Genomic DNA, 68,829 nt, shown 5'->3' with positions numbered 1-68,829 from the left:
ATCAAAAGTCAAACCGAGCTGATTATGGCATCCATTCCGTTGTGCTAATGTGATGAACAGAACAATGGTGGGGGGTGGGTAGACTGCAGTTTGGCTCAGGTATAATGAGCCACCTTTGTTAGTGTGTTCTGAGTCTGCAGTCTTCTACAGTGGCATCACATAACTTCAAACTGTGGAAAACAATGGTCTTGTCGTTTGCTAAGTGTGGGGGGTTTTGTGGTTTGGGTTTGTTTTTTTTTTTTCCTTAGCTCCTGGGATGCAAATGGAGGATGACTGGATGTGCAGGTATAGACACTCATGCAATACCCATCCTGAGCAGGGTATCGGGGCAGGACGGGTCCTCCCTTCACAGCCTTGTGTCAAATTTCACCCTTGTGTGACCCATCACAGCGGTGTCAGTCTAACTGTGGGCAAGTTTGGCCTACAGTTCCTAGGATATTTATTTTTTTTCTAAGGAGTCAATCCACAAAATGTAGGACAAAAAGCTACCCTGGTCTGTCTGTGGTTGGGGAGAGTCTTTGGGACAGCAAAGGACTAGAGGGCAGGCAACGTGTACCTCCGTTCTGTGGATGACCACAGCAGTGTCTCCCACAGCATCCTTGGGGCTAAACTGAGGAAGTTTGGCCTGGAAGGTTGAGTAGTGAGGTGGTTTGAGAGCTGGTTGAAGGGAAGAAGGCAGCAAGTTTTGCTCAATGGGACAGTCTGGCTGGAGGCCTGGATCTAGTAGAGTCCCTCAGGGGTCGGTGCTGGGACCTATACTATCCAATATATTTATTGATGACCTGGATGAGGGAATGGAGTGCACAGTCAGCAAGTTCGCTGATGACACAACCCTGGGAGGGGTGGCTGCCACCCCAGAGGGCTGTGCTGCCATCCAGCAAGGCTTAGACAGGCTGGAGAGCTGGGAGGGGAGAAGTTTCATGAGATTGAACAAAGGCAAGTGGAGGGTCTGGCATCTGGGGAAGAACAACCCCAGGGACCAGTACAGGAGAGCAGCGTAGGGGAGAGGGTCCCAGGGCACAGCAGAATGACCATGAGCCAGCAATGTGCCCTCCTGGCTAAGAGGGCCAACGACATCCTGGGGTCTGTTAGAAGGGGTGTGGTTAGTTAGGTTAGGTCAAGAGAGGTCCTCCTCCTGCTCTGCCCTGGTAAGACCACACCTGGAATATTGGGTCCAGGTCTGGGCCCCTCAGTTCAAGAAGGACACAGAACTCCTTGGAAGATCCCAGCGCAGGGCCACAAAGATGATTAAGGGAGTGGGACACCTTCCTTATGAGGAGAGGCTGAGGGAGCTGGGGCTCTTTATCTTGGAGGAGACTGAGGGGCGACCTTATTAATGTTTATAAATATGTGAAGGGTGAGAGTCAGGAGGCCAGAGCCAGGCTCTGCTCAGGGATGGCAGTGACAGAACAAGGGGCAGCGGGTGCAGCTGGAGCAGAGGAGGTTCCATGTGAATGTAAGGAGGAACTTCGTCACTGTGAGGGTGATGAAGCCCTGGGACAGGCTGCCCAGAGAGGTTGAGGAGTGTCCTTCTCTGGAGACATTCAAACCCCACCTGGATGCGTTCCTGTGTGGTTAATCGGGGTGATCCTGCTCGGGCAGGGGAGTTGGACTAGATGATCTTTTGAGGTCCCTTCCAACTCCTAACCTGTGATTCTGTGAATTTGCTCCTCAATTCTGCAAAGTTTTTAACTTCCTTTCCCTGTTGTATGCTATACCTCCCAAGTTAGAACCAACTGACAGCTGAGTAGCTGATAGGTAATAAAGGCTTTACAATGTTAATGACCAGGAACATGTCCGGTGACACTGGTCAGCACCTGTTGGGTGTAAATTGTGGTAACACCACAGGGATTGGCAGTGATAAAAACTAACTAGCTCAAAGCCCAATCCAACACCCAGTTGCATGATTAGAAAGTACACTGCTGGCTGCAGTGGGGTTGTGTCGAGATCAATGGAGTGAGCATCATTCCAAGACAGAAGTGAACCCTGTGATTGCCTGAGCACTGGGAGTGTCCATCCAACTTCCTAATGCCCTTGTGACATCTCCAGTGGGTCACAGATTAATTCTGGAGCGTGGCTTTATACTCTCCCTCCATGGAGATGTAGCAGTACCCCATTCCCAAGGTAGCTTAGACTTCACTGCTTTTATTTAAACTTTTGAAGAGGGACCAACCTGATGCCGTTTACGCTGTATATGTTTATATATGTATCCATGCCATACATATATATCTATATGGCAATTCAGACTGATCAGCTTCTAGTCGTGTAGTGATTACATTTCATGCTGCACCATATGTAAAGATGATAATAGTGCATCCAGTTGTTCAGCTTTTAGAGTGGAGTTTTTATTTTCACAATTTTCTATGGAGCCTTCAAACCCCAGGTTTTCACACTAGGCTGTTTTGATAGTTGTTCTCAGATCCTCCATTGACATCCTTACCCAGCATTCCCTACTTTTGGGGGGCCTTCTATCTTGTTAAAAAAACAAAAAATCAAAAAATCTTTTTACCAAGTGAAACATCAGTTCCACCTTTACTCCCATTCTCACTGGTGTAAATACTGATACTAACTGAGGATTTTGACTTTGCATTCTGTCAGAATACTGTGTTCAAATAAAAATTACCAAAAAAAAAACCAACCAACCAAGCCTGCATGAGTACATTTTGCCCTTCTTTAGATGTTCTGCTAGGTCCTGGATCCCCAGGGCTGTGTTTGTACCTGAGCTGGATGTGAAGCCAGCTGGCCCATTGTGGTGTGCCCACAGTGTGTGTTAAGCATCTGCCTGAGGCTGCTGTGGTGCCTTTCCAAACTTCAGGTGTGCAGAAAGAACACCTGCCAGCATTGATTTCCCCCACTGTTTTCCCACTGTAGACAATCTCCTGGAGAGAACTAATGGCACAGATGCAGTTGTGTGTCCACCCTGAGTTGGGGAGAGCTGAATTTCCTGTGGAAAGGAGCTGCTCTGTGTGTGTGTGTGTGTGATGGTTGGGCTGCCCTGTTCACTGAAAGGCTTCTGTGTGTGTGTGTGAGTGATGGTTGGCTTTAAAAGATATTCTTACCCCACCCTGAGTTGGGTGTCTGGACTTCATTAATACGGGATAAGGCTAATTAAATCCGATTCCACCCTAAGCATTGGTCTCCTAGAGCGTGGAAGGAGAAATGAGAGCTCCAGTGCTTGGGGTGACAGAACTGTTCCCAGAAAAAGAAGGAAGTATTGAGCTGGAAGTACTTGCCAGCCCAAGAGAATACTCTTCTTCTTTCTGCTCCTTCTCTAGCACTTTGCCCTCCATTCCTGACAGCTGTTTCCACTGTGGTTGCTGTGATGGGCCCTGTATGTCTTTGCTACTGCTGCTTTAGCAAAGGCATGGGGAAAATCTGCAGGAGCCACTCCATCTTCTGGGTGGGTTCCTTCCTCAGGTGTCTGTCACTGCAGAAATCCTTTAGAATTCACCTTCCAGAGTCATGCTTTCAGCTCCTTTCCAGCTGCTTTCACTGGAATTCCTGGCTTCCCTCTCCTCTTTCACAGAGTTTGTGGAGTTCTCCCAGCCTGCTTTGTTCTTGGAAAAGAGTTCCTCCTTTTCCCAGCCGGCAGCTTTCAGATGGCAAAGTGATTCTGCCTTTAGACACTGATTTCTCCTTTATGTTGCATGTTTACCCATGGGGAGCAGCAGGAGCAGATGGATGTGGTACAGCATCAGTCCTCAACTAACACACACAGTGCAATTGTTTCATCCAGCTTCTGCAGGAGAGGTGGGAAGTCAAAGGGTGCTCTGGAAATAGTTTAATCTTTTTTGTCTGGGATTTGGGGGTTTTTTTCCCCCTTTCTCTCTCCTAGCTTTTTAGCTAAAAACTGCCAAAATTGCAAACTTTATTTAATTTTTCTAGGCTGGGGTTGCAGGAGTGTGTCTGCTTACTTTTTCCTGGGAACATCTCAAATTCAGGGAAAGTAGACTTTCCCTTCACATGAAAGTTTCCTTTTGGCTGAAAAGCTTTTTTTTCCTCACTACCTATTTGAACAATTTTTTTTTCAATTACTTCCAAGTCAGGGAACTTACTTGTTCAAAGTCATTGATGCTGTTTCAAGGGAAGGCTCTCAGGTTGCCTGTTTCAGTGTTCCTGGCTTTAGCAGCTGCCTCCCAGAACCCCATCAGTGTCACCTCTATGTAATCCCTGGTGGATGGACTGTGATCCCTGGTGGATGGACTGTGTTCCCTGGTGTTTGGCTTGTTTCCTGCTGCAGCACCTTCATGAACCATGGCAAGCTCAGGTAGTCCTTCCTCTTCTCTCAGAGGTCAGTAGAGGGGCCTGGAGCACATGGCCTGATTTACTGCTGCTGCAGAGCACGTGTCCTGGTGTGATGAGTTTTTCTTTCCCTGGACCAACAAAATTTCTTTGACAAACAAATTTCCTCACTAGATCTTTTTATTTCCTCAGCCATTCACCAATCTTCAGACCTACCTTTCAGGGCAGCTTTGTCTCCTCGTGTTGAGGCTGTGGCACCCAACTGGCAACCCCAGCTCGGCTGAACAGGTCTCCTTTTACCACAGGCTGGGCTGAAGGGAAAATCAAAGCAGGGGCTTAAGGGAGGTGGCTGGAGAGCTCCTGCCAACAGTTTCTTCCTTCTCTCCTCTCTTCCAGCCATTCTAATTAGTTGGCTTGTCATCAGCTATAAATACATGAATATACAGGTGGATGCTTTCAGGACAACATCTGAAGTGCTTCTGTACTGAACTGTGTGGAAATGCTGAGAGGCCTGGGCACTGTTTCATTAAAGGTGGCTCTCCCTTCTGCACATCAGCCAATTAAGCCCTCTACTGATTGCTCTGAAGGAGAACACTGCACCCATCTCAGGGCTCTGGGCAGGCAACCCTCACCTTTGGGATGGAGGCAAGAACAGTGCTGACTTGCAGCAAGAAGAGAGAAGGGAGATACTTTGCTGTGGCAGATGAGGGCAGGGCAAAGAGATCTTCTGACTGTTCCTGCAGCTATGAGGCTGGAAGGGACAGGACATTTTGCTGCCTGTGGAGTCAGGCAGCTCAGCACCTTGTTGGTATGTGTAGCCCAGGAGAGCCATTTCTCCCCCTAGGTAGCGTGGTAGGAGATTGAACAGTGGGCAGGTTGTAACTTCTCAGTGAGATTTCTGATTTCCTGCCCAGCAGATGCTAGATTGGGCTGCCCTGCTTGGTACCCCACAAGCCTTACCCTGCTTGGTACCCCCACAGCAATGGTGCTGCTTTCAGGAGGCCTGCCAGGTAACCTCTCGCTCTGTTCCTTGCCTTTCTGTCCTGAGATGGCTGGTTTACAATGTGTCTGGAGTGAAAATACCCTGGCAGTGCAGCAGGGATTCAGTGATGCTCTGACTCTCTTTGGTGGCTGCCAGCTTCCATTTAACTGCCACCTTCAATTTCCCAGCTCTGAAAACATGGCCCTAGAGCATCTCTTGAGAGCAGTGACAAGGGCCCATCTGGCTGCTGGAGCCCTCTATGCACATGTGAGTGTCTGATGGGGACGTGCTTTGTGTGAAGTGTGTGGGGGTGGAGCTGGAGGCAGAGACTGCTCAGAACCAGGGGGCTGGCACACCCCAGCAGGGCCACAGAGTGCAAAGGGGGACTATGGATCCTCTTTGTAGGGCAGCTGGCCCCCTCAGAGCCTGAAGAGGTCGAGATGTGATGCTGCAGATGAGCCAGCCCTTGTGTTTCTTCCCCTGTGGCTTCACCCAGCCGGGCAGATCGCACAGCCACAGGGTGCTTGCGGGGTGGGGGGGCTTGAATTTGGCAGCGCCCGAGTTTGGCTGGCAGAAGCGTGGAGGCTGAGCTGGGGACACAGGCAGCAAAGCAGGGAAAGGCCTGAAATCAGAGCTTGGTTCCCAGCTGCTTTTTATGCTGGAGGATGGTGCCACCCTCTGGCTGTCAGACTGGCGACAGGCTGCATGTTCCACCCCGGGGAGGGCTGCACTGGGTCCCGGGGGCGGCATGAAGCCTCCCTTAGGCACCAGAGCCCCCCCTCCCACACATTGTAGCCTACTAACCCGAGCACTCTCCTAGGGACCTGCCTCTTTTCTGATAGCACAGAGATTGTCAAGCTGTCACTTCTCAGATGCTGCTGGGACCCTCTGATCCCCTTAACTTGGAGGGAAGAAGTGCCCACTTTGAATGAGCATTTACCCCTCAGCCAGCTCTAATCTCTCTGCTCCCCAGTCCTTAAAGGGTGTCTTAAAAAAAAGAGACTGCATTGGTTGCCAGGTCGTGTTTGTTTCTTCAGGTTCCCTCTCCAAGTTGGTAGGTCTCCTAAACTTCAGTTCAGCTAACCTTTATAATAATCAAAGTGCCTTTCACTGGTCGGTTTTGCCCACACTATCCCATTCCTACCCCCTGTGCGTGAGCAGGAGGAGACTTTGGGCATGAAACAAAGCCAGAGCAAAAGGATCTTAAATGCTCCTTGGAGAAATGTGTGCCTCTGCTGATACGCTCCCTGCTGTCAGCTGCCAGCGGGGCTGCTCGCCTCCTCCCTCTGCCAAATCGAACCCAGATGGGTGTTTTGATAAAACAACAAGCAGGAGGGAGCAGCAGCAGCAGGAGATCTCAGTTCTGCCTGGGTTTGGGCTGCAAAGCGAAGGCTGACTTGCTTCGCTGTTGGGAAAGGAGCATATTCAGCTCAGCCATCAGGGAAGGGTTTCTCTGAAGTTTCAAGTCAGATATTAAGTGAGGAAAGGCAGGTTGAAGGTAGTGGCTCTCTACCAACTCTGGACTAGGAGTTTTAATGGATGCAGGGGAAAACATAGTGACAATGGATTAGGAAAAAGCTGATGTTCTTAAGGCTTTTGTTGCCTTTAGCAGTAAGATTAGCTGTTCTCTGAGCACGCAGCCTCCTGAGCTGGAAGACAGGGATGGGGAGTAGAATGAAACACTATATTTCAAGGGGAGATGGTTAGCAACCTGCTACCCCATTTAAATACACACAGGTCTATGGGGCTGGAGGAGATCCAGTTCTGTGGGAGCTGGTAGAAGTTCTCATCAAGCCATGTTCCATCATTTATCAGCAGTCCTGGCCGAGGGGGGAGGTCCCAGGTGGCTGGAGGTTAGCCAAGGTGACACCCATCCACAAGAAGGGCTGGAAGGAGGATTCAGAGCACCTGCATGGAGTCTGCAGGTGGCATCAAGCTGGGAAGGAGTGTTGATGTGCTGGAGTGTAGGAAGGCTCTACAGAGGGATCTAGACAGGCTTAGGGGGATGGGTCAGTGGCTGGGCTTGGCAGTCCCGGGTTAATGATTAGACTTGATTTCAAGGCCTTTTCCAACCAGAACGATTCTGTGATTTTTAAGTCACCTGCTTCACGCTCTGGCGTGTGCTGCAGCTACGAGCAGAGAGACGTTTCCCCCCGGGAGCAGAGGTCTAAGAGAGCACTCAGAAGGAACCTGCGAAGGGAGGAGGCGGCAGGAACGCCCTTCTTAAGGGTCTGCCTGTTCCTCGGACGCTGCCAGGCGCTCTGCTGAGCGTGATGCTCTCACCCGCTCGCTGCAGGGGCGCTGGGGCGGCGCAGCCGGCTGCCGTGTAAGGGCGAGGGAGGTCTGGGTGTCCACGTCCCGTTCCAGAGCCCTGCTCTTGGCTGGGCTCCCCCTTCCCTGCTCCTCGGCTGGGAGCTGTGCTGAGCCAGGAGAGGGACCCCTCGCTGCACTCGGCGGGGCGACGGCAGCTCGCACGGCTCGGGCAGCGCAGCCCGGGGCCCAGGGCGGCGGCTGGGGCCGTTCCTGCGCCTTACGATGCCCGTGGGTCGCGCTTGAGGGAGCACGGAGGGAAGGAAGGAAGGAAAGAAGGAAGGAAGGACGGACGGACAGCTGCCGGCTGCACATCGGAGGCGGTGCCCGGGGCTGCGGCCCGGCCGCGCTCGGTGCTGGATCTGGGGCTGTGGCGGACACGGGCTCCGAAGGCTGCTGATGCTCCCCCCCCCGCGCCGCCCCAGCTCTCCGCGAAACGGCAGCCAGCGAGCCGCCGCTCCTTGGTTTGCATCACCGCGCCCGCCAGCGCCCTCCCTGCTGCGGCCGGAGCTCGGCTGCCGCGCCTGGTCTCCCCGGCAACGAACGGCGCGGGCCCGGCTCGGTTGGTCCCTTCCCCCGGCCTGGCCATGCTGGAGGACGAGGAGCAGGAGGAGGATTTCCAGCGGTTCCTCCGACGCGTGGACGAGATCAGTAAGCGGGGCGGGGGCGGGTGGGGGGGTGGGGGGGGCCGCTGCCCCCGGCCGGGCGTGGGGCGGGCGGGGTGGGTGATGGGGGGGGGAGGGGGGGGGGGGGCGGCGGGGCCCGGAGGCGGCTGGACGTGCCCGTTTACCTCAGCGAGGGGCTGAAGGAGTAAGCGAGCGGGCAAAAAAGAATGCGGAAAAGGAATGGGAAGGAGGGAGATTGACCCCCCCCCCTCCCTTCCCCTTCCCCTTCCCCTTCCCCTTCCCCTTCCCCAGTCTCTTTAGGGTGAGGTCCCCTCGTCAAGGGGGTGCGAGTCTCGGGGGACGCCTGAGGGGGGTTTTATCACGCAGGAGGAGCTCTGGGAAGGAAGATGCTGTTGTATTTGCACATGTTTACATTTACAGAGGCTGCCCTGGTCACCAGTGCCTTCAGAAGCCTCTGTCACCCGGGGCACAACCGAACTATCCCCCAGGGATGGCTTGGTCGTGTGTGTGTACATATGTTTGGTTTGGGGGGGGGGGGGTTATTCCCTTTTTAGCTAATTTAGTGCAAGGCTGGAACTCCTCAGACCCGGTTGTCAAGGAAAAAGCCGTTGCTGAAGCAGAGAAAAGGCTCCATGATGAGGAAACTAACCAGGAGGAAAGCAAGGCTGGGGTGAACAGAACAGTCATCAACACCCGGCCTTCTGTAAGGAGCTTTGTTTCCCTTTACTCCTTATGCCTTTGGGAGGTGCCTTATGTCATGCTGTGTTTGTCTGAAGCCTGTTGGTAACACAGAACACTGCAGTTGGGTTTATCCCAGTCATACTCGGGCTCTGAGGGGCCGTTACGTGCAGCTTCTACCTGTGCTTCAGGACAGGAGAGGCTTTACATTGGGCTCTGATCCCTGCAGCAGGGTTTGGATTTGAGTGGCTTGCCTCATTAAGGATACAAATGGAACATTTCTGTTAATGTTAAAAATAATTAAGCCCTTTAAGTGTCAATTTGATGTTACTAGTGTGTGTCAAGCTGGATATCTCAGAGGCCCTGTGGCTTTGAACAACTCACAATCACAAGGTTGGAAGAGACCTTTGAAGATCATCAAGTCCAACCATTCCCATCTTATGCTAAACCATATCCCTAAGTACCTCATCAACCCCTTTTTTTAAGGGTTTTTAACTCAACCAAGTGTTTCTTTGCTGGACATGAAAAAGCCCTTATTTGCTCTGAGGGAACAGAGCAACTGGAGCAGGGTGTCCAGAGATGTTGTGCAGTCCCCTTCTCTGGAGATACACAGGACCAGCCTGGACACAATCCTGTGCAACGTGCTCTGGGTGATGCTGCTTTAGCAGGGGGGTGGGACTAGATGATCACCAGAGGCCCCTTCCAACCCTCTCTGGTTTGGGAAGCTGCCTGTGTACATGTGTATGATGTGTTCTTCTGTTTTTTCAGGGCACAGCAAACGCAGAGGCAGTGGACACAGGTAGGACAGTGCGCTCTGGTATTTGTCATCTCCTCTCCGTGTTGTAGCAGAGGTGGAGTAAGGATTTCTGTTACTTCATGCAAGACCTAATTCCATTCCTGCCAAAGCCTGAGCTAATGTTGGAGGCAAGCCTGCAAGTCCTGAGTGGTAGCATGGGCTGTATGTGTAAGAGCCTGTTGTTCCCATTCCAGTTACATCCCTTTAGTATGTTCTTTGTGCAGAGATGACTCAGCAGTACCTCAGAAATTACCTTTCTTCCTCATCTGTAGACTGATTCTAACGAAACTTGGGGTTTGTTTTGTTTCTTTTTCCTTTAACTAAAATGCCCCCAACTCCCCTGGCTCACAGGTGGCTTCCTGGCAGCTTTGGAAAAGGATGCAAAAGAACGAGCTAAACAAAGGAAGAGGAATGAACAGTTAGCAAATGGTAATCACCAAGGGCTTTGCTATTTAATACCTTCCAGATCTACTCAGTATGGGAGCTGGGCTGACTTAGGATGCTGTGGAACTCCTCTTGTTACTGCCATTCTCAGGGATACTGAGAGTGCACTGCTTATCTGGCATTGATTAGCTAGATAGATGCCTCACAGAGCTGTCACAACCTGTTCTTCTCCATACTGTCCTCTGTATTATAAGGGTTTGGGGTGAAGGGGGTGAGTTTGAGGATTTCTGAGCTGGGCTGGGCACAGAGGAATGCTCCCTTTTCCCTCAGAAAGAGGAATGGGGTGTGAATAGTTCAGAAGCCCCTTGGAAATAACAGCTGATGCAGAGAGCTATAGTGGATCTGGGCTGGAATTTTGATGATTATCCCAGCAGGAGAATGTAGCCTCTGTTTCCTCAGAAATAGACCCCAAATGTTGTTTTGAATGCACATGTGGTGTTTTGCAGCTCTGAAAGAGAAAGGAAATGATGCCTTCAGGAAGGGGCACTATGTCCTAGCCATTCAGAAGTACACTGAAGGCCTGGAGAAGCTGAAGGATAAACAGGAACTTTACACCAACAGAGCACAGGTCAGCAGGTGGAAATGAGCTATACAACTTCTACTGTGAATTGGTCAGGAGAGAACACAAACAGGATTGTGCTCTTACCTAAGTGAACTTCAAAACAGGGACTACATGTTGTTACAGAGAAGTTTAAAAGGGAGCAAGGAATTTTTCCTGACTGTTCTCCACTGAATGGATTCTGCTTTGCTGCTCTGTTATCAACATCAATTTGTTTACTGTGGCTAGAAGTTAACAGCAAGACAGTGCAGACTCAGGTTTTAATATCTTTTGACAAACTTAATCAGAACTGTACAAAGAAGGTCCCTCAAAAGGGAGGAATTTATACCTCCACTGATGTGTCTGAGTCCCTTGAGGCTTTACTTCTGTGGACATTCCTTCCTGAGGAATATCTCCTCCTTCTTGGATGTGGCACAGGTGAACATTTGCTCATCCAGAATAAGTGGTACAAATAATTCTAGTTCATAGTTTTAATTAAAACAAAAATGGTGGGGGATCACTTTTATAGCTGTAGAATAACATTTGCTTCTATAATCCATATGTGGGTATTGAATTTTTTTCTATTAAATGTATGCTAAAGCACAGACTCCAAGGAGAGGGAAGGCAAAGTAAGAACCAGCTGGTAATTATCCTGCAAAACCTAAGCAGATCAACAGCCTACTTTTGTTTTCTTCTTTTTAAATTAGCTAAATCTTTACTGGAGAGTTGCTTGACTTATTCTAATCCTTCTGTCTGGACTCTCTTGGTTTTATTTCAGGCCTATCTGAAGATACATGAGTATGAAAAAGCCATCAGTGACTGTGAGTGGGCATTAAAGGTAAGTTCAGAATCCTGCCTTGTATCATCAGCTCCTGAGAGTCAGGTTTGTAACTGATGGAAATGAAAGGATGTGGTGGCATTGCACAGGTTCCTGCAACCCTGAGTTCCCTCAATAAAGCAGTTAACATCTCAGAGCTGCCTGTGTGCAGAAGCTTTTTGAGCTCTTGAGAGCTTTTAATTAGAAGTTTTGTTATTAGTGAAGACAAACTACTAACTGCACACTTCAGCCCAGAATAGGTTGCCCATCCTTCTAAAAAGAGGGAAAGGGACCCTAAGCTCACCAAGAGCAGATCTGGTGGGAAAGGTAAAAATTACATAAGATGCCAAAAAGGTTGAATCAAACTCAGTTGTGTTACCTCAAGGATGCCTTTGGCTACAAGACAATTAACAGGTTATTCATAATATTGGCAGCATCATTTCAAGAAACCAATGTCTTTGACATGTAATTAAGCAGAAGATCCAACTAATTGCTAGTGGTGAGCTAGATGTTTCCTCAGTTGTTTGTTTTTTTTTTTTTAATAAACAGCTGATGAAAATTAGCACTTAAATATTTAAGGTCTGGCAGAATTAATCAGAGGTGTGTGGGAATTCTCTTGTCATAGAAGCTCTGTGATTGCTGACTTGCTGATGCAGGCTGCAACATCACCTCCTTGCATGAGAGGCTGCCTGGATTGCCTGAGGTGCAGGTTTTTTGGGAAGGATATCAGCACTAACTGCTTTCCATCTCTACATTCCAACACCTACATTCCTTGCATAGGGAGGGAAAATTGATACCTGGGGGGTAGTAATTCAGCATATAAACTTTAGATGCCCCTGGTAGGTAGTATGAATACCCTCTTCTGTGCTTACAGCTTTGGGCAGCTGTAACTATTCATCAGAAGGCTGGAAAAATATTTTTACAGTTAACCTTTCTAGACAGCTAATTAGTAATTCCTTGGGTTTTTTTTTTCCACACAGTGCAATGAAAAGTGTATTAAAGCCAATTTTCTAATGGGGAAGGCTCACCTGGCACTTAAACACTACAGTGAGGTAAGCTGACTAAGTCTTGTGGCCATGGGAACATGTTTTGGTCTAGGCTTTGATGTGATGTGAGTTAGGGGGATGAAGTGATCTTTGAGCCTTTAGACTGGAGAGAAAATTGAAGGACATGGAGGTCCTGGAACGTGTCCAGAGAAGGGCAACCAAATTGAGAGCCTGTTTCTCTCCTCTGTTAAGTCCAGGCAGTGTTATGAGAAGATCTTACAAATTGATCCCCAAAAGGAAAGTCTATTTCAAGGTAAGAAATTGAAACGTTTTACACTGTTGTCCCTTGTTTGCTGGTCAGAATGGAACCTAATCACCACCACTGCTCTGCTCTGTGATGGGATCTTTTGCTTCTGCTTGTTTCTTAGAAACATAGAATTGTAGAATCTGCATTCCATGTGTGAAACCATGATGGAAACATAAATACATTCTTCTTTAAGCTCTGTTTCACTCCCCAGAGCCATGGGTCTTTCTGTATGTAGCAGGTAGTGGTGTCTCTGTCATGGAGCCTGCTTTGTATCTTGAAAAACTTGTCATTTAACTGACATGCTGTGTTTTCTTTTGATGTCCAAGACTGTATGAACGAAGTAAACCTGGAGGAAAAAAGGATGAAAGATGAAGAGAGAGCAATGAAGGAAGCTCAATCTGGAAAACTGGCTGCTCTGGCCATAAAAGAACTGCTGCAAAAACTTGAGAGGCCTGACCAGGATATCATCTACTATACAGGAGGGGTCAGACTTTTGGCAGGAGCCATAAAAGATTGTAAGTACTTGGCTGCAAACTTTGTTGATCATGGGAGTTGTAATCCAAGTAGGTGAATAGAAGTGGAGTAGCTTTTAAAGGAGCAGGAAAACTGTTCCTATATTTCAAACAAAAATTAGCAATGCTTGATATTTGGGAATCTATGGCCAGTAGCTAGTTACATGTATTTACATATTAGTTTGGGGTTTCTTTAGAACTAGACTGATTCAAACTTCTTATGGATTTGGGTTTCTTGAGAGGCGTTTGCTTTCCCTCTGAAATATTTGCAATTCCCTGTTCAAGTATGTTGCTTTGCAAAGCCAGTCTCATGTTTCAGTCTGCCTAAAAAGCCTTTAACTTGAAGCCAATTGTTCTTCACAGCACCAGGCATGAATTAAAGCCCTCTCCAGCTTCAAAGCTGTTTCTGCTTCAAGTAGAATTCGTGGAGTGTTTTCTCCTCTTCTAACTATGTTCTTTCCCCAAAGGTGTTGATACAGTGACCTTTTCTTTTAGCACTGTTATAGGAGAGCAGTGATACATCAGCCAGATGCATGAGAGAGCTGATTGGTTTATCTCTGAATTTTTCAGGCACTGAGCAAACTTTATTTAGAATAAACAATGGATTCAGTATCCTCAAAGACAACGAGGTTCTAAGATGGTAAGAGCTCTCCAAAGGGAAACAGTAGGGTGTTACAGCACAAGGAAATGAAAATACTGTTTTCAGGACAATCACCTCTTGAAATGCAGATGAAATGCTCAAAAGATAATGTAATAACAGATTTTAATGTCTGAATGGGCTGACTTATATCTGACTCTGGTACAAACAGTGCTCTCTTAGATCCAGTGAATGGAATTCATGAATTTCTGCTTCAGTCTCCTGTTTCTGTTCAGTTATCCTGTCTCCCATGGGGAGAGCAAGTCTGTAAAATAACCCAAATGTAAAAGAACATCTGAAAGCACTTTGTTGCTTTAAGTATACCTGGCTAGACCCTTGGTTCTGTTAAATGCTAGGGTAAATATTTGGCCATACAGCACTCTAACATGACCTGTGAAACTCTAATTCTGTAACAAAGGAAGAGGATTATCTCTGGGGACCTGTATTTTCTTGGCTGCCATTATATTGTGTTTCAGTAATCAAGAAAAACAAAATAAATCTGAGTAATATATTGCTTTATAAACTTTGTATTTAGAGGGGCTTCTTCTCTGAACATGTGTCTGTTCAGCCTGGAGAAGAGAAGGCTGTGGGGGGACCTCATTGCAGCCTTCCAGTCCCTGAAGGGAGCAGAGGAACAGGAGGGGAATCAGCTTGTTCAAGGGCAGAGACTGGCAGGACAAGGGGGATGGGGTGAAGCTGGAGGAGGGAAGGGGGAGAGGAGAGATTAGGGGGAAGTTCTTTGCAGAGAGAGTGGTGAGGGGCTGGAAGGGGCTGCCCAGAGAGGGGGTGGGTGCCCCATCCCTGGGGGTGTCCAAGGCCAGGTTGGCTGGGGCCCTGGGCAACCTTGTGTAGCTCCAGGCCCGGAGGTTGGTGTCCCTGCCTGTGGCAGGGGGGTTGGAGCTCTGTGACCCTTGGGGTCCCTTCCAACCCAGACCAGCCTGGGATTCTATGATTCTATGATCTGAGTTGGGTTCAGATGGATAATGGAAACAAGATGTGCAAAAGGTGCAGTTGGAAAGCAGTGCATACTGAAGTTGCACAGCATGATGTGGTTGAACAGAGCAGGAGAGCTGGTCCTTAAGGTTCTCAGTGTGACTGCAGCACTGAGACTTCTTCAGGCTCCCTCAGTACTCTGGGTGCTGGCTGTAAATAGACTTTAAAAGATATTGCACAAAGGTTTTATGCCCTGGCTATTCACAGCTCCCACAGCCTAGAGCTGAATTTATCACCTGTGTTGTGCTGTGTAATGCTTGTATGGGGTCTGAGTGTTGAGGGTAGAGTAGAACTAGTAGATCACAAATGTGGTCTCAGGGAGGTCTTTTGGAAACAAGCCTGACAGCCCTAAAAAAGTTGAACCAAGGAGTTGGGTTTAGAGCTTATCAGCTTAAGAGTTAGGATGGGGAAGATCCTAAAACAACTGTTTGAGCCATCCTTTTGTGGTTTTTTACAAGCTAACTTTCTAATCTAGGGGCTTCTGTGCAGAGCAGAAAACCACTGCTGAAGTGGATCTGGCTGTTTCTCTTCTCATCCTTTGGCAAGCTGTCTGCACTGGGAATGGTAATACTCTGTAAACAGCATGAATCTTTGTTAATATATTGTTAATATACCATTAATATGGCACTTATAAAATGGTTATTTGGCATGAGCATCCCATTCCTGTAGCACTTGGGTCTAGACCTTAGGATAAACCAAGTTTTACAGGTCAAATGCCAGTGTGGGAGGGGTACTGCTAGCAGCAGCCACAATTTTGGCAGCTCTGTGCATCATGAGATGACATTTCACTCCCAATTTTCATGAGCATTTTAAATCCACTCAGGGAGTGGAAAGCAAGTTCCTTCACATTATTGCTGCTCTTAAGATAATACCACTTGTATCATCAGGTCATTTTTAAGCAGTTACACCAGCAGAAAACTGGGTTTTCTAGAAGTGCTATTAGAGGAGGCTGAGTTCCTTTGGCTTCCACAGGCAGCAGTCACTGGGCAGGCAGCCCTCCCCTCTGTTTCTTGGGAATACACACTTAGGTGAGGAATGGGCTGGGATGCTGCTGGGTGGTGCCACACAAGGACAATGCAGAATGCTTGGTGGTGGTGTTTGTGTGGGCTTGGATATCCAAGCTGATGCCCAGAAGCAAGGGGAAAACAGGCTTTATACTCTGCCTGGAGGTAGGTAGTAGTAAATACAGGCTGAGGTGTGGGCTTGTGTTGGCACCTGGCTGGGCAGTGTCCTACTGTGCCTCAACAGCCTGGGCCCTAGCAGATTGCCAGGGATGTGTGAGAAGTGCTCTGTGCTCAGGATTACAGGGTCTCTTTGGGTTCCTAGCCTCTTGTGGTGAGAGCAGCAACTCCAACACAGTGTGTGTGTGGAAGCAGTGGAGCTGAGAGAAGGTTAGTGGGTGCTCTGCCTTTACCATTGTTCTGTGGGAGTGTTATGCAAGATGAATTATCAGAGTGAATGAGCACATCACTGGATGAAATGAAGGCACTGAACCTGTTAAATCAGCACCTAGGAATAGAAAATACAGGAGTAATGTGGTTGCTGTTGTGGGTGACATTGGGGGTTGGACCAGGTGACCGTTAAAGGTCCCTTCCAACCTCACACATGCTTTGGTGCTGAGATTCTATGATTCTTCTCTTTTTCAGAAGAAAATCAGCGTCTCCTGTTGACTCAGCCTGATGTCAGCACACAGCTGCCAAACCTGCTTTCTTCTGGGATATCAGAGATCCAGCAGGAGACACTGGCACTGATCTCTCTTTACTCAGAGAATGAGAATGGGAGGAGACTGCTGCTCAGGCACCAGGCCCTAACTGGGTAATGAACACCACTACCTCAGAAAAATGTCCTTAACGCCTGGGTTCACAGATACTCAAAGCTCATCCCACTAGCACCAAGGTGACAGGCTTTCTGAGAGCAATGTCATGGCCTTGGGAGTTCTGTCCTTGAGAGACAGGCCTAGTTCAGCAAAAGTAAATGTTAGGTGTGTGGGGAAGACTTCAGTAAGCTCAGTTTTACAGACATCTTCAGATACAAAGCAGAAAGGGCTTATTCCTGAGGATGGACATGTGATTTTGAGGTGTAGGTATCTTTTTAAAACCACTAAGTCTGTTTGTCAGGAGCATACACTGTTGTCTCTTGATAGCAGTTGCAAACTGCAGCTCTCTCCTCATTTGGTAATTGGTATTTATGATTATTCTGTGTTTCCATGATTCACCAAGTGGGGAAAGAAACAACACACTATTATTATAAGAAACATCCTATTATTAGTATTATTACAAGCAACCTTTATCCTGTTGTCCTGCTATTTCCTTCTAGAGTTAAGCAGAGGGGAGATTGTAGTTGATTGGTTTGCAGTAATAGGTAGAATGGAAAAAAGATTCTCATAACACTTGTACACACTTCACTGTATCATATACAGCATTAATCCATTTTTTTTGTGGAGGAAAGGTTAAAGAAATGAGCCACATCTGAGAGGATGCTTTAAAAAGGTAGGTAATATTATTAGGGCTTGAAATATCAGGAGTCTGCAAAATCTGTCAGCTTCTGGAAGAGATCCTGGGACTGATCTCTTGGAAAGAGCTAGGATGTTGGGAAGGTAAAGCTGCAGATAGCAAGCTTCTCAGAAGTTGGGCTCATCATCAGAAGGACACAAGACTACAGCTTCTCTGGCTGTGCTGCAAAACTGAGGGAGGGTGGCAGACAATTTCAGCTCTGTAGAGGAGCATGTGGAGATCCCAGCATGTGTCTGTAGATGAGCTTAGTGCTCAGCAGAGCTCATGGGTTCCCAGGCTGAAGTCCTGTGAATCACATGCAGTTCAAGTCCCATAGACACAAGCACGTGCTGCTCTACAGGCTCAAAAGGGGAAAGGGATGATGCTCTCTTCATGCAGCCAGGAAATTCATTTGCCTTTGCTACATAAAGCTTTTCAGTTAAACTGCTCCAAGGACTGTTGAGCTTGCTCAGCATGTCCTGTGAAGCCATGCAGGCATCAGTGCTGACTTCCCTTTCAGTCTGTTGAGGCTGTTTGTCAGCTACTGGGCTGTGCTGATGGTGTTCTTGGTCCCAACTGTTGCATCCTGCTTGGCTGTTCTGAAGGTGTTTCTCATCAGCAAAGCAGTTTAGTTTTAAATCTCTGTGGAGCTTGCATGCTGTTGAGATATTCTAATGCTGAATGTGTGTGTTAAAATAGTCCTACTTGTGCAAAAAGGGGCAATACTGTGAGATAATCTAGTGCCAGGATTCTGTGCCAGTTAGGTGACTGAACATGCTTGGAGTATATATGGTCAAAACCCTACTGAACACAAGGGAGCTAAGATCACAAATTGTATTGTTGCACTTAAAATGTCTATAAAAACCCAAAGCTGATGTAATTTTGTGGTGGTTTTGTGTTGGGTTTTTTTAAAAATAACAGGTGGCTGCATCTTTTGATGAAGTTTGTCAGCAGCACTGATGCCAGGGCTACCAGTGCCATGAACATACTAGCTGATTTAACTCAAGAGGAAAGGTAACTTGCATTTCTTTATTCACTTGTATAAAGGTGTGCTTTGAAAATGCCCTAAATAAGTTAGTGATAGAGGCTGTTGGCTTTCTTTGCTGTGAAGGTGCATTGCTGAGTGATGTTTACCTTGTCTTTGTGTTGCTGTTAGCTGTGATTTTTGCCTAAAGCTTTAAGTGTCTCAGCATGGCTTTTATCCCCTAACAGGTTCAAAATCCAGTGTCGTGACATGCTTCCAACAGGTGTTTTACCTTTATTCACCCAGCTGCTGGTATGAAACCTCTATTTCTATATTTCTGGTGTACTTTTTGTGTTACATGTCTTACCACTGCTCTTTCCAGTTCTTCAGCCAGTTGTTCTTAGACAGAACCCCCCTCTGTGGTAAAACTAGAGCAGTTTCCATCACTCCAGTTCTGTAGAGACCCAGTTTTGTCACACATTTTCCTCAGGACACTATGACTAGTTTTATGTTCAGTGCAAACTCTGGACTTGGTTGCAGATTCCCACTGGTCACCTGTCAAGGGCAGGATTTCCCTCAGCTCTTCCTGATGTGTCTGCAGTCCACTGTCAGCAGCTGGTTATATCTTGCTTGGGTAGTGACTTTTCCTTTCTAATCTGAGAGATGAGGGTGAGAAGATAACATTAGGTGATGAGGTAAAGATGTTTAGTGGCTCAGATCCCTTTCCTAGGTATTGTTTATTGACACTACAAGCTTACAGTACTGTTGGCACAGAAGCCTGTCCTCAGGAAGAAGATGACAGGGAAGACTGGTTCAGTTGGAGAACAACTGGGAAGTATTTCCAGATATATACTTTCCAGATATAAAATTACTTCCCAGCTGTAGAACTCTAAAATACTTACAGTTCCAAACAAGCACCAAGACAATGCAATAATTACAGCCTTTTAACATTGCTTGTTGCTCTCTCCTTTTGAACAGACCTTACTGGAATTACAGCTGCAACACAAGCTGTTCTGTGACCTAAGTAAGAGACAGTGGGAAATATTCACACTCTGAGGTTAGGGACCAGAGTCAGACACTTGGGATTTAACATAAGAGAGATTCTGGGATCCTGTGTTCCACTGCCAGAGGAATAGGAACAGCTGGTTCTTTTCTTTCTTTGTCAATTGTTCTGAATTTGTTCCTCCTCTGTTGTGTTTTCAGACCTCTGCCAAGCTGGTGAACCAGGCAGCCCTTGCCCATTGCATTGGCATCATGGGGAACCTGTGTGCAGATGCAGTTATTCGGAGGCAGATGGCTGAGTGCAGGGAGTGCTGGCAAGCATGCCTAAAGCTGCTGGTAAAGGATCCTGGAGGCTTCCCTAGAGAAGTGTTTTGAGCCCTATCTCCTCTGGAAATGGCACTTGTGTGATCACTTTTATCACCTCTCCTACTGGCTCTGAACCTTTGACTGAGATCTTTCCCATCTGCAGTGGGATAAAGGTCTCAGAGCAGTCACAGAACTCATGGGTGAAGGAGAGTGAGAGGTCTGCTGTTGTCAGTGGCCCATTTCAGGGTAAAATGCACTGAGTCCTTGGAAAGTAAAGAATCCAGAGGGTGGGAAGGGATCTTGTTCACTGCCTGAACATTGGAAGCTGAGAGTGTGCAGCCTTAGAACCCAAAGTGAAACAAAAGCCTGAGCAAATCTGCACCAACAAGGTGTCAGCAGCTCAGGTGGTCACAAGACACTCTACTTCCTGAGCTGATGCTGCTGCAGCATCAGTGTTCCCCTGATGCCCCACAAGGGTAAGCACATAGGCTGAGGCAGTGGATGCTCTGAACCTCTGAACTGATCACTGCCTTGTCTCCTTCCTACGCAGGGTGAGTGCTCTGGTGCCAGCACACCCAAACAGCAGGAGTGTTTGTTTGCAGTACTGGGCCTCATGATGAACTTGCTGCTTGAATCAAACATCATCATCCAGGTATACAAGACCTTTTGAATGTTCTTTGGCAGTGTTCTTCTAACACATCCCTTCCTGAGAGACTGAGTTGCTGCAGCAGGTAGAGCTTCCTCCTCCCTTGTCACTGACCTTGCAGTCTGCAAAGGGAAAAAGCTTGACTGCACTAGATGGATTTAGAGCCCTCTGGCACATCAAGCATCCTGAAGCACTTCAAAAAGTCTGACAACCTTCTGGGTTTTTATTGGTATGTAAGGGTTTCATTAGGGTGGCCAACAAAAGGAAGCTAAAAAGGGAAAAAATGTACAAAATTTTCTCCCTCACCCCCATATACACACACACAAGGAAAATACAATGTAAAGCCCACAATGTTGTGGTTGGCTTTAGTCTGCAACTATGGGGTATTCTTAGATGCTTTGGTATGTTCCAAAATTAATTAAAACTAGGGATTTCATTAAGAACAAAGGATTTTGTAAGTTACACCCAAGTGCTGAAGTGTTGGTAATATACTGCCAGGGGTGCTCTGATCTCTGCTGGATTTTTTTGCTGCCAAGTACTTTCTCTTTTAACCCATTTCTACTCTTAACATCTCCCAGCAATCAGCTGGACCTGAAGTTTTTCACGTTGTCATTCCAGGACTTTGCTGTGGACATAAGTGGCAGCTGCATGTCTCTCCTCAGGGATAAGGATGGAAGGATTGTGACAGTAAGTGGGATATCTGGGAACTAACAAAAGATTGTATTAGCTGACCTGACCTGAACCCTTCAGCACAAACTGTTACCTTTGTACTAAGTCTGTACATTAGGCTTTGGAGCCTCAAATAATCATAATTAGTAGCAGTGAAGAAATAATACATCACTTCTGTTGTTCAGGTTTTTATATTTGATGCAAGAGGTTCTCAGTGTTCTCATGAAGTCTGCTTAATAGAAGTTCTTACAAATCATTTTATCCTTAGGATGGTTTTCAATATAAACATCTCAAAAATCAATCTAGAAGCGAAGGAGCAAGAACAATTTGGGTGTTTGGCAGCTGTTTGTTGTTACAGTTCATCTGTGTGAATCATACCTAGGAGATTGTACTCCTATTAATGGTGTGTGACTCCCACAGATAGCAGTTATTCAAGGCAAACAGGTAGGAGCAGATGTGGACTTGGGAGTCTGTTCACCTCTCCAAACTCCTGAATTGTTCTGCTCTGGTTCAGCTGGGATAAGGTTCAGTTCCCTTCTAGGACCTGGGACAGTGCTGGGGTTTGGATTTAGCATGAAAACATTGCTGATAACACACTGCCATTTTCAGTTGTTAGGAGGCAGCTGTAGTGTTTACACTAAGCCAAAGACTTCTCAGCTTCCTGTGCCCTGCCAAGTGCACGAGCAGAGAAGGGTGAGCAAGTGGCTGTGTCCTTAGTAGTTACTACCTGGAGTTAAACCACAACAGTGACTCGATACCAGCAGTGCCAGGCTGGTTTCTACCAAGAATTTGTTTCAATGAATAAACATACATGGAGTTGTCCTGACATCAGTTTGGTCTTCCCTCTCTCTACATCCTCTTTAGAAGCTGTGCTGAATTCACTTCCCAATAAGCAAGAGAAAAAAACACATCTTAAAGATGTTCTTTATGCTATTTCTGTGAATTTCTCCTTTTATCACTCTCCTTGCTTTGGTTTTATTCTGCCATCTGGGACAAAAAAAAAAAAAGGAACCCTAAATGATTGGAAAACTCCTTAAAGTTGTCCAATTAACTTTGTTTCTCCTTCTCTCACACTGCTGTCTGGTTCAGAGAGCCACTGGAGTGCTGAGTCGCAGCCTGCAAGCATCCTCCTCGGCGGTGGAAGAGGCAGTGAAAAGAGGGGTGGTGAAGTTAATGATCAAATTCTTGAAAGTAAATTAACTTAACATTTTCCACCTTTTTTTTCTGCTTGTGTTGTCCCTTAAAAACTATAGTTACACCTGTGTTTAGCCTCCTTTCCCTAGGAGAAAGACTTGTGCAGTCGCTCTGGCTGCATGTGTCTCAATCTGTGTTGGCCATTGTAATGCTGCTCTCAAGTTTCATTTTGAGCTAGGTAGCCAGTATGGAAACCAGCCTGCCTTCTGTAGTCTGGTCTGTAGCCCACAGTTCTCATTTGTTTCCACATGAGCCAGGTGCTCTGCTTGCAGAGACCTGCAGATTCAAGAATCCACCACTGCAGGCACAGTTGGGGAGTTTAAAACTGGTATATCATAGATGTAATCTCATTCAGACCCCTGAAAAGCAAGGGAGCCCTTTCTACCTATGACCAATGAGTGCAGAATCATGCTTGGGAGCAGTTTTTTTCCCCTAAATAAAGCAGATGTTAAGCTGTTTTGCTGCATAACCCCATCTAGCAGAATGTGTACCTGCCCAGCTTGATGTGGATTCTAGAGATATGCTATGATGCAGATAAAATTAGCCTAGAAAAACATTGTGGCACTCAGCCTGGCTCTTGTAACTAGCAAGGAGTTAATAGTTTGAAAGGAATTGGGCTCCATGCATTCAGAGAATTTTCTATGTTCATTGCTGGCAGCAAAGAGATGGTTCTTGGGTCATTTTCAGGCTGGGTTCATCTTGTTATGGACTCTACAAAGGTCTTGATTTGGTATTTGGGTTTAGGCATCAGGAATACCTAACTAACTCCATGGTACCTGAGTTATTTCATAACATTGCTTATGTTGGGGTATTGACTGCATGCAAGCTTTATTCTATCAAATCTAGGCTGGAGGAGAGATCACATCCAATTACTGTTTAAAGACCCTTTCTGTCTGCACTAGAAATAACAGACAAGCTCAAGAAGATCTAGTGAAGTCAGATAAAGGTGAGTGACAACTTCTCTAATTAGAGGCTGAAGGCAGTGATGTAATCTCAGTATCATTCAAATGTTTTCTTCCTCTCTGGAATGGAGCTGAACACTGGGTTTTACTCTTGCATGACTTCAGCCATGCTTTAACCTTAAGGAGCCTTGCTCTGTGTGTTGGATGGAAAAAGCACATCAGGTAAGGAGCCTGAGTCAAAGCAACTGCACTTTGGAAAAATGGCTTTGTGTGCTTTTTCAGGGCCAGAAATAGGTATATTTTGAAAAAAGTGCTTATAAAGTGTAACTGAATTGGGTTGTGACCTCCCAGAGTTAGTGGCTAAAGTAAGAAACTTCATTTAGGCATCTGATTTGCAGAGACTGAGGCTGTTTGTAGTTTCTTTCAGTTTACACATGGATATTTGGCCTGATAATAAAAGGAAATGAGTGTGGAGACAGAGTGATGACATGATAGAAACATTTAGGTTGGAAAAGACCTTTAAGATCATCAAATCCAACTGTTAATCTAATACTACCAAGTCTACCACTAAACCATGTCCCTAAGCACCTCATCTACACATCTTTTAAATACCCCTAGGGATGGTGACTCCACTGCTAGACTGGGCAGTCTATTCCTTGGTCCCTCTTCTAGATGGCTGTCACACTGGCTAACCTCCAGGCAACTGGGGTCTCCTCAGGTAGCCAGGACTGCTGATGAATGACAGAAAGAAGGTGGTTTAAGTGAGTGCTTCCACCAGCTCCTTCAGACCAAGTGTCTCAGGGTATTTTTGAGTAGATTTGCTCTGGTCATGTGGTATAACACTCCTTAGATGGCTTTAAAATCCAGGTTCAATTAATGCTGGTGTAGCTACAACAGAGAATACTTAACGTTTTATCTCAGTGGTTGAACCTGTCAAGAAGCTGTCAGCTCACATAGTTCAACTTGAACCCTAAGGATTTCCACTCATTAAAAGCCTCTCAGAGCATCATCTTCCTTTTGTACACCCTGTATTAGTCTCACTGTCATCTGTAGATGAAGCTTTCATTCCCTCAAATTAGCAATAACACTTCAACTCCCTCTTCCCCCCGAAACTCTGGATATTGCTGTTTGGTTTTGTCATCTCTGCTGGCAGATGCTGGCAAGAGCCATGGAACTCTGTGACAGGAGTACTGACAAAATAGTCTGCTGCTGTACATTAGCACAGAGTACAGAAGTAGAGGAGCTGAGCTGCTTTATGGTCCCTAAGGATATATAGAAAGCTTTTTAATGTTCCTTTTCTCTGCTGTTCTTTCCACGACAGCATTCTGTCTTCACACATTTAGCCTGGTGCTGTACCTGCTTCACCCTGTGCTTGCCTAGCTCATGCAGTGGGGTGAGAGGCCAGTGCAGAACCCTGCAAGCAGCAAAGGTGGCATGTTCCATTGCAGAAAAATATTAAACAAATGCAGAGACAGAAGCTCCATGCTAGAGAACCTCTGTAGATTCAGTTCAGAGAGAGACATCTAGGCAGGTGAAGCTGAGACAGCATCCTGCATCCTGAACTTTGCTATGAAATTTCCTTGCTCCTTCAGGTTTTCTAGAAAAATGCCCCCCATGGAACAGTTTAGGAGTTTAGGTAAAGACAGGAGAAAATACCAGTGCTGTTTGAACAGATCTGTTTGCATTTGGAACAGTTAATCTCTCTCTCTCTCCCAGGGTTCCGAGTGCTGCTGAAGCTCCTGGACTCAGAGAATGAACTGATTGTGGGAAATGCTGCTTTCTGCCTTGGCCAGTGCCTTGGAGCAGTTCCTGGAGCAGCAGCATCCTTACTGAATTCCAATGTTGTGATGGTGTTGCTGAAGCATGCTGGTGGTGATGCTACAAGAACTTCAGTGCAGGAGAATGCAGCGGTTGCTCTGGGGAAGCTTTGCGTTGCTGAACCAAGGTATTGCAAGAGAGGCCACTCTTCCCCTTCCCAGCTGATAATTCCTGAAAAACCGACCAATACAAGTTGGTTCTGCTTGTAGAACAAGCAGGAACAAGGCAGATGATTAGTTTATATAAATACCTCATGAAATGTAGCATCCATCTTCCAACTAGAATTCCCACTCATGGTACTGTCCTCACAGTTCTGCTTTAGGACTCCTGTGTTGATGGTTGTCTGTCTGAGCATGTTTCAAGGAACTCATTTGGCATTTCTTTCTGATGTTACCTCTGCTGGAAGAATGGAAGGAGGAGTGATGGCTAAGTTGGTAGAAGTCAGAGCAATAATGAAAGCAAAACAAAAGTATAAGTATCAGTGAAGAATGCCTGCTGCTGCCTGCCAAGAGCATGCCAAGCTCTATCTACCTGCTAACTTACCAGTTAGATCTTGAATTGCATTCCAGATGGAGGGACTGAGTTCAAGGATACATCCTGAACCACTGCAGAAAGTGAGGGATGGTGTTTGGGTTCCCAGAGTTTAAGTGCCTTGCTCCTGCATTACATCCCAAATGAGCAATAGAGTGTGTATGCTCTGAGATGTGCAGAGCACTCCAGAGAGATAAATGGGAAAACACCTTATTCTCTTTGCTTTGTTAATTTGAAATGTCACTTATTTGAATTGTCAAGTGTTATTTAGAACTTTAATTTTTCTTTTTGTGGGGAATAGTAGCCTAGACACTGCTGCTCATGCTACTTCAGGAGGGATTTACTGAATGTAGCATTAACTGCCTTGGCAGGTCTGGCATGGGGTGTAGCAGAGCAGTAGAAGCTTAAAACATTTCTTGTTGGCCATCTTCTATTCTCCTAGCAACCTTTCTGTCCTCTTCAGGCATATCTGTCAACTGAGGAAACTCAACGGGCTGGCCATCCTGAACTCCTCCATGAAATATGTGCAGAGCACCTGAAGTCCTCAAGAGCCTTGAAACATGCTGTTCATAGCACTTGCTGTTGAGTATTTTCTTCTTTACTTCAATAAAACTCACTCAGAACACAGGAACTTTTCAGTCCCTTTTCAGAATATTTGTTGGTCCTCCATAGAAGCCAATGAAGCAGAATCAATAAAAGTATGAGGAGAAAGAAGTTCTCCTGATAGAAGCCTGTTTTCTAGGCTAACAACTAAAATAACAGCTTGTACTAAGCCCCTGTTTGCTTCAATAAATGATGTTGCCTTTCTTACTGGTGAGTTCCTTGCTGGTTAATCGCTGAGCAATGGCTCATCTAGTCTACTTCTCCAGTTTGGGTCCAGTAACCACTGTGCTAGAGAAAAACAGAACTGAATTGTGAGTTATGACTTTGACAGATCCTTTTTATGCCCATAAACTGCCTTCCAAGAGCTGGATGGTGATGCACTATCACAAGTGTGATACTACTTCACACTTCTATTACACATTAACCCTCACCCTTACTTGCTTAAATATGTTGGTCTTAAATTCACTAAGCCTTCAAGTGAGGTTTGTTTATGAACTATGGGTTGTTTCTTTTACTATCATTGCACTTACCATCTTTGTAAACTCAATGGGATCCCTTTGTCCTTTGCTTCACAGACCTCACTGATCTTAAGTCCTTCCTCATGGCCCCTCGTGCTCATCTCTAATCTCCTGTACAGTTATCTGGTTTTTAAACAATAACACAAATGGCACAACCTTCTTGTGCCTGTGTCTTCTGGAGAGGTCAAAAAATGAATTACTACTAATGGCAAATGTAATTTGGAAAGGAGGCAGCAATGCCTTGCTCTTGCCTTTAGGTGTTCTTCCAGAAAGGCACTTTAAGACACATGAATTAGAAGCTGCTCCAAAGAGCAACCTACTTTCTGCACTAAAGCACAGCAGCTTTATTGCTGAGGTTCAGTGTCAGTGGTGAAACAAAGCCTCAGAATCAAGGCAAAGCACTAGGAAAGCAGATTCATCATCTGTGAAGAGAAACCCCACAGCTTTAGTTGGTGTGTAAAGATGCTCCTGGAAAGCACACCTGGTGAGGTCCCTGGGGCTGCTAGCAGAACAGCAGCCACAGTACTGCTGGCAGAAGACTCTCAGATTTAATGAGTAGTGTCTTCACAAATAAACAGGTGGGTGTAGACACAAATCTATACCAACTGCTTGTAGAACTCAGGCCAGGCAAGGGCTCTGGCCACAAATACAATGCTTTGATTCCTGTGCTCACAACCAGCCCAACAAAAGAGGAATATTTTACATTCCTAGGAAGAAGCAGGGGCCAGTTATGTTTGACTTTAAAGTGGCTCCCTTCAGTTTGCCTCCCTGACACCTCTGGGTGTCTGTTCTCTAGGTAACCTCGTCCCTGCAGAACGGTGGCTGATAAATTCTGTATTATCCTGTTCAAAATAGCAGCTGAATCATCTTCCCACTTCAGAAGAAGGAAATTGTCTTGCACCTGGTCTTTCTGCCCTCAGTGGGAAGCTCACAGGTGCATTGTATGTACTGGGAACAGATGCTTTTCCAGCATCTTGTAAAACAGTTGCAGCAGATCTTAAGATACATCTTGACCGATGCTCATTAGTGTAACTCATGACAGCCTGAGGGAGGAGACCCCTGACTTCTCAAGGGTAAGTGGCCTGCAGAGACTGAGAGGTACTAACTGCTACTTCTAGTGGAGTTATTCCTTTAGTTAGAACTGGAAAGTTCCATACTGTTTAGTCTGAACAGCACCAGGTATGGTATCCATGCTGATGTACCATACTCCTGTCTGTCAGACAGTGTGGTAGGGGTTGGATTGCAGATCCCAGCCGTTGATCCCAGAACCTCACAGCACCTGGAAAATTGAGTATCTGCTCTGATCTGGGTGAGACAGTAACACAGGCTGTGTTACTTGCTAAGTGAAGACAGGAGCAGGCAATGGTTAGCCTGTCAACCTGTGAAAGAAACAGGACACAGCTTGGAGATGTGGAACCTGTGGAAATGGAGCCTTTTTGGAAGTGTTTAATGTGTTAGCTAACATGGCAAATTACTGTGTGCTGGCTTGGGGGCACCAACTAACGTTTAGGTGTGCCAGGTGCTGTACAAGTGCCAGTCAGGATAATTTTATTTCACAGACAACTTACTGAGTGGGAAAAAGATGAAGTAACCTGACCTTAGTTACCCCATCCAGGTGAGTGATATGGCTAGGACTGGAAATTATCTGTCAGCACCTTCTCTGTTGCATTATCTTCTAGACTACACTTTATCAGTTTGCTGAAGGATAGATAATGGCTTATTGTTACTTCCTTCAAGAGCTATCACCTTGTCCTTGGTGTCTCTTGCAGTGCTGTTCTCAGCTGTTATTATGCTACTTACCTGACCCTTGCTCATTGTTTGACTTCCACCAACAGTCAGGGCTATATGATTATGGTCTCTTTTATCTCCTTAAGCTGCTTTGCACTAAATTTTCTGTTTCCAAGTGTTTCTTTTGCTCTGTGTGTGTGTTCAGGTGCTTGGCACTAAAAAGATGCCTGATTTATGCTACTGTCTTCAAGTGACTCTTTGCTGGGGTCTTACAGCTGAAGGTGAAAGGGTGAGTAACTGCAACTTTGCCTAAGAAGCCTCTGGTCTTGTGTTGTTATGAAAGAGTAAGTTAAGCACTTCTCATGCTTGTTCTTCCACTGTGGCTCTCATTCCTGTCTCACCAGAACGTTAGCTGAGGCTGCTGTGAGCTGGGTGAGGTTAGCTGCTGTGCTGTCATCTGCTGTGATTCAGAGTAGATTGTCTTCTCTCCACATCTCTGGAACTAAGAGGTCGTTTTGCCTGTGGGCCTAGGGAAGAGAGGATCCAGCAGGCTTTAGAGAATGATAGAGGCAGCATCACTAGCAGCCTTTGTCCATGGCTTTAACTCTGCCTGGAGAGTGTGGGGACAGAACGGCTCACAGTGTGAAACACGTACAGAGATGGATTGCTTCAGGGAAGTGTTTCCCTCTGACATCCAGACTGGTCCCTGCTTATGTTTGTCTTGGCATAAACTGACAAAACCATCTGACCCTTAATGGGCAGAATTAGATTTATAAAATTATAGGCTATTTTGGTTGGAAGGGACCTCCAACAGTCACCTAGTCACAACTGCCTGACCACTCCAGGCCTGACAAGAAGTTAAAGCATGTTATTAAGACCATTTTACAAATCTCTTCTAAACACTGACAGGTTTGAAGCACCAATTGCCTCTCTAGGAAGCCACTTCCAGTATTTGGCCACTTCCTTGATAAAGAAATGTTGCTTAATGTCAAGTCTAAACCTCCCCTGATGAAGCTTTGAGCTGTTTCCACGTGTCCAATTGCTGGATACCAGGGAGAAGAGACCAGCACCTCCCTTTGCACTTCCCCCCCCCCAGGAAGCTGTAGAGGGCAACCTCATTGCCCTTACACACCAATGAGATTGCCCCTCAGCCTCCTGTTCTCCAAACTAGACCAAACACAAAGGCCTCAGCTGCTACACACAGGACGTGCCTTTCAGCCCTTCCATCAGCTTTGTTGCCCTCATCTGGCTGTATTCGGGTACCTCACCGTGCTTTTCAAACGACAGGGCCTGGAACTGCACACAATACTCAGGGAAGCACTTCAACTTTTTCTCCAGAGACCAAGAGCTGCCTGGCATGAGCAAGCTCATGTTTTCCATCCCAGCCACGCATGGGAACCTACTCTCTTCTTCAAAAATCAGTTGATTTCAATTGGTCCAGTGTCCTTTTTATCTTCTTTTCTTTTTTTTCCCCCTTGGAACAGATTATTGGTTGCTGCTTGGCCCTAGGTTCTTATAAAGCAACCTAATACTGTCACTGGAACAAGCACAGCAAATGCCTACTCCTAAGAGGCAGCAGTGACTCCTTGGAGAGCTGCATCCTGTCTGTATATCCTGTTACTGGGGTGACTCAGGACCTGCTTCACAAGATGCAAGAAGAATTTCCCATCTTTATTCTGATTGCAGCTGGATTATTGGAATTATCTGGTGAGTGATGTGTTTTGTTCTGCTCTTAATTGCAGTCTTTCTGCCTTCTTTTCCCTCTGTTATCAGGAAGCATAAAGACTATGCTAAATATTGTGCCATCGGGTGTGTGACAACAGTGAGATAAAGGAGCAACTCCTCTCTGTTTGTGCTCCTTCCTCTTGAGCTGTAAAGCTCAAGATCTGTTGTGAATGGATTCTGTCATGGGAGCATTGGTGTCCCCAGATCAGGACACAGCTGTGCTGCTTATGCAAGTGAAGAGCCAGTTCATTCCCCAAAGAAAATATCATCCCCTTCAGGTGGGGGAAAGGAAAACCAGTCACTTCACAGAGTAGCTCCCTGGCTGAACTGAGGGTCAATCTTGTGTCTGCTGAAACCTTCTTCAGCACATACCTTTCCAGGCACCACTGTTTATGACACTAACCATGAGCTCCCCTCTTCACCACGCAGTGACATACTGTTCTGCCTTTGCTTTGGGAACAGCTGTCCTGCCAAATATTTCTGACAGTATAAAATCAGTGATGAGTTTGTAATGCTGTCATGCCTCAAACGAGTTCCTAGGGCTGCTGTCAGTCAGTGCAGGGAACCAGTCACTCTCTGCTTTCTACTTCTCACCCTGTGCCTGTGAGCATACCCTCCAGATGTACATAAAATTAACTTGGCTAATGAAAGCAGCCTTGTGTCTGCAGGCAGGCTACTCCCTTCAGTCAAGATAAAATTGGTGGTGGTGGTGGTGGTGTCAAGGAATTTTCCTCCTAATAAGTAATTCTGTTCTTCTGTGGGGTTTGTTGGTTATGGGTTTGGGTTTTTTTTTAATTACCTTGTCCCCCTGCAAGGTGTGTTTGTGGATACCTGCACCACTGCCTTTAGACAAGACCTTGATTCAGTTAGTGTCTCTCTTTCTAGACAGATCAGTTGTGTTGCTTTGCCAAGTTGGGGCTAAACCATGGGAGTTCCATTTGTTTGCACAAATGACAGTTCAAAATATTTCCTAGATTTAACACTCTGGTCTCCATTATCCATTAACTCCCATTTCTTTTTTAGCAATATATCAGGGTTTTTGGGTTCCCTTCTATCAATTTACCCTGCTCACTGCTGCCTGAAAGCAGTTCTGGTTCTCCAAATGACCACAAAGAAGTTGTAATCTCAATTCTTAAGGCACTACACTTGGATGCCAACCCCAGGGATTTCACCTGACATGAAACTGCTAAACCTCTTCTTTGCCATTGCCAAAAGGCCACAATTTAAATGCATTAACACTGAAACACATAGTCACTTTCTGGTTTTCAGATAGATGTATTTGTGGGCAGGTGCCTAAAGGAAAATGCTCAACCTGTTTGGAGAGGGAAGCACATTCATATTTTAGTCCATGGTTTGGAAATATACTTGGGAATGTCACCCTTCTGAATGGGAAGCCAGAAAAAAGGTGTGGATAAAACCATACCCTTGTAAGCTGTCTGTCTCTTCAGTTGTCAAAAGTGCCTGCTTTTGAGTTGAGAAGTTGAAAGTAGAGAAGTTACTGTGTTCTGTCTGCTCTGTGTCACTTCACAAAACAAACCACCTTTGTCCTGCCTGGTCACCCAGTACAAATCAGGAAGCTCATCACAGGATGGGGATACTGGTGGTGGAAGAGTGGTTAGAGCCAGGTGAGTGATCCCATTCATGTATATATTAATCTTGCTTTGCTGTTAAAGAGCCACTGGTCTGTCTTTGAGCAGCCTAAGCATTTCACTCCCCCTGCGTCTTTGGCTATCCTTTATACCCTTGTACAGGCTAGTTAATGCTCTGCATCAGTATGGCAGGAGTATGAAGTGTCATCCTTCCTCTGACACTGCCTATAAACAGCAGAAGGTCAGATTTATAGCAGCTGGCTGTAAGAATGGCAGTGTCAGAGCTGCCTGGCCACCCTCCTGTATGGTCCTGAAGTGCAGCAAGGGGGCACTTAGCTGTCCACTTCCCACTCAGCCTGCACCAAAGTGCAAGCTGTTAAAAGTTCACATGGATCTGAATAGGCAAAGGGCTTGTTTTCTGTTCATCAGGTGCCTCCAGCAATGAACATCATGTCAGTGAAGTATTAGGCCTGATCACTCCTGGAGAAGCCCAACCAAGAGCTGAGAGCAGCCCGATGCCCAGCGAAGTGTTTTCCATTCCAGAAGACAGCTCAGGCAACGTGACCTTTGATTTTCAGAGTTCAGCAGTTGATGCTACCAGGGAAATGACAGCAGAGTTGGCTCCTGTCCATGCAGAGATAGCTGCACAAGGAACTGCTGTGCTGCCTCAGGAGGCTGATGGAAGCTTGGAGGTGCACACAGAAGCAGCAGCTTTAAAACTCCAGGATGAACACACGTTTCCTAGCAAGCTCTTGAGTACAATAAGCATCCCTGTCTCCACACAAGGATCACGGGCTCCCACACATCTGGAACAGCCAGAAAGGTCACTGCAAGGAAAACCAGAAAACATTACTGAGGCTGGTTTCAGTCCTACCAGCTCTGAGCTGCCCCAGCCTGGTCTCAGTGGAAGGACACATCATGACTCCCATGACTTTACAGCAGCCTCTTCCATTCCTGTTGCCAAGCAGATGGAGGTGCCAAGTCCTAAAACGTCTCTTGTGAGTTCTACAGTAAATTTTCATCCTCCAAGAAAAGAAATAGCAGCATCTCTGCATCCCATCAGAGTTAAGATTGCTCTTGAAAGTGCAGGGGTGGATTGGTTACCAACAGGAATGCCTCCCACTGGCAAAATGGCAAAAGAGACAAAGCCAGACGTCCAGCCTGACAGCAAAGTTGGTGTGACACCTGCATACCTGAAGAAGACTCAGAGTATGGATGTTAAAGTTGCAACTTCTGCATTTCCACAAAAGCCAGCTTCAGGGGACCATGATGCAGTCTATTCCAGAATGACACAGACAAGTGCTGTTCAGTTTTCTCCTACTGTCTCTCTGAGCCAAGAAACAACAGGCAGTAAAGCCAGGAACTCAACAGCAGCTGTAATAAAGGGTTCTGAACACCCAACCCCACTGCCTGCTCTTCAGACACCCCCACTAGGCAATGTACAGTCGTCTTTATTGATGCATCTGGGAGCTCTAGTTCATGATGATTTACTTCCATCTCCATTTCAACAGCCTGTTAACTTAACTGATAGACAACAGCCCCTCTCTTTTTCCCAGGCTCTCAACTGTACTGAACATGTTTCCCAAGAAACCAACAAGAGCTCTCAAGAAATAACAGCTCCAGTTTTGCAAAGAGACCCTGATCGTTGGATGATGACAAGTAAACCTGAAAGATCCAGATTCCCCAAGAGCCCACAGGCTTCTGCTACTGCAGCCTCATTAAGCCAATCATGGATTTCCACATTAAAACTCTCCCAAACTACTAAAGAGCTGAAAGGAGTAACATCTGCACCCTTCCCAGGTATGTCTAAGTTTGGGAACGCAGCCCTTCACCCTGTAAGCACTTCTGATCCTGTTCATGCAGACCTCCCACCACTGGGTCCATCTTCTCCTACTCATGCTGGATCACAGCTAATGGGCAGCCCCACCTCTGCTGAGAAAGGACTTCACATACCAACTTCATCCATGTCTACAGGTGCTCAGTCTCGGGTTCAAGGTGTTACTGCCCATTCTGAGCCTCAGGAAGCCTTCCCTGTGGTGCTGCAGATGAGCACAGTGGAAGACTCCAAGAGAAAGACAAGCCCCCAACAAGAGACAGGTGAAACTGCTTCTTCCTCACTGACTCCACAAGCTCTCCTGGTCCCCAGCCCCTCTGTGCTACGTGACAACGGGAATCAGAAAGTTCCACTCCACAGCTCTGCCCCTTCAGCATCCCAGGTCCAGCAAGCTGGCAGCCTGGCAGCTTTGGCTCCAAAACTACCCCTGCTCCATGCACAGGGAAGCCAGTCCAGCTCAGCACCAGCACACCCTGCCACAGGGGTGCCCAGTGTTTCCCATGTGATGCCAGCCTATCTGGCACAAGCCCTGCTGCAGAGGCTCAGCATGTCCCATGATGCAGCTACCAGATCATCCCCATACTTGTCCTTTCTGCTTAAAAGTACTGATGGCATGATATGCCTGCAGCCCATGCAAGATTCCCCTCTACCTACAAAATTCCCAAACACCAGTGTTGGGGCTCTGGTTTCCATTCAGCAAATCCTGGCAGCATCAAATTCCTCAGCACTGGACCTTGCAAACTCACAAATCATGAGCCCTTCTAGCTTGATTCTGGTTAAGCCTGTATTTATCCTTTTGCCCACAGACAGACCAGGTTTACAGTCAGCACCCTCTCCTGAGGATGAAGATGACCACAAAGCTGCCCTCTTGTTCACAAACACACAAGATCTGGATACCCCTGAAAGCAGCCATGGTATCCCAATGAAAACTAGTTCCTCATCTCCCACTATTAAGTCTCTGAGGCCTGAAACTACTCTCTCCACTATGTCAAACCAACAAGCAGAGAAACTAAAAGTAACTTCTCAGCCAGTGCTAACTAATCCTAATAGTACAGCCATCACCAGTTTGTTTCAAGCTGTTGCCTCAGGCTCAAACCCTTTGCTGGACCCAGGGCTGAGGCTTAGCACTACAGTGCAGGCTGTGCATCTGCACAGGCTGCTGGAAGAGATGCAGGTACCTGCTCCAGTTTCCCAAGAGGCCAAGGGGACTGATTTGCTTTTCCTTAACAGGATGTCAGCAGAGTCTTTCACCTCCACTGTGCCACCACTAGCAGTGTCTACAAAGCCCAGCCCCCGTATTTCCCCCAAAGTATTTCTCCCTGCTGAAAAGCCACATTCCTCTTCTGTAATTCCTTTGCTGACAGCAGAGGGACCCTATGATTTTCAAATGCTTGCCCAACCTCCCTTCACTATCCCAAGGACTGGAGGTCAGCTTCAACACAGTACAAAACCAATGCTGCAAGCTACTGGCCATCACCAAGGGGTAGGGACCACATCCCCCTCTGCCCACACACAGTGCACAGAGTGCTTGGCCTTGCACTCAGCTAGAACCATGAAATACCCACTGAATGTATCTGCCAGCATGGTGCCTTTGCAGTCTGCTTTGAAAAGCCTCTTAAGTACTGAGGCACTTCAAAGGCTGCCATCACAAGTTCAGCTTGTGGCCAGCACATCCTCAGCACTTCCAGCTGGAAACGCTGGCAGAGGTGCAGCAGCACCCAGCACGGCCTGTGCAGGAGTCATGGGGTGTGCTAAAGCAGCAGAAACCCACACCACTTCCATAAAACCTGATCTTACTGAGCATTTGGAATTTACTCCTGTTGCCCCTAAGCCTCTTTTAACGACAGAGTCACCAACAGCAGCACCAGCACGTACTCTGTTTTCAACAAAGGTCCAAATGGAAACAACACTTTCTGGGAAGCTTCTGGCTACAATTACCCATCCAAGGATGTATACCAACTCTCCTGCAAGCCCACCTTCCCCTGCATCTACACACCTTCCCCCACTGTCAGCTGTGAAGTATGACCCAATCCATCAAGCCCCTCCTAAACTGTTCTCACAGGCCACCATGGGAGAGAACACAAAGCCAGCTGAAACCAGCACAAGTTTAAGACAAACAGGAACTGGTGCATTCTTGAGAACAAGTGCACCTCTGTCAGCTGTGTTTAACACAAGGACACAGCAACCACCCACAACAGGTCTTGGGAATAAGGTTGTTTTAACTGCAGTGCAGCCTCCTGTGTCTTTGGGATATATCACTGCTCTTGAGAGGCAGCATAAGCTGACACAGACCACGTCACAAGCTCCACTAGCTGTGGCTTCTCCTTCCACAGCTACGAATGATGATATTGCCACTTCACTTACAAAGAAAAAGGTGTTTCTCCTGCCAACATCAGCTATCCAGTCTGACCCAAACATGGTGCTTCCTGAAGGTGCCAGAGCGAACAACTCAACTGTGGTCTCTATAGCAATGGAGAAGGGTAAGGACATGTTAGTGAAAGGAGATGCAGCCACCACTCGCCAGCTGCCCACTCAAGTACCCATCTCTTCATCACATCAGGCATCAGCAAGACAGCCTTTGGAGAAGGCATCACTGGAAGATCTCATCGAAGCTGAGACTGGGCATTCCAGGCCTGACACTGTGAAGCCTGCTGCTGGGTCATCTACAACTAAAGCATTTGCTGTCTCTGCTAGTAGGCTTGTAAAGAAGGTTACTAATCAGCCAGCTGTCTTCAATAAAGTAGCTGGCAGTGATGCTGAGATGCTTCTAGCCAGAGATCTAATCCAAGTCCTTCCAACCCCAGAGAGCCCCTCGTATTCTTCTGGGAGTCTGGTTGTGCTTACACCACAGGGGAATTCCTTGCTGGGAGTTGCAAACACTGGACAATCTGACAGCCTGTTCTTGAACAGGGAAGCAGAGGAGATGGTTCAAACAAACAAAGTAACAGCACAAGCAGCTGAAGGCTTAGTAACTGTTCTAACACAGCTGGATTCAGAGCCCAGTGCACTGCTGAGTGAATCACATCAGAGGAGGGTCTCTCACTCAGAGGCTGCCATTCTGAATGGGTAATTATGCCAGTATAGCTGCTGTTGTGTGTTTGTGCTGGGTGATTTAAGGCTGGGGGGGGTTAATATTCAAATTGCTCCATGGGCTTGGTGATACAGGTAGGCAGTACTGTGGTTTTAAAAGCATTTACTTTGCTCAGCAATGCCATGACATTAAAAAGGGGGTCTTTTCATCTTGCAAGTGGGAATGTTTGACCCAATGCGCTGGCAAAGAAGGTAGATACTCTCATAGAGTAAAGAGCTTCCCAGTTCCCCTCAGCTGAAAGGATTTGAGTGCACAGAGCCAGGCTGTGGCTCTGATGATGGGATGCTCCATGGTGCTGGCTCCTTTGTTTCAGCTTAATGTTTGGTTCCACAGAGGAAACTCACTCTAAGGCTGTTTTGTTCCGAGTGGGCTGTGAAGAATGGCTGTGCCTCAGCTTCCTCTGCTTCCTCCCCTAAAGCCTTGCAGTGGTGACTGATGATGCCTGTGGCTCTGGTAACTACACCGTGCAGATGAGCCTGCGCCCTGCTGCAGAAGCAGGCCCTGAGCTTCAGGGGTCGGTGCCTTCCCGAGAGACCTTCCTGGCTTTGATCGCCGTGCAGGAGAACGGCAGCCAGCCCTCGCTCCAGGTCCGGTCCTGCTGCGTGACACCTTCTGCCAGCCCCGGGGGACCAGATGCTGTGTGCTGCCTGTTCCGCAGGTGAGAACTGGAGCTGCGCTGTGGGAGGCGGGCAGGGGCATGGCTCTGTGTGGCTCTGCATGGCTCTGCATGGCTCTATATGGCTCTGCCTGGCTCTATATGGCTCTGCGTGGCTCTATATGGCTGTGCGTGGGTCTGCGTGGCTCTGCCTGGCTCTGCGTGGCTCTATGTGGATCTGCCTGGCTCTATATGGCTCTGCCTGGCTCTGCCTGGCTCTATATGGCTCTGCGTGGATCTGCGTGGCTCTATATGGCTCTGCATGGCTCTGCCTGGCTCTGCCTGGCTCTATATGGCTCTGCCTGGCTCTGCCTGGCTCTATATGGCTCTGCGTGGATCTGCGTGGCTCTATATGGCTCTGTATGGCTCTATATGGCTCTTGTGTGGCTCTGCGTGGCTTTGTATGTCTCTATATGGCTCTGCATGGCTCTATATGGCTCTGTGTGGCTTTGCCTGGGTCTGTGTGGCTTTGCCTGGCTCTGTGTGGCTCTGTGTGGCTCTGTATGGCTCCGCGTGGCTCTGGGCCTGCAATAGGAACTGATCCTTAGTGACCCTCTCTCTTGTGTCCTGTGGCTGCAGTTAGAGATCTCTTTGGGGTTGAGAGTAACGAGTCCTGGAGTGCTCTGCCTTCCCCCCCAGCTGTCTTGTAATTAATACAAAGGGATTGGTAAAGCAAAGAACCCTCAGGGAAGAAATCTCCCTTCCCCTTTTGATTCATGGAAACAAACAGCCCAGCTTCTCCACATGATGCTGTCAGAGATGGCAGGTTTACAGCATACTCCTGCACCTCCTGCCAGGGGATGGCACAGCCTCAGAGCACAGCAGTCCAGGAGTGCAAACCAGGCTTATCCACAGGCCTCCATTTCCCCATCAGCATTTCTGGCCTAACCTGTCTAGGCTGAGCAGAGGGAAATGGAAGGATTCATTAGCTGGTGTTTGTAAAACCGTGGAGGCATGAAATGTGTGCCACACATCACTGCCATCAGCAACAGAGCGTTCTGATTTGCCCACATCTGCTCTAGTGGGGGATCACCTCTGCAGCCGTGCTAAACCTGCCTGCCACAGGGTATGGTTGTTGCACTACAGCAGCCATTCCAGTGGTTGTAGCAACATCAGCCTCAGCTGGACTGTTCCCCAGCTCTAGGACTGTGGCTTCCACAGCAGGGACAGGTACAGGCTGAGACAGTGGCACTCTGTGGATTTTTGTTTGAGTCTCTAGATGCAGGTACCCAGCTTAGAGCTTGTGCAGACCTGTCTGAGCAGATTCCCCTCTTCCCTGCCTTTCCTTCGGGAGGAATTTGAAACTGTTTGCCCTTTGTCCTTGCCAGGTTGCCATTTGAATGCAGACACATCCAGTTACTGCCTAGCAGGAAGTCCAGAGCTGCTGCTAGCTTCACCATCCAGCTGTTCCAGATGCTAAACCACTCAGTGGCCTATTTGCACTGCGAGCTCAATGTCTGTCTGCATGGGAAACCAGGATGTGAACAGGTAGGTGAGGCAGCCCCACTCTCACGGGTCTGAGGAGCAACTTGAAAGGTGCTTCCAACAAGTAGAGTCGTTTCAATAATCTTGATGGCAGATTATAGAGCTCCACCTTCAGAATCACAGAGCTGTAGGGGTTGGAAGGGACCTCCAGAGCTCATCAGGTCCAACCCCCTGCCAAAGCAGGGTCCCTAGGACAGGGCACACAGGTTGGCGTCCAGACGGGGCTGGAATCTCTCCAGAGAAGGAGACTCCACACCCCCTGGGCAGCCTGTCCCAGGGCTCTTCTTCCAGCTTACACAGTTCTTTCTCAGTCTCCTGTATATTCTTTTGTCTCCTGAAGCCCCAGATGAATTTCTGTTCTTGATTAACTGAGCTCACAGTGCTTTATATTCACTGTATGACCACAAACAACTCACCCTTGGTTGGTGTATTCTGCATAAGAAGCATATAAACCACTAGGCAAGTAGCAGCTTTGTAGGAGAATCACAATGGAGAGGCTCAGCAGAGCTATGTAGTTTTGCATTGCAGAATTACATGAAAGGGCTCAAATCTGTCTCCATATCAGACTGTCCTGGGTCTGGGATGTGGAAGTTTTAAGGCTTCCACAAGCTTGGAGGGCTCAGGGATAAGACACAGTGTCTCATACTTAGCCATAGGCCATGCTGTGGATTTAAAAGGCACAGCAGTCGTGCAGAGAAGTGTTTGGGAGGGATGTAGAAGAGAGACTGATGAAAGTTTGAGTGGTTGAACTGCACAGTAGAGCTAGAAATGTTCCAAAAATTAAGCCAGTCAGGCTGAGCCTGCTTTTAAGAAGCTTTGGCAGGAATTAGAACATCAGTTGTATGAGCACAGGAAGGATGAATGTCTGCATCTTACATAGGTACTGCTTGCTCTAACAGTTGCTGCCTGCTCTGCAGGCACATCTGTTGGGCCTAAAAAGAGAGCTGGGCTCTCTGTAAAAGAACTCATTCATCTCCAGTACCACAGTCACCACATCAGGAGCATCCCATACCTGGTCCATCCCTTTGTTAAAAGTCTGGAAGATGAGTTATTGATATGAAATGGTAGCAGCAGGTGCCAATTCCTAGGGGAAAGAAATCAGAGACTAGAGATTTACATATGCAGCTCGCTCATTTGCATTAGGCAGCTCACTTTTTGGAATGTTAGCAGGGCTGGCCAAAGACTGAAGCTGAGGAGACCTGCTCTGTGGTTGCTGTGGACTGCTCAGTGCAGGAGATTCTTGTCAGATGCTGCCTGTACACTTGCAAATGTTCTCCCTGTGTCTTTCCCAGGACTGCTTTGAAAGTGTGGAGACGATTCTCCAGCCAAGTGACAGGAGGAGCTATGGAAACCTGCACAATCTGATCTCATTTGGTCCAGTCTTGAGAATGAAGAACGGGTTTCTATATAAACCTGTGGCAGGTGGGTCCCCTGTTTTTTCTTCTTCTCTCTCTCTGTGTCTCTGTCTTGCAGAAGCTTCTGCTCAACTCTTTCTGCTGTAAGATAAAGAATACACTTTCTTGACAGCCACCTAGTATGACTAGATTATATCCCAACAACTCCTCACCTTTGTTTTGGTCTTACTAAATCCCAAACATGATGGTTGATCAGTATCAGATCTGACAGACTTTCAGACAGGAGACACAGCCAAGTGTATCCTTTAGAAGGAAGAGAAGAGAGGGGAGGGAAACAAGGCAGAATGTCTGCTAGCTGAAAATAATTTTCCTCTATGTTGCAGCATTTTGGTGAAACATTTTGAGGGAGAATGAGGAATGCAACTGAAATAATTGTGAGAGGGCTTTAGGTGAGATGAGATGAGATGGGAGGAATCAGGGTCCGGGAACCTCCTTTTTTTTTCATTATTTTCTATTAGCTTTGCATCTTTTAGAATGAAAAAGCAGTGCAGTTATTTTTTGTACTGAGCTCAGGGAAAAGTCCTCATATTTAGAGGCTGTTACCTCATATGTCAAGGAAACACCATCCACAGGTAACTGAACAAAAATCTAACTTAGGAACATGAGGTGAAATAGAGCAGCTGGTTAATGTTAATGAGATGTTGCCCAGCTATTAGAAATGAGTGATGCTGAACCTGACACATCATGAGCATGAGAAACTTCTCAAATCCACCAGCACCATCCCTGAGAGTCAGCTAACTTACGGTGTCTTGTTTATGCAAAGGATATTCACTGCTCAGATCTTAGGGCAAAGCAGATGATGTTTGAAGAGGCACTACCCCTTCAGGCTCCTTAATGGAAAGAAGTTCAGCCACACCTGCTTGGGATGCTATAAAAATGAATGGGAGTTTAACCTTCTCTTTCTTACCCCTCCCTCTCTTAACGTTGTTTGCTGCTTGATTGCTTCTTCCCTTATTTCCAGGTCCTGACTCTGCATTGCTGGTACCCATTCTGCTGGGATCCCTCACTGGCTTTGCTGCCTTGAGCAGTGCCTTCATAAGCCTCTGGCTGCATAACAGACAGAAAACCAAACCCATACACCATCCCCATCTTGGAGAAATCTATGGCCTGTGACCTACGAGCAGCTGAACCATCCTGCAGATCACACCCCTCTGCTGTGGTGGTCAGAGAAAGGATGGCTTTTGCTTTGCACACTCTTATTGCTTTGGTAGATTTTCTGCTGATCCAGGGAGCAAGATATCCAATCTCTGCTTTAAACACATCTCCTCCTTCTTTGCTTTCCTGCTGCATGAGCAAGCCCACAAGCTGCAGGGAGAGAAAGAACTGTAGCAGCAGCAGCCCAGCTTTAAGGCAGAGCAGAGCTTACATCGCAGTGTATGCAAGCACCAGCACACAGTCTGTTCACAGAGGAGGGTGCTGGGAGAGCCACATGAAATAAAGCACTGTGAACTACAGCCACAGAGTGGTGTTTTCTTCCACTCCCTCATCTTTCCATTAACAACGTGTGTTGTGCCAGCGTGCAGCTGTGGGCAGAGTGGAGTGCTGCATCCTGGACACCACAGCTTCCACGATGGGGACTATAGCTGGGGGAGGGTGGGGGTGCCAAGGCATCAGCAATGGCTTTGGCAATGAGTGGGCAGTCATCCTTGGAGCCAGGTCTGAAGATGTGTTATTGAGGGGATAGGCACAGCCCTTTTGGCAGCAGTAACCTAGCCTCTCAGAAAGGGTATCCAGCATTGCTGTTTTCAGGAGCTCAAGCAGCGTCTGTGCTTGTTTCCAATCTGGAAAACGTGGCCTGTGTCCCACTGGACCCAGCACTCCTGCAGTGCCTCTTACAGAGGTGGTGTGGACTTGGGGTATCCACACACGTTCTGGCTGTGGAAACCCCTGTTCATGAAGCCCAGGCACCTCAGCTGAGCTTGGAAGTGACCTCTCTGGAAAGGCATCGATAGCACGGTGGGTACTGATGGGTGTTTCCTGTAAATCTGAGACCCCAGCCCCTTGCAGCCACCACAGCGACTCCCAGACAGCCCTCGGTGAGCCACGGCTGAGGCCGGCGCTGCGGGTCGCTGCCCGGCAGCCTTGTCAGGCAGCTTCTCTCCTGAAGCGGAGAGAAGGAGCCTCCGTAGGCCCTTGGGACCAGGGCTGCCCTGGAGCCCCCTGATAAGTAGGGATGCGGAGCCCCTTTGGCTTTGCATGCCCAGCTCCGTTTGCCCAGGGTACTCGCCTCCCAGCCCGGCTGGGACTCCGCAGGAGGCAGAGCACCGGAGCACCAGTTCGGTGAGAAAAGCCCATCCAGGAGGCTTTTTCAGGGGCTCTTTTTCGGGGTGGGATGGGGTGTGTGGGGGGGAGGACAGCCGGGATCGGGTTGCGCTTTGGAGAGCTCCCTCTGGGGACCCGCCCGGGGCTCCATCTGTCCTCCAGGCAGAGAAGAGGGAGCCTTCTGCTTGGAGGAGGAAGAAGAGGCATCCACCGTGAGACCAGAGCAGCGAGAGGAGGAGTGGCTGCAGGCTGAAGGAGAGGCAAGAGAACAGGCACTTCTGGAAAGGGGACCTCCATGTCTTCAGAGCTGCAGTCACCTGAGACAGCTGCGCCCCTTGGGAATGTCTTCTGCAGCCACAGAGTGTTTCCTCCCACTCCCTCATCTTTTCCTGAACTTTCTATAATAAAAGCTGAGCAGTTCAGTAGGTGTTTGTCCTGCCTGTGCCTAAACACCAGGGAATGGAGCTCCAGTCCTTGGCTCTGAATTTGTGTTGGCAGGTGAGTGGCAACAAGTGGGCGTGGAGGTGGCCTGGGGGGGGGGGGGTGGTACCTGGGCTAGAAATGCCCCACTTGGTGGGCAAGTCTTCAGGAGTGGCAGGAAAACAGCAGCAATCATTTGTCAGACTCTAATGCATTTCCACACCCTCTCCCCCAAAAGGCTGACTGGTTTTTTTCCCCCTTTTCCTGCTTTCCCTGAAGTCTTGCACTGGTAAGTGATGGGCCATTGTCAGATGCAGTGGAGAAGTAGCTGGTGCTTCCACTTGGATCCATCCTCCTCCAAGAATTTCTTCAGGTCTGGTAGGTAGCTAAAAATTCCAGGTCAAGGCTCGATGGCCATCACCTTTCAGAAAAAGTAATCAGCATTTGCACTGCAGTAGCACTAAGGAAACCAGCACCACGGTGTGGATGACCTTGATTTACCATCAGACATAGTCCCTGTGCTGAGTCATTAACAACATACATGCACAAGACTCAGAGAAGTGTCATTAAACCCTTTTTGCAGCTGGGGAATCAAGGCATAAAGCAACTAAAAGCATGCATGCTGTTATTAGTGCTCACATGGTAACAGTTAAACAGCTCAGACCTGCTCTTCAGTATTCTCCTGTTTCTTCAAATGCCCCTTGCAGGCATTTGACAGAGCACTTTCACCCTGGGGTAACCACTCTGGCTCACCATGTTTGCTGTATTCAGCTGATGTGTTTTTCAGACATATGCACTCCTCTTTGCCATATGCAGGTTCTGGGTTTTTCTCTGTTCTTTGTCTTTCTGGAGCATTTTCCACTTTTCTTCTTCACCCAGCTCACACATGCAGTGCTACACAGGAGCCTTGTGGGTTTCTCCCTGTGTTAAGGCCTTTCTTCCCTTCGTGTACCAGTCTCCTTCACTTTCCCCCAGCATACACCAGTGCCTTGAGGAACCCTGTCTTTGGCACAGTGCAGTTGCTGAAGGATTGTTGCATCGCACCATTTTTTGGTTTGTACTCTCAACATTTGCCCTCCCAGTGCTTGGTAAGGGGGAGAAGGGCAGCACTATAGATATGCAGACATGTGCCCATCCGTGCCAAGCTCTGTGCAGTAGCCTGGCATGAGTAATGTAGCTCCTCTGCCTACCAAATGAGAGCGACACATAGGATCCACCTCTCAGCAATAAATAACATGGCTCATCTCAGGCAACTCCCTACTTCCCTGTGCAAGTCAGAAGTAGGAAGAACTCATTTATTCTTCTGTGATACCAACCTGAGCAAGGGGCAGACAGGCAGGCTGCCTTTTCTGTCATGACTTCGGAGAGAGACTGGCAACTGGGCAGCTTAACTGTCTTTAATAAGGAGGATTTTGAAGATGACTGGATTAAAGTGGCCAGTGGAGGCTTTGGGCATGTGTACCAAGTCAAGCACAAGAGGTGGAGAACGGTTTATGCAGTGAAATGCTCTCCATACCTGCTGCAGGACTCCGGTGTGGAAAGGTAAGTCTCTGGTCTTTTCTAGCTCAGCAGTTGAAACTGTCAGTTTGAGCCATCTATGGGGATTGGGTGCTAAAACTCTGCTGCTTGTCCCTGGGAAGGGGAGGTTTTGGTACCCAAACAGAGTGGGAAAAGCACTGGTGGTCTGGAGGACTGCCTCTCTCTTATGTGTGTATGTGCACATGGTAGTGGGACAGGAACGCTTACTCAGAACAACTGGCATTGAAATCTGCAGGCTGAGGTAGGCATCTTTAACTAAACATGGGCATGTGGATAAAAGCAGCCTGATTGCTTATTTGCAGCTTTCACTGGACGTTGTGAGTGATGGGTTCTGTTAACCTCGAGTAGTCATTGCAATCACCAGGTTTAAAACTGGGGCACAGAGACTCTCCAGCTGGTTTTGCTAGGCTCGCAAAGCTCTCTGCTCCTTCACTTGCCTTACCCTCCAGACATGTTCTTTCCTCTTGATGGCTGTGCTGCACCTTCAGTTTACTTTACTTTTTCACTTTCACTCTGTTTTTTCGCTCTCTCACCTGCAGAAACTCTTCTGCTGGCTCCTTTGGGCTGGGTGATAGAACAAAGCAGTGTTACTGCCAGCAGTTGGGATGCTTCAATTGGAACAGTGACTGTCCACTTCAGTTTGCACTGCTTGTGCTCCTCAGGTGTTACAGTTTGCTTTTCCTTCTCAAGAGGAAGAAAAGAGTCACTCTGTTTTGCTTCTGTGTGTATCAATTCTATGGATTGCTGTTTGCAGAATATAGATTATCTCAACTCCCGGTGTAAACTCGTGGTTGAAGGTCAACAGAAATGTTCATTGATTTGATTTTATTGGGTTTTTAACTATTTCTGCAATCTCCTGGATTTGAAAAACTAGATCTGAAACTCTTGAGTGTTGGAAAAATACCTAACAGCATGTGTGCCTTTAAGAGTTCCTGCACTGGCCTCCTAGGAACTGAAGTTACACCACTTTGTCATTACAACAACTTTGCACTCCAAGGTAGTGTTATAAAAGGCTTTCCTTACACGTGTCCAAACAGCTTTGAGGCTGCTCTGACACACTTTTCACTAATCTCTGTAACTTCAGGTTTACAAGGAAAGACCACGTTGTCCTGCACTATAGCTGTGCCAAAAATCCCTCCTTTCCCTGGGGGGTTCTAAGAAGAGACAGAATCATTCCTGTAGTCTGGTGCATCTGGAGGTACTGTTTGATGGCCATTTCTCTTTGCTTTAGAAGGTCTCCAAATCTGTGAGCAGCAGACCTTTAGTGTGCAGTTTGTCTCATGCACATGTGCCCACACAGAACATATCTGAGTGCATGACACATGAGTCTGTCATGAACTTTCTTGTATGTACTCTAAAATGGTTTATCTGTGGGCACCAAGTGCAAGCCCCAGATGCAAAACCTGAGAGCTTCCAGGCCACTCAGTGGTTTGAGAGCAGTACAGCAGCACAGTTCTCTGGAGGCAGAAGTTTCAGAGGAGCTTGTAGAAGCATTCCTTAGCCCTCCTGTCTGTGAGCTTGTAAAAATAACCTGTCTCATCAGCAGCTATGAAGACAATGGTGTGGTGACTTCCATCTGCTCACATCTTGATGCATAACCAACCCTTTCTCACTCTTCATTCAGAATGATGGGGTAAACTGACAGCAGGTTTCTTAACCTTGTGTGGTTTTGCTTGTCAGGAGAAAAGAGGAGCTGGGTTTTGTGACATGATGGAAGACATCCCTGTGGGCCCATGAAAGCAAGGAGGGCAGGCACTCAGTGAATGCCACTGAATGTGTGTATCACCTGAGAGAAGGAAAGGAAGTAGTTGGAAGATGGCTGTTGCCTTAATTTCTGCCAGCTGCAAAAGCACATAGTTCACAGGGCTGTGGAGGCTGAGGAGGGGGAAAAAAAATCACAGGGAACCCACCAGAAAACACAGCCACAGATGCAGTCACAGCATTGCCCAGCTGGCTGAAACACTCAGTTTCCTGCATGAGAATCAATCCTTTTGGGGCTCTTGTTCATCCCCCCTTACAGGTCTCATTTCTTGGGGCTCCCTCTGCGTGTCCAACATCCACCTTCTTGCTGTACCTTCTCCCATGTCTGTGCTGAAGGTACAAAGGAGGCAGACAGGGGCTGTGCCCAGCCATTCTATCCCAGGAAAGGAGCCAGAAATCACAGAAGTCACTTCTTTCTCCATGCCCAGCATTTCCCTGGGAGGGGGAAGAATCAGCCTGCAACCTCCCTGTCCTGTGGGTTGCAACTGTCTCCCTGTGCTCAGCCTGGGAAAGACGATGCTTGAGATTCCTTAATGCAGAAAGGCATTTTACTGTGGGGAGCCTGCTAGAGGCAGCCTGCTAAGAGGATTTGCTTAGCTAAACTTTCTTTAGAGCTCTCAGTGGCCTGGCATAATGTTGTTGCAAGCTCAGAGTCACTCCCAGGGTGTGCTTTCTAAATGCAGCTTTGGCCCTTCAGTGCTCAGCTGCTGTCAGCACGGTCTGGGCACCCCAACTTGTTCAGCAGGCTGGGAAATGTAAAGATTTAGTGAAACAGATCTTCCAGAACTGACAACAAGGAACAGACATGTCTAGACTTCCTCTGGGAACAGTTTCACCATACTCATGGAGAGAAAGCTGCAAGCAGAGGCGTAAATATAGGTATGGCCAAGCCATGCCCTCTGGCCATGCAAGCCTCCATGTACTCCAGCTCAGCAGGTTAGTGTGTCCTTGGAGCCTGCCTGCCTGCAAGCTGTGCTCAGACTTATCATTGAGGCTACCCTGTACACACATGGTGCACAGCTTCACTATGCTGGGCCTGCTTCCAACATTGTGCTTTCAGGGAAGCATCACTTGGGAATTTTACCAGAGTCTGAAAACAAGCACATGGAGAGTCTTCTGAAAAGATCTTCTGAGTCTTCCGAGAGCTGGATTAAGATGAAACTTTTGATCTCTGTCTCTAGATGCTCCCTGGTTGAAATTGCCTAAATAATCCATAGTTCATCTTGAAAAGTTGCAGTTGTATGTTAGCTTGTGATCTGCAGCAGATCATGATGTGATTGCATCATCACAAGTTCCAGGGGCAAATTTGAATGAATGTTTTTGGGGTAGGTAGGGCTGCTTGAAAAATCTGGCCATCAGCAACCTCCTATCAGCAGTAACTGAGCCTGTGAATCAACTGATACTGTTTCTTGGTTCCACTTTTCCCCCCCCCCCTTTTTTCTTTACTTTTTCTTTTACTTTTTTAAACTTTCTTTTCTTTTTTTTTCCCCCCAGGACCAGTATGAACTGTCTAATGGAAGAGGCAACCAAGATGGAGAAAATCAAATTCCAGCACATTGTCACTATCTATGGGGTCTGCAACAGCCCTCTGGGGATAGTGATGGAATATATGGCAAGGGGGTCCTTGGAGAAAATTCTTCCCACTCACAGAATGTCATGGCAGCTCAAATTCCGACTTGTCCATGAGATGGGCTTGGCTATGAATTTCCTGCATAGCATGACACCTCCTTTGCTGCACTTAGATCTAAAACCAGGGAACGTTCTCCTAGATGGGAACATGCATGTCAAGGTATGACCTTAATGCTGAATTTGTTACTTCTCAAGTAAGAGGTTATTATTTCTATGCCAAAGGAGTCCAGAATTCTAGTGAGTTAGGTTCTTCAGGAGCACACAGTGAAGAATTGACCAGTGGGGCTTATAAGAAACAGCTGCTGAGTAAATTATATGGTATGCTCAAGCTCATGAAGGTAATCTGTGCCTATAAGTAGTAACTTAAGGTTCCAACTTAGGAGGAGTTGCTCATCTGCTAGACTCAGTGAGAAGCACTGACTACAATTTTAGCAGGGTTTTGTCAAGTTTCAGCTGCTAGGTACCTCCTCATGAAGGATGGAGGTATTTCACAGCTAATCTAAGGAGGGTTGAGGCTGTGAGCATTGTGGGGGGAGGCTCTCATTTGTTCTGCTTGCAGATCTCAGACTTTGGGCTATCCAAATGGATGGAGCAGTCCAGTCGAATGCAGTACATTGAAAGCTCTGCTTTGAGAGGCACGTTGAGCTACATCCCCCCTGAAATGTTTCTTCAGAACAGCAAGCCCCCAGGGATCAAATATGATGTGTACAGGTAAGGGCTGCCTTTCTGATCACAAGTCACCCAGCTTTGCCACCCAGAGCAAGAGGACTGATCCACTGCCTCATCATGCTCATATTCTGGCTCTCTGCTTGGCATAATGCCCTTGGTAGGGAACACACTGGAGTAGCACATGGTGCTCCAACCTCAGTGATGGAGAGTGGTGGGGAGAGGGATTATCTGTGGACAATCAAGTATCTCTTACCAGCTGCACCTCTCTGCAGCACGGATCCCATGTGAGCTGCAGCCTGTTGCCTGAGGTTCCAGCATAGCCTGCAGGAAGTTATTATACAGAGAAGAGTAAGATCAGAGTAAGATCAGAGCACAGAGCAGTGTCTGCTCTTTCACAGCAGTTGCTGTTTAGATTTATTTTGATTTTTTTAAAGCAATGTTGCTTGTCTACTTCAGTATTCAGCTTCATTTTGGTCAGGAACAGGTGGAGAAAAGATTTCAACCAGATTTTTTCCTTTTGGCCAGTGCACTCACACAACCTATGTACATACATTCTGGACATTCAGTAGCTCCTTAGCCACTGCAGTACATGGAAACCCAAGACAAGAAGCAAAGAAGGATTTGCATGGCCATGTGAACTTGTAGGGTTCTAAAACCCAGTGTGAGGAAAGAGGGGAGGGGGGGAAATGGCACTGAGACCTTGATTTTCACAGGAAATTATCTAAATAACTCGTTCAGTACACCAACCCTTTCACTGAGGCATCAGAGACATATGTGATAATTGGTAAGATCTTGTCCTTTTGGTGTGGGAGATGAAATCCTTCCATCCTGAAGAATTTCCTTCCTGATCTTCACATTTTTCAAGAAGATGAAAGCAGTAAGTGAACTTGATCTTTGTGTACATATGGGAGTGCTCATGATCTCTCATTGTCTGCAGCTTTGGAATTGTCATTTGGGAGGTACTTATGCAGAAGAAACCCTATGCAGGTAAATACAAACCCTTCTGACATACTCCACACTTACTAAATCCTTATTACAGCCACCTTCAGAGAGTAAAAGCTCAGTGCACTGTTCTCTTTTCCAGGAGCCAACATGATGGCTATCATAGTCAAGGTTGCAGCAGGAAAGAGGCCCTGCCTAGAACCCTTCAGTGATGACTGGCCAGGGGAATGCCAGCAGTTGGTTGACTTGATGAAGAGGTGTTGGGACCAAGACCCTATGCAAAGGCCAAGCTTTACAGGTGTAGTGGCTGATTGTGATATGGATTAGCCAAAGGTCAGCTGCATGGATTAACAAGTAGGGGGTATATCTGCATGTAAGACTTGTCAGTTAAATGGCCTGTTGCCTTGGAAGTGTTTGGTACTTATCTGCTGTCAACACATCTGCTTTCTCCCTCTTTCCTTCCTCCCCACGTGGAAGATGTGTGGAAGACTTCCAGTTTTGGGTACTGATCAGGTTCTGAACATCTGGTTAGCCTGCACTGCTAACAGTCTCTTTGCTCTGGTAGATATCCCTGTAGAAACAGACATGCTGCTGTCCCTGATACAAAGCCCTGTGGTAGATCCAGAGAACGAGCGCCTTGTTCGGAAGATGTCCCATAAGCCTGCCATCTCTGGGAACCAGCAGGTAAGGAAGGCTTCCCAGTACCAAGCAGGAAAATCCTTTCCCTGTTCTTACCACTTCTTGAGAACATGTTTCCTCTCATCGCTGTTTATCATCAGTCAAGGAAACTTGGCAAGGAAAATCAGGCAAGGAAAATGCTCAGATGACCATTTTCCAGCTCCTTGGACCTGAGGGCATTCCAGTTTATACAACTCTCATAGAAGAAAATGAAGTTTTAAACCCCTGTATTTCTCTGATTAAGGAAAAAATCAGGTTTCAGGACAGTCACAATCTTAGCCCAGCTACTGGAATGTAATTGTGCTTAGAAGTCAGCTTCATACAGGGAGAAACAGCAGTTGAGAACTGTTGCTATGTTGAGATTTTGCCTACTTGTGCAGCCAGCAAGAAACAAGATGCCTGAGTACAGAAGGCTGAGGAGATGGGGCTGTTTGGGTTATTGGCGTGTGCTGCAATAAGGAACTAGAATATATGTATGTTTGGGAGCAAATGAGTGAGAGGAGAAAAATCTCACTGCTAATCCAGAGATCCAGGCTCCCACATTCCTGTTAGCATCACGATTTGCTTTGCTGAGCTTTGGATGCAGTAACAGGACTGGATACAAACCACTCGAATGATAATACAGAATTATAGAGCAGTAGCAAAGAACTCTGTGCAAGTATTAAAGAATGCAAATAAACAACTTTGTCTTATGGCTTTTTCTTTTCCCTTTCCTGAAAATGAGAATGCCAAAGAAGAGTTCACCTACCCCCGAGGTCCTGGAAGTGTTGGTAAGTGGGGGAATTTTAGAATTAAAAAATGAAGAAGGGGAAACCTACAAAAAAACCAAAAGCCTGTTTCCTCCCTCTCCTGTGACATGGGTGTGGGTCAAGAAAGCTTTCCATGTGGGTAACTTTTCTTTTTAAGTTCAGGATAATTAACTAGACGGGAAAGAGCAGATACAGTTCCCAGGAGAGAAAGACCAAGTGTCTCGTTGCTTTCTAAGAGCAGGTAGCACTCTTGCCTCATGGCATATTCCCTGTCTCTAAAATTACATTAATTGCATTTCATACTACAAAGATTCCCATGTTCTCCCTCCCATCATTTGCACACCATGCTATTATTTCTCTTGGTCTTACTCTTTTTCTCCTGTTTTGTGTCCCCTGCCTTCAGAAACTGATAATCAGGATGTTCGTATCCCACCTTCTTACAGTGAGGTTGAAAGTCCAGAGGACATCCTGTCTGAGGAGATCTGTACAGTCCATGAAAACGGCCTCACACTGCTTCACCTCATGGTGATCCAGGGAAATGTGGAAAAAGTGAAGTTTCTCTTGAGCTGCAAGGCCAATGTGAACAGCCAGGCAGCCTGTGGCTACACCCCACTGATTATGGCTGTTCAGAAGAGGTCGCCAGAGATCTGCTCGGTTCTGATCGAGCACGATGCAGACATCAACATGCCTGATCATGAGGGTTGGACACCTCTTCACTTCGCTGCTCAGAATGGGGATGACAGGATTGTACGCCTCTTGCTGGACCACCAGGCACAGGTAAATGCTCAAGAGCACGACGGGTGGACCCCCCTGCACTTGGCATCACAGAACAACTTTGAGAACGTCGCCCGAGTACTCCTGTCCCGCCAGGCTGACTCCAACACCCAGGAGATTGATGGGAAAACTGCCCTCCACGTGGCAGCTTGCTTTGGACATGTCAGCTTGGTGAAGCTGCTGGCCAGTCAAGGAGCAGACCTGGAGAAAAAGCAGAAGAACCGTAGAACCCCACTTCACGTTGCTGTGGAGAGGGGAAAGTTCAGGGTAGTCCATTACTTGCTGAAGAACGGGACCTCTGTCAACAGCCTGGATCAAAACCATTACAGCGCCCTGCACTTGGCTGTGGTGAGGGGGAAGTACCTCATCTGTGAGAAACTCATCAAATATGGAGCCAATGTGGAGCTGAGGACAGACAAAGGTTGGACTCCCCTGCACCTGGCTGCTTTCAAAGGACACATCGAAATCATCCACCTGCTAAAGGACAGCCACGCCAAGCTAAACGCCAAAGGGAGCATGGACTGGACACCCCTTCACCTGGCTACTCGTTACAGTGAGGAGCCAGTAGTCTGTGAGCTGTTAAGATGTGGTGCAGACCCCAACATCGCTGAGAAGTCAGAGTGGGCCCCTCTCCACTTTGCAGTCCAGCGGGGCTCCTTTTTGACTGTCATCAACCTTCTGGAGTGCAAGGCAGATGTCAATGCTAAGAACAAAGTGGGTTGGACACCCTTGCACCTCGCTGTCCTCAAGGGCAATATGGCCATAATAAAGACCTTAATAAAGGCTGGTGCTCTGCTTGATGTGGAAGATACCACTGGCTGTACAGCCCTTCAGTTGGCAATTAGACATCAGAGAGAAAACATTATTACACTGCTTCAAGGCAAGGACTCATTGATGAATAAATCAGGGACTAGGACTCTGGTGAATGATGCTAAGGCTTCAAGACCCAGATTTCTTCCAGGAAGGACAGATCTGTAGATTCATCAAGTGTGGCATTTATCACTTGAGTTTTCCAGTATCAGGTGCTGCCTTAAACCACAATAACCCATCACCTGGTGATTACAGGAAAATTCTTTCTTTATTTTTCTTGAAAGAGAAAATAGAGCTGCAGAAGGAAGCTAACAAGTCATTTTTCAGAGTTTGACCAAGCTTGTAGAACGCTTTGGGTTGGAGATGCTGGCTTTAGGCAATGCTTTCCTCTTTAAATATTACTGTGCAGGAATGGAAATGGATATATGTGCTTTCTTTTCATATGGGAAATGCTGACGCTGTGCACAGCAACCTATATAAATATATATATATATATATGCCTTCCACAGATTTTATTGCTTTTGTTCCATGTTTTCCTACAGAGCAAATTGGTGTAAAATGGCCTTGGCACAGGTGGGAATTGAATCATGAGATTCTCACCTGCTGCTGGAAATAGACATTAAACACACAGTACAGCAACGTGTCAGATTTCCTGACATTTCATTTCTACAACAAGAATAAAATAAAACAAGGAAGGAAGAAAAAACCACTCGTAGAAAGTGTTTAAATGGCTGCAGCACAGAGAAAAGAAATTCCAGAATAATTTTACTCCATCCCTTCAGAAAAAAAAACCACCCCAAGAATTATTCTTTTTAATCTAATCATTCCAATTCCTTATTGCCCACCTCCACACTTTGCACATTGAGGCTGGCATTAAAGAGGTGGCTTGAAGGATAAGCCAAAAAGTGGGTGCAGTTCTGACTCCTGTTCCCTGCCATGAGGGCTACCAGTAATCTCCAGTCTTGAGTACAAAGTGCTGCAGTGGGAGGTTCATAGATAGGTTGAAAGAGCTGCTTAGCAAAACATTATCTAATTTGGGTAACTCCAAATTCTGAGAGCCTTTTAAAATTCCTCTTTGTGGAGGGGGAAGTGTTTTCTTTTGGTCTTTGTTTGGGGGAGGGTGGAGGGGGGGAGATGGAGAGCACTGTGCAGCTGGGAAAGTTAGCAGGTACTTGTCCTTTGAGAAGGTACAGGTGGGTCTTATAACCATCAGCTGCAGGTATTACCTTAAAAGGCTCATCTCCCAGTCCCTCCTTCTCCTTAAGGAGATGGGGGAGTCTTCTAGAAAGTTGGTGTTTAAGGTATGGGAGTCAACTGCCTAGAGTCGTTCTTTTCTGCTGAAAAGCAGCTTTTGTAGCTGTTGCTGTGGATGAGTAGAACAGGCTCTGTTACAAGTGCATCCTGTTTTTATTTCTGGTTCTGTTTGTGGGGGTTGTTTTTAGAGATGGGGAATCAGGGAAAGTGACAAGAAGTCATATCCCTGCTGGGAAATAGTTCTGGAGTTCCATCAGGAAGATGTTTTAGAGCTTTGTTACTACTCTGGAGAACACCTGGCCTTCATGGATTTGAGTCTTTCATCACAGTAAGTACACTTCTCTTTTGCTTGTGGCAATCCTGCCATGATTTGCTAACCACTTCCAAAATGTGTCTGGGGTGATGCTTTTTTTTATCATCTTAGCTGGGAAGGTGTTGCAATGTAAACAAATAATCCCCAACTCCACAGGGGGAGAAGATGCATCTGTTGTGATGGACACTATTACCTGGGAGTCATTACTGTAGCAAGAGTTACTTTTTATCCTTTATAGATGGAGAAATAGAAAAGTCTATTGGTGCATGCAGGTCCCAGCAAGCCAGCCCAAGCAGTAAAGCAAATATGTCATTTGCTTCCTACAGTGAGAGATTGGTGGGCTCCAGAGAAATAGGTCTCCTAGGTCTGAACAGACTTCCATTAAAGCTCCAGTAGCTGTGGGCTAAAAGGAAATCTAATTGTGCTGGAGTTTGTCCCCTCTAGTGGAACATTAGTAACTGTTCTGGTTTGCTCTGCTTGTATTTCAGTGTCATTGGGAGTGTTTTAGCCATTCAGAAATGTTACAGAATCACAAGGTTGAAAAAGGCCTTTGAGATCAAGTCCCACCACTCCCATCCTGTGCTAAACCAGATCCCTGAATACCTCATCTACCCTTTTTTTAAACACATCCAGGGAAGGTGACTCAACCCCCTCCCTGGGCAGCCTGTGCCAGGCCCTGACAACTCTTTCAGTAACAAATTCTTTGCTCACATCTGATCTGACCCTGCCCTGGCGCAGCTTGAGGCCATTTCCCTTTGCACTAGTAGTCAGAAATTCCTCAAGGACAGACATAGTACTTGCCTACTTTCTCTTTCTGTCTATCTTCCAAGATTTCAAAGGGATGGCAGAAGAAAGAGGACATACAGAGTGGGATTAGAGGCTACTATAATTGAGATGAGGGACCAGTGTGACTTGTACCCATCATACAGTATGGTGTGAACTTCCCACCACCTGTGCTAATATCTCCTTATTTTTCTTCCTTTCTTTCCCTGGTTGTATCTCCCCAAGAAATACCTTGTGTAACATAAAGATTGCATACATATAGCCTGGATTGTTTCAGATAAATCCCAGTTTAGTTCTTGTTGGGGGGTGATGTTCACTTCTGTAAGAATGGAGCACCATGCACAGAGTGAGCATCTGCAGAATTGCCCTTCAGATGATGGGGGAGCATCACTTGTTCAGTACTGTCCCCATTCTTTTTTTAGCCATTATAGTATTTCCCTGACAAACAGACAAAGCCATCTGTTTGGTTCTGAAGCCTAGCTCTGAAATCCAGAGCTCTTTCCCAGTGTTGGCTGCAAAATGTACCCTGTCTTCAGTCAGGAGCATGACGTGGGCAGTGGTTTGAAATAGAGCTTGTTCTTATTCATCAGATGAAGAGAGGAAGGATAATGACACCTTTTGCATTAAATCAGGGCCCAAGGAACTGAGAGAAGGCAGCTAGTTGAAGACTGAATGCCAAAGTCTCAAGTGACTCTCAGAATGCCACCCTCCTCCAAGGAACCTTTCATATGTGGAGAGGCCTGAGGGGGGGTGTTATCCATGTCTCATTAATTGGGGAAGGGCCTGCAATTTAATGCACTGCAGCCAGTCACAACTGGTGAGCTTTGTGAAGTGATACAGTTCATGTTCTGTCTGCTCTCTGTGCTTCTCAGTGCCTTGATATATCTATTTCTGATGGGTTTGTGTCACAGGGGTGTCTCTGGGGGTGTTCAAAGCCAGGTTGGATGGGGCCCTGGGCAACCTTGTGTAGCTCCAGACCTTGTGGTTGGTGGCCCTGCCTGTGGCAGGGGGGTTGGAACTCTCTGATCCCTGGGGTCCCTTCACCCCAGACCAGTCTGATTCCTTTATAGTAACACTTACAATGGAAATAGTTAAATTTTACTCCCAGAAGGATGTCCTTTAACACCTCCCATTCAGTGATTTCCAAGAGGTGTCCTGTGATTTAACAGGGCTATTTTGAAGCAAGTACATCTTTTGTCTTCACTTAACTGCAAACTGGAGGCAGTGAGCTGTCTCCAAAGCTCTCCAGAGAGTCCCCAGAGCAGCCCAGCAAGCATCCTTTCTCTTAAATTCAGATCAACAGGGAGCCTGGGAGACTGGTGGCCCAGACAGACTCCCAGCTATCAGGTATCTGCTGGGAGGCTCACAGGACGTGCCAGACAGGAAAAATTACAAACCTGGGTTCAAGGGGCAGAGAGCAATGGAAGAAAGTGCTGAGGAACTAGCATGTGAGGCCTGTTTTACTACTTCTTTTTGTTAAAGACCATGATGATGGCAAACTTTGACCTGCTGCTGATTGTGGCTCCTGTGTGGGCTGGAGAGGGTGGTTTCTCTATGGAAAAAGCTCCATTAGCCCCAGTAGCACTGACCACAGCTGTGCCTACAGACTCAGTCATGCAGCCACTGCTGATGCCACGTGCTGAAGAAACAGCACTCTTCACAGCTAGCCTCAAACAGGGGGGTGTTTGTTGCAAATTGGGAGCTTTGTCTCTAATTAAAATGCCATACTTCTCCTACTCCAACAGCCCAGAAAGCTCACGCTGAGACCTAAGCTGTTTAGCTGTTGTTAAGCTGTCAAAGGCATAACACTGAAGAACATGAGGCATAGACAGATAGCTCTCCCTTGGTGTGACGTTTTTACTCCAGTAGCACTTGGAAGATGTTTTCCTTAGCAGTGATGCTTGAAATGCTGCAAGGTGATGGATGTGACTGTCAGCATGCTGATCTCCCTGTGCTAGCAATGTTTTTTTTTTTTAAAAAAAGACAAGCAACTCCAACAGCCCAAAACCTCAGCAGTAACTGATGTAAGTCCAGGGAGGGGCTTTGTGGTTTGAGGAGGGTTGTGGTTTTTTGTTGCTTTTGGGTTTTGTCTTAACTTGGGTGTGGTGGTGTGGGTTGGGGGTTTTTTGGGGATGGTGGTGGGGTTGTTTTGGTTGGGTTTCTTTTTAATGTGTGCTCTGAAGAGGTCAAATTTCTGCAAGGAATCTCTGGTGTTCGTTGCTCCTTGTAGTCTCCGGAGAGCAGTTTATGGGGGTGAGGTGAAGTGAGGGATGAGAGACCAACTCCTGCTTGCTCTGCACAGTGCATGTTTCCTGGCTTGTCTATGTTGGTCCCAACTGTTGCTTTCACCAAGCTGTAAAGACATGAGAAATAAAAGCAGAGTGATTCACTTCCCTATGCCTTGTCCACACGTATGCCCTTCTTTGCTGAGCTCTCTGTATTCCTACATGGAACAGCCTTTGTGATAGCTGAGGGGCATAACTGAAAAGCAGTTGGGAATGTATGAATATAGTATGGAAAATGAAAGAATTGGGGTTTTTTTGTTGATTTGTTGGGGGGTTTTTAAATATCAGTATTTTTTTTATATATTCGACCCTGATGTCAGCTAATGCCATGTGATCTTTCCTTGCTTCCCCCTATTTTCAGGAAGCAAAGCTGAAAGTTTTAGGGTACCAGAATTCCTCACAATGAGCAATGACAAGCATTAAAGGTGTAATTATTCAGTAAGGATGGTTTGGCTTTTATTCTTGATGTTTAGGTCCTGCTCTGCAAATCCTGCAGTTGAAGTATAGAAAGCTGGTTGGGTGGGTATTCAGAAACCTGGATTCAGCTGCCAATACTGAGATTTGCAAAACTTCTGGCTTTACTGTGTTCTTGACTCCACCAGCTGCTTGTCAGACAGGAACAAAGGCAGATGTTCTTGACTGCCATTTGGTTATGGAAAACTGTGTGAGGACACACACCATGGGTTGGTTTGTCATGCAAGACAGTTTGGATCCTGTTTTGAGGACCTCTGCATGGTAACATAAATGATAATTATAATAATATGTGTCTCTGCAAGTAAGTTGTGTAACTTGGGACAGTAGGAATCTTGTCATTCACTAAGTTTTATCAAATAGTGTCAACAAAGTGTGTGGAATGAGCAAGATGTGAGAAACAGGGAATTAGCCTAAACCAAATCTTCTCTTTAACGTTTGCAACAAGAAAAACAAAACAAGAAGTGCCCCATTCAAGTTCTGCTCTGTTGGAACATTGATAATACAGCATATGTTGCTTGGTAACCAGTCCCAAGTAAAACAAAGAGGAGACTCAGAAGGGTCCTCCCTAGAGCAATAATACCTTGCAGTGAGGCCAGGAGAGAAAGAAAAAGCTGTCACAGGGACAGTGTATTCAGCTGTGCTCTAGTCTAGGGAGGATCCTTCAAAGCCAGTTTCACAAAGAGAGTAGGTTATTCTTCTGCATTCATCTCTGCTCTGCAGGTTGTTGCATTTGAAGCTTTTTAGCTCCTGGAGCTGCTTGCATTTCCCTGCTTTGCACAGAGGTGATCTGGAAGGCAGGCTTCAGCCACTCAGACCTTTTCTGTACAGCTCTTTCTCTTAACATTAGCTGTATCGATTCAGCTGGGCAAAGTGAGCATCTCCACTGCTTAGCATTATCTGAAACATTTAAACAGAGGAAAGAAATCCAATTGCCACGTAGTTCAGCAGCTCCTTTCTCTCTTCACTCTGACAGACCACAATTCAGCTCCTATGTCATAGAATGTTCTCTAGAAGAGCTTAATTCAATTTATAATGAAAATAACAGGGGATTAAGAAGATACAAGGGAAACACATTTCTCTTGCAGAGCACTCCAGAGGTGATGGAAGCAATCTGCAGAAAAAAAAACCCCTACCTGTTTGCTTCTCAGTTTCTATAGAAATTAAACGAGTCCTTCCAAACTGCATCCCAGCCTCCGCTTTGTGACTGTGCAACTTGCAGCTTGGTATTTCTAAAATTAATTGTAGATCTCCATCCCTCCCCCCCCTTTTTTTTTTCCCCCCCTTCAAATACATTTTAGTCTTTTGTCCTTGCTGATAAATATACTGATGGTTATGTCATGTTCTTAACGAAGAACTGCCAACGCTGACAGCCAAGGCAGCGCATGTCAGCGGTGTCTTTTGAAAGGAGTAGTAACAGGACATGAATCTTCTAAACAGCTCATTACCTGAGTGCACTGTTGGGCTTCTCTGAAACACTTAGGCCTCATGAAAATCATGTCTTTGTGGTATCTGAAGTTGGCTGGGTGAACAGAGTAATGTCCTTCCCTTTGCCACCGACCTTGTTCAGGGAGGCAAGTGTAAGTGCTTCTTCTCCAGCACAAAGTTTATTCTCTTACTAGCATTAGCAATGCCTCTCTGAGCATTCAGGGAACTGAGAGGTCTGCCTGTAGCCTTGAACTACAGGGAAAGCTCTGAGCATTGCCTGCAGAACCCCAAACTAAGGATGAAAAGCAGCCATACACACTCAGGGTCCTTGCTTCCCTGTGTTTGGGGCATTGGCACAACATCTTTAGCAGTGGATTCTTTCACACTTAACAATTTCTCCTTGTTGCACATCTGTTTTTCTGCAGTTTTGTTTCTTCTATGGCATATGGGGGGAGGGGGAAGTAGATGAGGCTTTCCCAGTATCTGGCAAAAAGGCGATTGCTGTGATCGGGTTGGGAGGGACACTGGGCTATTGATGTTTGCAAAGGGCATTGAGATCTGTAGATTAAAAGCAGGAAGGAAGTGCCAGGTTTTAATTTACATCAGCCTTGAGTAGGCAAAACTTACTTGGGCTCTCTTTGGACCTGTGAACCTCCATCAGGTTCCTCTTCTTGGTCTGGTGAGTGCCACTGGCAAGCAGTGCTGGGCACCTCTCAATGACATCGAATGGCAGGGCTCCCCACCAGGTCATCATTTTTCCCAGCAGATCAGACCCAAAAGTAACTCCCACCTCTTGCTGTGAGGCTTGAGGCTTGTTCATTAGTGTTCCAGTTTGATTTTAGTATGGTGTGGGTGGAGTGAGTGAATATTTTATGTCTGTGGTGTTGCTTTTTCCTACAAGTTACAGTTGATCTGGAGGACAAATTTCAAGCAGTGTGGTCCATGGATAAGCATTTGGATCCAGGGCTCCAGCTGGCAGAATAACATAGTGCTACAACCCTCCAGCTTGGGTGAAATCTGGGAAAGGGAAGGGAGATGCTCCGTGCCTACTGCTGAACATCCCTGGGTTACCCAGTAAGCCTGGATGCAAAGTCCATGAGGAAAGGAATAGAGGGTTTGGTAAATACTGTGCCTGTGTTTGTCTGTGAAACAGAACTCTGAGTGGCTCCCTTCTGTAACAGGCACTTCATGTCAGGAAATACTACAGGGTGCTTGCTCTTGCCTCCTGATGGGGTGGCTCAGGAGTGCTACCCTGAACACCTCTGTATTGTTTAGCAGTTCCAGCCAGTGTGAACCATTTGAAACAATAGTTTCAAATCAATTGCTTTTCAAAACCTTCTCTTTCTTTGTTGCTTAGATCATTCTGGCAATGAAGCATCTTGCAGTGTAAAGGAACAAAGTTCAGCTTGCATTCGTTCTGAGCATGGTATAAAAAGGGTTTAACATAGCTGAAACTTGGAGTTTCTGTGATTTGTGCTGTTGAAACTGAAAACCAAATTAAAGACAGACAGACTGAGTCTCTGCCATGGGGCATCTTGTAGGGCTGCAGACACACGTGTACTTGACTGATTTGATCTGGAGGTGGTTTTCACTGTGTATGGTAGAAAGTGATGGAGAACCAGTTCCAGTGATGACTGAGTTCTTGGGTGATTTACAGATGTTTTTTGTTAATGAAATCCTTGCTGCTAACATGGGAGAAGTGGGGCACCTTTAAGCTATTTCTATATGGATCTGATTAGGACACTAAATCACAGCGACTTTTACTAGGTTAAAAAAAAACCCCAAACTAACAAACCAGAACATAACCAGTATGACACTTGGGAGGTTTTCCACATTGCTTTACTACTCCCCTTTGCATTGAGTTGAAGGCACCACTAACCTGATTGCTGTGAGCTCTTTCTGAAGCCACCCCATGCTCTGTTGACTCACTGCAGCGTGATCCGTGCCTACCTACCAACCCAGCTGCCTGCATCCAGTTCCCACTACTTCTGTCCAAGAGATCAGTGGGGAAATGGCTCCAGTGTGACTCTTGACACGTACAGTTCTCAACAAACACCACACAAATAAATTCAGTGAAGATTTAATACATAAACCAAGGAATGGTCTTAGCACATCTCTCATTATTGCCAGAGGGGTGAAGCCTGGGACTGGTATTGATTTCTTGAGTGCTGTCTGCTTTCTTAGTGCTGCATCTGACTATAAACAATTTTCACTTGAGAAATGTACCCCCTGAGTGAGCAAGTGGGGATTTGTCATGCGTGGCACGGAGCAGTAACATCCCTGGTGAAAAATTCGTTCGTAGGAGAGAGGGTTTTGTCATGATCCAAATGCTTTGTGGATGTTTCAGTCCAAAGGTTTGGTCTTCTGTGGAAACCTCTTTGCAGTAAAACGTTTTGAAATGAAACCCTTCCATTTGCATCTGTGTTCTGCATTGAAGAAACTAAAGGGTTTTGTACCAATACCTACTGGATTCAGAATAATGCTGAATGGAAACTGACAGCACTCCAGCATTCTTCTGATCTGAGATGAAAGTAAATATCACAACTGGAAGTACTTCTGGCTGGCCAGAACTGGCCTCTGAAGTCTTTTTTCACACAAGTGTTAGGTTGGTAGCTGTGAACCTTGTGGGACAGCAGTACTGGTCATAAGGCTTATTCTGGGGAAAAAGGAATTGGCATGTTACTTATGAAAAGCAGTCACCAGAACAAGCTTGTCACTTACTGCTGCTGCATCCTCTTTCCCTCAGTAACTGGTATCTGCATTAATTCAGTGCAGACATGTGGATGTCATGCTCTGGGAAGGAATCAAAGAGTTCATGTTCTTTCTCTGCACAGCTCCATCCCTGCTATCACCTGCGTGCCCAGTCACACCTCAGTTGCAGGATGATCTCTTTCATTGGTATGAATCTGGTCACAAGCTCATATGGTCATAGCACATCATTCAGATTGCACTTCCTGCTTGGTATCCCACATGTCACTCTTGTTTTCAAAAATTACCTTCATTACAAATCAGACTCCTTAAGTTCTGTTCAGCCTCCATGCTCATGTAAAACCTCAGATCTTTTGGCTGATCCAGATTGGCCTGAAACTTGACCTTTTCATTCCCTGTTGTATCAGGGAATTACAGAAATGGATCTTCAAAGACTCCATGTGTGCGTGTGATGGTGCCTTGTGCTTCTACCCAGACAACCTCCTATTAAAGTGCTCAACTCTTTAAGCAGTTCTACTGTTTTGCTTAAAGTTTTTTAAAGCAGTGGATTTTCAGATCAGACACCTTTTGAAGTCACTACTTTCTTCTGGGTGCATTTGCTTCTCTAAGTGTCCTTCTCTCAACAGCGAGGACTCGAGTCTGTTTGGCAGTGGTGGAATTATGTAGATATGCAATTAAATTTAAATTAAGATAATCCTATATTCTGGTGGAGAGTAGAGACTAATAAATAGAGCTTGGGAAAGAAAAAAAAGTCTATTTTAGAAGAAATGCTTGGGTTTTTTCCACAATCCCTTAGGTGTGGAGAATCAAGATGTTTCTGACAGCAATGATGTGAATGTAGGAGGGAGTGATTTTAATGTAAGAAGAAATAGTGAATTCTGTGTGTTTCTTTTTTATTACAAGGAGGTGGTTGTAGGATCTGTACTGTATCAGACGTCAGTGTAAGACATGCCATACTCCCTTCACAAGCTTTTCATGGGCTGACATAATTAATCCTGCTCTGGCTGCTCTCGTTCCAGACTATCCAGCACTTACCTGTGCTACTCCCCAGCTTTAGGGAGTATTTTCATCTTCTTCTTTTGAAATAAAACCATGTATCATTTCAAAAAACACACCTCACTACCCAGCTCTATGTTTGCATGCAGGTGTGAGCTAACTTCCATTAGAATAATGGGGAAAAAAAAGTGCCTGACTGGGTATCAAGGAGCACTTGCTGTTTTCTCCTACCAGGCATTTCATCCCCAGCAAGTTTAACATCTTTTGATCCTTTCATCAGCTGCTACTCTCCTTTATTCTGGCTTGGAGCACAGCATGAAACCCTTCTCTCCTGCAATTTGCTGCTGGCCTAGTTATAAGCCCTCTTTCTATTATTTTGGGGAAAAAATTCCCCAAAAACCCAACTAAGAAACAAAACCCCTCACCAAAAAAGAAACCACAACCCAACAACAATTGTTTTTAAAGCTGGACAGTCCTTTGCATTGTTACAGCCCCCAGAGAGGCCTGAGTTCAGCAGCAGGGAGGCAGTCTGGTGAGGAGATACCATGGTTCAGGCTCTGACTTTGGCAATTCAGTCTTTTGTACCCAGACAAGGACCAGGAAGAGACATTTATATTCCTACTGTAATAAGCAGGGGTTCAGAACCATAACATTGCTTCCCAGCAGAAGCTGCCTACTGTTTGGGGTGCTCAGCAGTTGATGGAGCTGTGCATGGCACAGGGACCTTGCATGGGTCCTGTGAAAGAGAAGCCCCCAGGCCTAACCTGCCTCATCTAAAGAGGACAATTTCTTTTCCACATCTGACTGGAGCTGGGCTAAAATCCCAGAAATGCTGAGGAATAGTGTGTCCAGTTCTGGGGCCCCTGGTATAAAAATCCAGGGATCTCCTGGAGAGAGTCCAGAGGAGGCTACAAAGGGGATGAAGGGCCTGGAGCATCTCCCCTGTGAGGAAAGGCTGAGTGAGCTGGGACTGTTCATCCTGGAGAGAAGCAGCCTGAGAGGGGATCTGATCAATGGGTATAAAGATCTGAAGGGTGGGACACAGGGGGCCATGGGCAGCCTCTTCCCAGTGTCTGTGGGGACAGGACAAGGGGCGATGGCCTCAAGTTGGAGGCGATCATCTAACTGGTCATCGGTACCTCTTGGTTGGATGCATCGTAAGAGGATGCAGCTGTCACCTGGGTCACTAAAAATGATGGCCAGGATGAGAGCTGAGAAGTCTGATGAGAGAACTGGAGTTAATGGCTGGTGTAGCTGGGACGATTAGACTGAAAGAGATTGCCTCTCTTGACCTGAATCCAAAAGGCTGATGGAATCACAGCACTGCCTGCACAGAGTGCTGCAGACCTTCCACTGTGTTCAGCAAAACCTTTCTCTCCTGTCTGGAGTGCAGCCTCTCCTGGCCCAGCATACCCTGCTGGTTCTTTATGCCAAATGGGTGTCAAAAACACCTTTGTGGAAGAAGAGAAAAGGAAAAGGACAAGGAAAAGGAGGGGAAGGGAAACCAACAACACCCCAAACAGAGAAAAAAGCCTTAACAACAAACACTACAGAACACATTTAGTGGTATTAGGACTGTGGAGACAGAGGAGTCATGTACCTCAGTCTGGACATGTGCCTTGTTCTGCTTTCAGAGTAAGGACCCTGAAATAATAAAAGCAGCAGACTTAGCCATCCTGTGCAAACACTTTCCTACAGACTCAATCCTGGTAGCCCAAGAGGTTAGCTGACTCAAAATCAGAAGCAATCAAGGATGATGTTTTTACCTTAAGTAAATAGCTCTTTCTGGCAGTGACTGGTGCTACCAAGAGTAGTTCTTTGAATATAGCTGGAAGGAACCCTGAGAATGATATGCTGTCCTCCACAAAAAAACATTCCCAGAACACATCTCTTTGGCTTGTCCTATGTTACACTGGTCACTTCCAAAGGCCATTCATTCCACTGTGCTCTTGTTACAGTTCCACAGCACTTAAAAGTGAGGTAGGGTTTAATCTGTATCTTCATGGCTGTGGTTAAAGAAAGATGTAAACAATTGGACCTAAAAATAAGTCAGTCCCAACTAGAAGTATAGAAAATATTATCATATTTCTGTTAACAAGCCCTGGAGCATGAGCCAAACCCTCTTGCATAGGTGATTTACAGCTAGGACTAAATCCTGTGAGAATACAATTAATCAGATAATGCTGTAGGGACGCAGTTGCTCATTGTATCCATGTTGAAAAAGCTGCATTCTGTTTGGTTAGCAGGAAAGACTGCTGATGCTTTTATGAGTCACTAATTACTGCTGCATTTAACAAATTGCTCTGCTTTTGCAAGAACATGGTGCAGTCGTGCAGTCATTTCTTTAAGCAAGTCCCTCAGATTTATCCAGTGCAGTTGGAATTTATGGACATGGGTTACCAGGCTGGAGGTCTGGGTCCCAAGCCTGCAAATGTGCAACCGTTTCTTGAATTAATCTGTATTTCTATTTGCTTAAGGGAACTGATTTCCACAAAGGATCAGTGTGAAAAGCTTAACTCTGATTTCTATTACAACTCTCTTCTGTCTAATGCCACTTATTAAGGGGGGGGGAGGCATGCATGAACTCCTGGAGAGAGATCCTCAAGCTTTTTTTGCTCTCTAGAGTACAAATACCCCTTTATGATAAACTGAGTTGCATGAGTATAAATTAGTTAAATTCTATTTGTGAATCACATAACTAACGTGCAGCTCTAATAACTATCATTTATTCAATGAGTGCTTAATTTGTGTTTTTTAGAAAAAAATCTGGTTTGAAAAACGAAAAATCAAGAAGATCAAAATCATCCAATGGACAGAAAACTCAGGCACCCCCCACAGAACATGACTTAATTCTCCATCCTAGAGGTATGTGGTAATTGTACTTCTGAATTACCAAAAAAAAAAAAACCCAACCCAAAAACCAGCACACAAAACCCAAGTAATCTTACTAATTAGAAAATATCCCGTTATAAAAATTCCATCTCCATCTGGAGCAATTATACAGAGGAAAATTAGACCAGGGTCAACAATAAAGAGGTACGATAATTAGCTGCAGTAAAGGATAAAATGAGCCTTTGTTTGCTGCTGTTAATCCTGTGGTACAGTGCTGTTACTTTACAAAAAGAGAAACATGGACAATGACAGAATTTAGCTTCAAGAGAATTTAGGTTTTGGGGCACATTTGGAATCCATGGCACACAGTGCTCTTCAACACAAGCTTATTTCTTAGCTGAGCACAGATGTGTTCTTCTTACCACTGTGAACATTTTATTGCTATTTTTTGAACAAACTTCTGCCAGCTTCAAGCAGGGGAAAAAAAAAAGATCCCTTATAGGGAGTTCAGGGAATTAATTTATCTTTTTCAAAAAGACTTGTCTTCCAAAAGGTTTTGCTGAGACCAAGCTGACTATATTTTGCAGAACTGTTTGTTGTCTAACATCCGGCGTGAGTTCTCCCAGAAGAGCTGAGTAGGTTATTTGCTGGCTGATATACTGCTCCTTCTGACTGAACACAGTTGTGTTCTGTTTATGGCTCATCCCTAGAGACCCCGGTGAAGGCAGAAAGATGTCACAGGACATGAAGCCACTGAGATATTTTTAAAAAGCAACAGGGAGATAAACCAACAACCACCCCTATTAAACAAAGAAACGTGGAGACAGAGGAAAGGCAGAACTCCTTCAAAATCTGGTGAGGCTCCTGGAAAAGAGGTGTTTTCAAGGTCATCTCCAGGTCAGCAAAGTTTGGGATGTCAAGACACTCTGCATTGCTGAAGGATTGGATCGAATGGGAATTTCACAAGCCTAACTGGATAAACATATCCACCCAGTAGCAAGAGAGGAAACTTCAGCCTTTCCTTTGCACTTCAGCCTCTGCACGTGAGCAGGGGACCTTTTATTAACCTAGAAGGGAATGGCTGTGTGTGCAAACAGTAGTTGATGTTCTCTCACTGCCTGAGTACAGCTCTGTTTGGCTTTTTTACCTAGAAAGATCAGTCTGCCAAATGAAGGTTGCATGTGACCCCTTGCTGCCCTTGAGAGTCTGTTGTGTATGGTGGCTGCTCAGTGTGATATGCACTGCATTTACCTTGAGAACAGCTCTAGGGTGCTTACTGCTGCACCTCCCCAATTGCATGTTAGGGCCCAGCCAGGACAGTGAGGAAGGAAGGGACACTGTATGCTAACACAGCTCAGCTTTGTGGACAGTATCCAGATATACTGAAATGGAAAACACCATCTCAGCCTTTGTGGTCCAGCTGGTTCAACCAGCATCTCTTCTACAGGATGTTGTATCTGAGCACCAATTTGACATGAGGTTGGTCCATAGAATGCAAGGGAAGAGGGAACTGGATGAGGAAGCTGAGTGCACTGGTTTCCCAAATTTTACAGCTAGAAGTAGTTGTAAGATCAGCCTGTTTAACAGCAAGTCCCACAAATTTTCTGTATTAAATCCAAAGACTTCAGTTAGACCTTTAAAACATTTCCAAAGACAGTGATGCAAGCACTATTGATAAATTGCTGCTTTTATGAAGTATTGATCTAGGCTGGAAGAAAGTACAACCTTAAATCAAGCAAGCAAAACAGCTGCTTATGATTGCCAGGTTTGCTGCTTGAACCTTGAAGTCAAGTGAACTGTGTGTCAGATATATATCAGCATGAGCTGCTAAATAGCAAGGATTATTTCCTTGGGAACTGGAGCTGCACTCCAATTTGAGGAAGAAATTTGCTGCTTTAGTTTTGACTTCCTACTCAAATTTTATTAGGGATTTTTTTGGTCGTAAAGCTGATGGAGGACTTGAGAAGGGAAATGACTCCCAAAGGAGTGTTCTTCTTGTATATGTTTCAGCTCATCTCCTCTTCACACTTTCTATGCTGAAAAGATCCATGTCTTTGGTTTTTAGCAGAAGCTGAAAGGTTTAAAACCATGCATGGGGAAGGGTGCCAAGGTGCATTAAGGCAGCTTTTGGAGAGAATTAGTGAATGAGATCAAGAACAGGGCTGTCTGGAAGGTGCTGGATGACATGCAGAAAACATGGAGCATGCAGGGCATTCAGGCAACTGGATTAGATCGGGTTACAGGTGATTTCAGCCTGTTTGTCTAGGAGGCTGCCTGCTTTTTTCCTGCACGCTGTGGAAAGGACAATGGATTCTCCTATTTCTATTTCTTCTGTACAGAAATCCTGTGTGCTTTGTGTTCACTGATCCTCAGCCATGTCTAAAATTCATCCCTGTGCTGGCAGCCTGTCCCTCAGGTGAGGCTCAGTCGTGCATTCATTCCGCCTGCCTTTCCTTGAGATGGGCAATCCTTCTTGTCAGCATCCAGGCTGTGCTCTCAGGTCTCCTGGTGGGATCCTCAGGGCTGAGCTTTCAGGGTTGGGACTGTGCTGGCCCTGTTGGTAGGGGGTGAGTTCTCCAGCCCCTTCATTTAGGACTTGGAGCTCCATTTGTTTTCTTCGGTGACTTCTTGTTTCTCATCTACCAGCCAGAGAGCAGAGGTTTGTGTCTGCAGACAGATGTCTGGAGTCCAGACAGACCTGAGGTCTGACAGTCTGTGTCACTGCAATGCTGCTTTTCCAGGCACTGACTGGCAGCTCCTTGGAAGGAGAAAATTCCCCTGTGGGAGTTTACTTGAAGACTTTCTGCTTTGAGGAATGATCAAAAGGGGAGGGATTTCCCCTAAAGGGCTGAACAACCAGAGGGACTGGGTTTTGTTTGGTTTTGCTTAGACCAAGGCTGTCAAGTTTCTTTCACTATTAGTTTTCTAAAAGCTAAACAAAAAGGGGAGAAAACCTAAAATGTTTTCTACACAGATCCTAAAAGAAACAAACAGAAGCTTTTATACCATTCCCTGCCATGCTGAAGCCCAGACTCCATTACCCTGGGTGCTGTACAAGCACAGAAGCATCTCCCTTCAGGTCCTTGGCTTGGACTAACTGTGTTTGTAGACAGAGGTGAAAATTTCAAATCCACTTTATTATGCATAAAACAAAAGCACAGGTTTCAGATTTTGGGGGGAACAAATACTTAGGGTAAAAAGATATCTGGAGGACAAGTCTTACTGCAAAAATACCTTTTTTTTTTTTTTATGAATTAACCTGCCTGGCATGCTTGTGCACAGAGACATGTACATACAGTCAGCCTCTCCCCTGGCAGGCAATAGGCCTCTTCTGAGACTTTCTAAGGCCTCTGCTCTCACCTCTAGTATGAGGACGTGCCAGGATGAACCCCTGTGCATGGGGGTGCCCCACCCCACTGTTGGTGCCGCTTTGGTGGACGTGTAAGTGATGGTTACTGCAGGGTGCCTTTGGCTTTAAGCATCTGTTTCC

The 68,829-nt window shown here is 46.4% G+C and overlaps 2 protein-coding genes across 2 annotated transcripts; both read left to right on the top strand.

The window, feature by feature from the left end:
* Window positions 1-8,118: 8,118 nt before the first annotated feature.
* On the top strand, window positions 8,119-25,931 carry TTC12 (tetratricopeptide repeat domain 12; the record flags this gene model as incomplete). Its single annotated transcript, XM_084274936.1, has 21 exons — window positions 8,119-8,185; window positions 8,715-8,863; window positions 9,607-9,637; window positions 9,986-10,063; window positions 10,525-10,646; window positions 11,395-11,454; window positions 12,414-12,485; window positions 12,672-12,732; window positions 13,053-13,241; window positions 13,809-13,878; window positions 15,344-15,432; window positions 16,515-16,683; window positions 18,282-18,374; window positions 18,573-18,636; window positions 19,528-19,662; window positions 20,183-20,284; window positions 20,897-20,965; window positions 22,037-22,138; window positions 22,988-23,087; window positions 24,760-24,988; window positions 25,856-25,931. The coding sequence occupies exons 1-21, from the start codon at window positions 8,122-8,124 to the stop codon at window positions 25,929-25,931; spliced, it is 2,124 nt and encodes a 707-aa protein (XP_084131062.1). The 5' UTR covers window positions 8,119-8,121.
* An 18,140-nt stretch (window positions 25,932-44,071) lies between these two features.
* Window positions 44,072-52,436, top strand: ANKK1 (ankyrin repeat and kinase domain containing 1; the record flags this gene model as incomplete). Its single annotated transcript, XM_084274934.1, has 8 exons — window positions 44,072-44,259; window positions 47,512-47,806; window positions 48,206-48,357; window positions 49,253-49,302; window positions 49,400-49,555; window positions 49,823-49,941; window positions 50,660-50,705; window positions 51,088-52,436. The coding sequence occupies 8 exons, from the start codon at window positions 44,072-44,074 to the stop codon at window positions 52,434-52,436; spliced, it is 2,355 nt and encodes a 784-aa protein (XP_084131060.1).
* Window positions 52,437-68,829: the final 16,393 nt, after the last annotated feature.

The sequence above is a fragment of the Gallinula chloropus genome (assembly GCF_964237585.1).
Source record: "Gallinula chloropus genome assembly, chromosome: 24".
Taxonomy (NCBI): domain Eukaryota; kingdom Metazoa; phylum Chordata; class Aves; order Gruiformes; family Rallidae; genus Gallinula; species Gallinula chloropus.
The sequence above is the reverse complement of the archived record's forward strand: the minus strand, read 5'-3'. Positions and strand labels throughout refer to the sequence as shown.